The 65,666-nt window shown below is 32.0% G+C and overlaps 1 long non-coding RNA gene and 2 pseudogenes across 3 annotated transcripts; 1 reads left to right on the top strand and 2 right to left on the bottom strand.

Annotated features, from left to right (window-relative positions):
* Positions 1-12,644: 12,644 nt before the first annotated feature.
* Positions 12,645-16,185, top strand: LOC114398282. Of its 3 annotated transcripts, XR_003663568.1 has the most exons (10): positions 12,645-13,602; positions 13,683-14,013; positions 14,092-14,248; positions 14,346-14,469; positions 14,829-14,885; positions 15,082-15,141; positions 15,257-15,356; positions 15,568-15,692; positions 15,771-15,879; positions 15,982-16,185. It is a non-coding gene; the product is annotated as an uncharacterized LOC114398282 (long non-coding RNA). The 3 variants fall into 3 exon arrangements; XR_003663569.1 differs by having other exon boundaries at positions 15,082-15,356; positions 15,600-15,692; XR_003663567.1 differs by having other exon boundaries at positions 15,082-15,356.
* Positions 16,186-26,029: 9,844 nt separating this feature from the next.
* Positions 26,030-27,526, bottom strand: LOC114397931 (annotated as a pseudogene).
* Positions 27,527-48,743: 21,217 nt separating this feature from the next.
* On the bottom strand, positions 48,744-49,967 carry LOC114398355 (annotated as a pseudogene).
* Between the last annotated feature and the right edge of the window lie 15,699 nt (positions 49,968-65,666).

Genomic DNA, 65,666 nt, shown 5'->3' with positions numbered 1-65,666 from the left:
GTGATAAACAAAATACTCTTCACTATATGTGCCTTTCCTTCATAAATCGGATTTATAATAGTGGAATCAATTTCCGTAACTTTGTTATTATCAAAACCAAAAGATCATATCATACTTTTAATGAAAAAAAAAATTTCATACGAAAGTGAAATGAATAAAATTACTAATATTAAATATCTCAGTGTAACTAATATAAAAAATGTGTTTTCAATTTACGTTTTTCAGCAAATTGTAAACAATAAAATGCATTAACGGGAAATCATAATGATTAAATTACAACTTTAAACTGTCAAAACAAAGTAACATAAAAATTTCTCCATCAATCAAAATGGGGTCATCATCACTCTATTTTTATATGCAACTTCTTTTCAGATATTACACTATCAATTTTACCAAATTGACAATATAGTATTTAAAGCTGATTGATAAGAAAATCTTGACAGAGGCAAAAGAGATGGAGGAGAGAGAATTCGTTATTATCAAAACAAAAAAGATCATATCATACTTTTAATGGAAAATTTTTTTTCATACGAAAGTGAAATAAATAAAATTACTAATATTAAATAACTTAGTGTAACTAATATAAAAAATGTGTTTTCAATTTACGTTTTTCAGCAAATTGTAAACAATAAAATGCATTATCTAGAAATCATAATGATTAAATTACAACTTTAAACTGTCAAAACAAAGTAACATAAAAATTTCTCCATCAATCAAAATGGGGTCATCATCACTCTATTTTTATATCCGACAATTAGAAAGCGATACATGTGGCTTGGTGGTACTGGAAAAAAACATCAGCATGTGAGGAAGGTGTAAGCACTGAGCAAAATAAAAAAAAAAAATTACACGTGGATTGAAGTGAGAAAAGAAAGATTGGAGAGTTTATTATTTTTTATTGGACAAAATTAATTGGCAAAAATTAATTGGCAAGTACCTATTAATGGAAAGGTTTTTTCCAAATATTACACTATCAATTTTACCATATTATTCAAATCAGCTTTAATTTTCTATTTATTTTTGTCGTAATCATTGTCAATTTATTAACATTAACATTTAATTATTAAAGGTTCCATTTTTATCTATTTTTTTCCCATTTCTTTTTTTCTAATTTTGATTTGTTTTTGTTGTCTATGTTTTCTTTGTTTCTTTATTTTTTACAGTGCAAAAGCTTAAATGTTTTTAGTTTGCCTCTATTTTATGCACACTTGGAAACTCCACGAGTGCAGGTTTGATTTTTTGGTTCATGATTAAAATTTTTCATATTCATCAAAAAGTTTTGGCTTTTGTCTTTTTTTGGGTTTTATGATTTTTCCCGCTTCAATCCAAGTGTTATGCCTGTGTTTGCTTTTATTTCTTTTCCTCTTCCCATTATTTTGCCCCTCCCTCCACGTGTCCTGCCCGGGTTTTCCCATCTCTTCTTTTCCCATTGCCATTCCATCTTCATTCTCACTCCGTTCACCCTTTCCCATTCCCATTCTCTTCTGATCCCTTTCTCTCACTCCTCATTTTTTCTAAAGAGAGAAAAGGTTGTGACAGACAAAAAGAAAGATCAGAAAAAAAAGTGGTAACGTAATTTCATGAGAGAGATAAAGAGGAGACAAGGGAAAACGTTGTTGCAACACCTGACACTAGGAGGGATTTTTTTGGGAAATAAATGAATTATTAATTAATTACAAAAAGGAAATGCTGCTGGAGCTTCTACACCTTGCCTTGCATTTTCGATTTATATATGTATCATTGGTTAATTTTTAAAATATGGTTTTTTACAGCCCAGAATCTTGGGTCTGTCTTCTACGCTTTTTAAACATCTAAGGTTGTGATTTTTAAAACCAAATCTAGGATTTTTATGTCTGCATCCACCATTACATTACATTATTATTTATTTGAAAAATCTTTGCTTCATACCAAAAAATTAGTCTTCTCAGATTATTTATTTATTTTATTATATATATAATATATAATATATAGCATAATTACTTTGTTAACACCTATCATATTAAATACATGCTGATTATTTTTTGCTCATATATTTGTTTCACTGCATTTTTATAAATATCAATATTGGTTGTGGACATTCAGTAAACAAAAAATAAATAAAAATCAGTCACAATGATTCAGATGACTCTCCACCTCCAATCTTGCCATACTCCATTGAATGCTCCACAATTCTCAAACCTCTTCGTATTCTGTCCCTTACACATTTTCACCAACCACTGTGTCACTTCAACATTTATTCTTCAGCAGATATTCAATGTTCATTCCTTGAACAAAAAATACTATAACAACTCAGAGAATGCCTTCAGAGTTATCGACTGACTCAACCAAGACAAGCACCAGTTCTGATTCATCAACAACTACAAGCAAGGTGCATGTGAAACCAATTACTCGCTTACTCTCTCAAAATATTTTGAACATTGTTCATTCTCTGTTTTCCTAGCTTTTTTCCATTTCTGCTCCGTCCGCTCTTTCTCTCTTGCATTTTTTCCATTTCTTATTCTCTTCTATTCTCGTTCTCACTCCATTCACTCCATTCACATGGGTTTTTGTTTTGCTTCCTGCTGGCTTAGCTTTTTGTTTTGTATTTTACTTCCTTTTCAATCTCGCCCCCTTGCATGTAATTTTTTATTTTTTTTTGTTATTTAAATTTTTTATTTGGTTTTTATGTATATTGCTTTCGACTGTTCAGCCTAAAAAAATGCGTGACCTTTGTCATACCTACCTTTTCTTTGTCTCCTGCTATTTTGATCTAGCTATGGAACCAAGCCTTTATGTTTTGAATGCATGCACAAATATATTTTGACTCATTACTATTGTCAACTATTATAAAGATTGTTTTGTTTATTTTTTACCAGCAGACAACGAATACACAATTTCCTTTGTTATTTGATTGTTAATCTACATTCCAGTTAAAAGATACTTTATGTCAACATCCTGTTAAGTTTGGCATGAGTATCACCCTAAAAGTTTGATCCAAAAGATTAAAGGCACATTTACAGCAGTAGGAATGCTGCAAAATGAAACCTTTATGTCACAAACAATGTACATACAACTTTTATTCATTTTAATATGTTGTTGTCATTCTCCACATATTTTAGACGTTCCTATTTCAGTGCCATACTTGATTTTCATTTTTGCATTTCCTCTCACTGCAGATTGAATATCCAACTCACACTAATCCATTAATCCTACAGTTCACTGCAGTATTCCACAATGATATGGTAATGTTACATACTAATTGTTTTTATTCTTCATGTTGTTTCATATTTGCTTTCTTGCTATAATATTTGCAGGACATTATAGAAGTGCCCACTTTTTACCACCAACAATGGGCACCAGAATACCCTGAGTTTGTCAACTTTAGATATGATGGAACAATATACCAAATCAGGCTAAGGCAGCATCGGACAAAAGTCTACTTTGTGAAAGGGCTAAAAGAATTCAGAAAAGATTTATCAATTTATGAATCTGTGATCATTAAATTCTTGGCATGCAACAACAAATCCATGTTTGATCTTTATTTCGTTCCCTCACTGGAATGCCAGACTTGCGGAAGGCCAGAAGTTATGTCAAGACAACATATTTGGGCACTTGAAATCACACAATCAATTCTTGGTGCACCAGGACCACTGGTAACAATGAAAACCTCTTCAATGTTGCTTATTAATTCATGCTTATATATCATGCTATTTTTTCCCATGCAGAGACTCCCTAATTGTGCCATGACACATGTAAATGCCTGCGGTCAACACATGACCATTCTTAGGAGATTTGAACCTCCATTACAGTGGAATGTTGTGGTGGTTGATGGTGGAGTTAGGCGCAGATATGTTGTCCAACCATGGTATCAATTCCTTGCAGATAATGATTTCTCCCACGGTGATGAAGTCTCCTTCTATTACAGGATCATTGATAAAATATGGGAAATTGTCATCCGTCGGAGAAAGAATTGGGAGTATTAGAGTTAGCTTATGTACTTTGATTTTTCTATCTTTTTGTCTTTTATGAACATTTTGTCAATTACATGGTCTCTTTCTTATTTACTTATTTGACTTTGAACATAAGATATATCATAAATGTTTAATCTTTTTTTATTTTGCACATTAGCTTAAATTTTATTTCTCTTTTACACATCAGTATTGGTTCATAAAAACATTTTTATTTTGTTTTCTGCCAGAGTTAAACATCCTACACATGGAGTATATTTCTGATGCAGTTGAGATGTATTCCACATAAATTTTGGCTTTCAAATTTTGTTTTGTCATATGACATTGTTAAGGAATGTATCAGTGAGTTTTGAGTTTTCATGGTTTGAATTTGAATGAAATGAGTCTGTTTTATTTAATCTGCTATATTAGTAATTTATAACTGCTGTACTACTACAAATTTATTGTTTAGTAAACTAAATATTGTTGATGGAGGGATATTGTTGTCTACTCTGCTCATCTTACACATTCCCTGCTATGCTCATCTCATATTTATTTGTTGCTTATTCCAGTGCTTATGTTTTACAGACCATGTAATATCCATGTTCTGTTTTCAAATTTACTTGATCAAAAAAAAAAACTTATCCCACCATGCTGTGACCTTTCAATATTTTTGCTTCTAATTATTGAACATTTTAGTTTTTTAAAGTTATGGGGAAAAGTTTTTTGTTTTTTCCTAACCTTTGTGTTTTGCATTTTCGTTTCCCACAAAATTACCCTTCTTCACTAAATAAGAGAGTCAATAGTAACATAAACAATGGATTCTTTCATTCCCGTCCTGCATTTGAAAAACAACAACACAGAGTAAAAAAAAGAAATAAAATATACAAAAAATTAAAGATTAAACAAAAATTGTGGATTTTTAAAGATATAAAAACCAAATATTTATATTTTGCAATAAAGAGATCATAGTTGTGAATTTTTAAAAATAGAATAATCAAATGTTTTAATTATAAAATAAAGAGATCAAATTGTAGATTAAATAAAATTAAAAAACAAAATTGCATTTAAGTTTAGCAATTTTTAACTATTAAAATGCTATATGTTTAAATTAATTTAAGCTGCATATTTTTTTACATTCAAATTGCTAGAATAGTTTTTTAACTTTAAATTACAAAGAGCATTAACTTTGTGTTCCGTAATCATACATAACTAAAATTGTTCTAAAACATTATTTTTTTTTATACATGATTATAATTATTTTCTTTTGCTGAATTAGATTAAAATTTATTTAGGATAAGAAAAGGTTATTTTTAAATAATATTATTTATAGAGATTACAAAATTATTTAACATAACAACAAATTATTTTTATATACTGAAACATTTTTTAAAACAAAGACTAAAACATTATTTTTTTATAAGTGTAAATTATCTTTTATAATAAAAATATTACTTTCATATGCCCACTAAATATTTTTTAAAACAAACACTAAAAATTATTTTACAAAAAAACTTATTTTTTTAAGTGTCAATTATCTTTTACAATGAAAATATTACTTTCATATGTCTATTAATTATGAAGATTTAGTCACTATTAAAAAAAAAAGTTTTCTACATCGTCCAATTAACATCGGTTATAGCTAAAACCGATGTTAACGAAAGCGCGGTGACATTTTTATAATTAAATGAAGTTACTTAACATCGGTTTTAGAAAAACCGATGTTAACTAATTCATGTTAACATCGGTTATTTAAAAAACCGATGTTAACATGATGTTAAGATGAATATGGTAACATTGGTTTGGGCAAAACCGATGTTAAGTTAATAGAGTTAACATCGGTTTTGAGGAAGCCGATGTTAAGGAGTTGATTTTAACATCGGTTTGTTAAAAAACCGATGTAATGTATTTGATGTTAACATCGGTTTTTACAAAACCGATGTTAACTATATTCAGTTAACATCGGTTATCCATTAAAAACCGATGTTGTTATATTTATAAGTTAAAAAAATTGAGATTTCACAAGCCGCGCGCGCTCGAAAACCTTGCCCTCCCTCTTCTCTTTGTCATCCTCCTGCCTGAAATCGCTCCTCTTTCTCCTCCCGCTTGAAATCTGCCGGAAACCGCTCCCTTGACACCCACATTGTCGTCGGTCGAAGCCACAGAACCCCCTACACTGCCGGAAAACCCACATTGTCCTCGCTGGAACCCACAGAACCCCCTACAGTGCCGGAAAACCCATATTGTCGTCGTTGGAACCCCACAGAACCCACATTGTCTTGGGTCAAAGAAAACCCTACATACACTGTTGCTACTAGGGTGCTGAAACACTCGTCGCTGCTCAAAGGTCAAAGCTTTCTCCGTGAGGTACGTAGGTCAAATTCGTTTATGCTAAGTTTCCTTGTGAGTGGTTTGACCCGAATTGAGAGTGGCATCGGATAATAAACAAAAGGTTTTTGTTTGCGATTCTACAGGCTCCACTGACGTGCGTGTGTTGCTGGGTTCTCTTGATCAAGGTAACACTAACTTGTATACTTCATTTGACCTATTTTATTTTTTCTGGGTAGTAATAAGTAATGTTGCATGATTTTTAGTAACGTTTCTGTTTGCACTATAACAGAGAATGAACCATGATTTATGTAGATGGATCCACGGGGGTCTTGAAATTGCTTGCAATTGCTTTAACATTTTACTGTCCAACAGAGGGGGCTTGACTGTTGTTGTTTGAACATATTTTTTGTTTCTTGAGCAAGTAATGCTTAAGTATAGATAAAGCTCCCTCCAGTTCTTAGAAGACACCCCTACCTTGCAAGTATTTTGTTAAATAATGTTATTGAAGTAAATTTTTTATTAGATTTAATTAAATAAATGTTTAGTATTTTGTTCTTGCCTATTAGTCTGTTGATAAGTAACTGGAATAAAAGAAAAGCTAGGTGTTTGTTGATGCTGTTGTTATCTTTGTAGGTACATTCCTTTTGTGAAGCCTTTGTTCTATTAGTTTATGTTTTTGAACATTTGAATTTAATATAAAACTGGATTTATCCTAGGCATTTATTAGGGCATGTTTATTTGGCTGCTTAGGGTCACGTTCACCAAGAGTTATGCATTTTCAGCCATGATAAACTGTTAATCTTAGCAGTTTTTTATTGTCTACAAATAATATATATTAAAAAAGTACCAGAGGTACTTATAATAAATAATATATATTGAAAGAAGTACTAGAGGTACTTATAATACAAAGAAGATCCATATAAATGGTTCCACAATCAGACATTGATATTCTGAGGGGGAACCAAGCTATGGATACAAAATGCATATGAATTTACATGTATAAATCTCATAACTATGCAATCCCCTGCTGATACATAAAACTTTGTGGTAGATTACTTGACCAGTGATTGAAATGCACTGTGAAATCCTTCTCAAAACCCCTAAGCCAAGACCATAGAAGGAATATGGCTTCTTCAAACAGCTTATTAGCATCAAAATTCGCATTAGAGAAGACTATACTATTCCTAAGTTTCCAAATGGACCAGGTTAAAGCTAGCCACCAACAATGCCATCTATTATTTCTTACACCAGGAGGTTGAACACCCAAATGATGAAGGAAGTGCTGCTGTGGGCTTAATGGAAAAGCACCCTTAACTTGCAGCCATGACATGGTTTCCCACCATATGGGTTGAACTTTGCTGCAGTGAAAGAAAAGATGGGATGCATCCTCTTGTTGGGTTCTGCAGAGAGGACAAAGTGAATCTGTGAGTTGAATCTGTCTTCTCTGCAAGTTTTTTCTTGTCGGCAGCCTATCTCTTAATAATCTCCACGCAAACACCAGAAACCTAGCTGGAACCTTTATCCTCCAAAGCTTCTCAAAATATTCCTCCTGACTGCTATTTGTTGCTTCTTCTCCTATCAAATCATAGGCACTGCGAGTTGAATATTGTCCTTCACGATCTGCAGACCACTCCCAAGTATCTGAAACCTGTTGCTGGATTTTAATTTATGTAATATCTTTGAGAAAGTTAGCCGCTGAGGTGATCTCATTGTCAAACAAGGCTCTTCTCCAAGCAAAGTTCCACTCCCACCCCATGTCTTGATACATTCCCATGGATCTAATGAGTTGATGTTGCTGCAATGAGATTGAATAAAGTCTAGGGTACTTCTCTGCTAATGAATCCTCCTCCCAAAGGATATATTTCTCTATTTCCACTTAGCTAGCTTTCTCTCGCATTTGTGGATGATAGGATCCCACATAGTACATCTCCTTGGGTTTTCTCCAATGGGTATTCCCAGGTAATTGAAAGGAAGAACCAGCAACTGGCAATTCAAGTAGGTGGCTGCCTGCTACTTCCAAAGGTCAGTTTGACCAAAAGCTCCAAAAGTGCTCTTGGCAAAATTAATTTTAAGGCCAGATGCAAGTTCAAAGGACCTTAGGACAACCTTAATTGTTTTGACATTCTCCATGTCCGCTTCCCCCAAAAAGATAGTATCATCTGCAAACTGTAAAAGACTGATTTCCACTTTATTGGATCCCACTTGATATGCCTTGTACATATTCTCCTCCTTAGCTTTTCTCATCAGACCATTCAGCCCTCCTTAGCTTTTAGTGTAAGTAAAATATAATTATGAGATTTTCAATTAAGTTGCCTATTACCATGCTACTTTTTTTTTTGGAAGGCAAAAATATGTATATTATTAATAAACAGAACAGTACCGAGGTACTGAAAATAACAGATACAAGACACAAAAGTGCCACCTTCCAAAAAGCAAACAAAACCCACCACAAGGACCCCAATACATATAACCAGAAATTTAACCAAAGGCCATCATAAGATTGGTAACCAAATTTAACCAGAAATTTAACCACAAGGACTCCATGAATAAACCTTGAAAAGAATTTACCCTCCTTCTATGATTAATCAATCTGTGAAAATAAGCTGAATTTGTATCCCCTTCTCTTATCCACTTCACTCTAGATTTTTGCCTCATCATGGATTCATAAGTTATAGCTGCTGTCCACAGCTGTTCCTGCAAAGATTTTTTAAGCTCCATTTCAGCTTGAGATATGTTTGAACCATTTACTCCAGCCTCCAAAGCATTCAGATCCTTCTTTAAATTCTAGATTTTAGTAGCTGTAATACCACCATTTTGTGTGCTCCCCATAGAACCAAAAAATCATTTCTTGTAGTTCTCACACTGCAATGCGCAAAGAAGCACAGACAAAAGATGGGAAGCACTATGGATAGCACTGTCTATGACCATTTGGAAGCACAGAAACAACATGGTCTTCAATAACCAGCTCTTCATTCCCGAAAAAGTCATGGACGAGACATTATTCCATACTTGGTCTTGGCTTAGGTGTATGGAGAAGGATTTTAATACCAACTTTAATCACTGGTTGTCTAATTTGAGGTAGGAATTTTCCTAGGGGGGGCTGACATATCCTGTCATTGTATTCAGTCTTATTTGGGCAGTGTTTCTCACTGCCTATGCTATATGTTGTACACTTCAGTACATCTAGTACTGACCCTTAATTATAGTATAAACTATCTTTTGCTGAGGTACTTTTTTTTATTTTATTTTTTGCAGAAAACAAAGAGGGGAACAATCAACAATTTGAAGGTTGTACATTCAGGAACTAAAGAATTCAAAATAGCTAGTAATAAGAGGGATTTGTTTTTGGGATTTTCTGAGCACCAAGAGCGGCTACGCAAGAAGCTTGCACTTGAGGAGGGAAGGATATTTGCAGCTAATGAACAACTTTCTTAACTATTTGTCCTTCAGATTTTACTGTTTCTTTTTGCTAATATGTAAATATAGATAGTATAAGGCTATGGCGTAAAAACATGGTCTATATTTACTTCTAAGATTGTTAGGGGTAAAAAAGACCATGTCCATAAGCCATAGCCTTATACTATTTATATTTACATATTAGCAAAAAGAAACAGTAAAATCTGAAGGACAAATAGTTAAGAAAGTTGTTCATTAGCTGCAAATATCCTTCCCTTCTCAAGTGCAAGCTTCTTGCGTAGCCGCTCTTGGTGCTCAGAAAATCCCAAAAACAAATCCTTCTTATTACTAGCTATTTTGAATTCTTTAGTTCCTGAATGTACAACCTTCAAACTGTTGCTCGTTCTCCTCTTTGTTTTCTCCAAAAAAGAAAATCAATATCAAAGAAAACATGGAGAGAATTGTCATGGTTATTATTACTCGAACCAGAAGGAATAACATCTAAACAAGTCATTTTATTCTTAGAATGTGAAAACTCTGCATATTTATGGAGAACATGGGGTATGGAGGCATGTAAGCATGTGAATACCACAAGTCATTTTCTCCAATTCAAGGGCTTGATTAATTGCTCTAGGAAAAAAAGCATACATCTGGTATATTGTTTGGTTTGCAGCTGTTTGGAGCATTTGGCAGAACAGAAATTTTGGTTTACGTTAGGTTGACCATGTTCACTGGTTAACCTATTGTCACTTATACTCTTATTTATGCTTGAAGATAACACCTATCAGTAGATCCTCATATTAGTCCTTGAGATAGTAAGTATTAATAATTGTTTTAGTTTCTGACTTTTTTAAATACTCTTTTAGTTTGATACCTAATATTCATTAAGTACTCGAACTCGAAGGCTTAGGTCATTTGAATTCTCAAATTTTCCCCAAGTGATTTGTTTTGAGTTTTGACTTTGAGTTGTTGCATTGCGTGTTGGAGAGTCCCAGTCCCAGTCTCAGGATTATTTTGGAGAGTGCGGCTACTATGTGATGCATTGGATGTCCACCATCATTTTAGGAACTTTTAGGAATAATTGGGAAGCGGTAAGTTTATTTCAAACAAAATTGATTTATTTATAATTTGTATTACATTATTAACTTATTATGATTTATTTCATCATGCAGTATTTTAATGATGCAAGACCATTGGAGCCAGAGAGATTAAAAGCATTGCGGATTCAGTGGGCACAGTTTTATCTCCGAGTTAGAGATCAGGCCTAGGATTTAGGGACATTATCTTTAGCTTTAGTTTACTTTGGTTTAACATTTTTTACATTTTCTATGTAACATGAACATTGAATTCATTTGATGATTGTTCTTTATGATAAATCAATTATTTGATATTTATTATCATTAAAACTGCTTGAAAGCAGAATAAAATGGTTATTTGCTGTGAATTGGGCCTGAAATTGCATTTGACAGGTACAATTTTGGATTTATTGTAAAAACAGAAAGTATATATAAAAAAAATACTTGAAAACAACATCGGTTATTAACAAAAACCGATGTTAATATCATAAACAACATCGGTTATTTACAAAAACCGATGTCGATATGAACCTTAACATCGGTTGTAATAGAAAACCGATGTTAACATTTGTATATTAACATCGGTTATTTGTGTATAACCAATGTCAGCGTTTGTATTTTAACATCGGTTATGTGTAGATAACCGATGTCAACTCTTGTATATTAACATCGGGTATTTAGAGAACCGATGTTGTCATATATATGTTAACATCGGTTCTCCAAAACCGATGTTAACATTGACGATGTAGAATATTCTAAATAACCGATGTTGAAAGTGTATTTTCTAATAGTGAGTCCCTCTTCACAATAAAATACATCTAAAATAAAAATTTTCCTGCAAAACCACAATATTTTTTAATTTATTTCCTATGTTTCTTTTATATAATTTAAATCAATTTTAAAATTTTTTCAACACAATCAAATCTTGATACAAATTATCTTTATGTTATATACAAACAGCACCCTGACAAATAGTATTTATGTCACTTACAGAAATTATACAAACAGCACCCTGACAAATATTATTTATGTCACTTACAGTCGAATGATACAAACAACACCCTGACAAATAGTATTTATTTCGCTTACAGTAAAATACCGACTCGTGCATCGCACGGGCACTCCACTAGTTGTTAGTAATAAAAGAACAACCAAGCTTGCCATGTGTCGCTCTCTCACTTTTTTTGCTATTTTTTATTTCACCGCATGCGTTCCTCGCTCCCTTGCTTCCATTCTGCTTCAATCCTTCCACTATTTCATGCTAATCCTTCGATTTTTTTTTAAATGCATAGCCTAGGCTCCTACAACGCTAGACAGCAGACCTCCGAGGTCACATCGGCCAATCTCAATGCTCATCTACGCGCGTTCATCTTCCTCCTCTGCTTCTTTCCTTCATTTTGTGGTTTGTTTCAAATTCTAATTTTGAAATCTGATAGCTTTCTTCTCAGTAGGTTCTAGAGCTACTAGGTGACCTAAGGCTTCTACCACATGTTTAAAATTCCAATTTGAAAGTAACAGGTTTCATCTACGCGCGCTCATCTTCCTCCTTTGCTTCTACCACATTTATTCTTAAAGGTTGTTGAACGATGGTTGCTCAACAAGGTTACGACGCTTATTTTTTAGTTGTTGTGTGTTTACTATATTATTGCCATACCAACTGTAGTAACATTTGGTCTATTGTGCATTTTCGTTTTGTGCTGTAGGAAGCTTCTACCACTGTCACATTAACAACTCATTCTGTTTCGTAAGTGTGTATTGCTCTGTATATGATTTCATTTAGCCTAATGGATGTTTAATGTCTTTATGAACATCATGTTTTTGGATACTTGGAATTTTTGCAGTTAGTGTTGAAAGTTTAATGGCAACTTGTATGGATTTTATAGCAGTTCCTTTAAGTTCTGGTTTTTCAATTTTCATCCATATTTTGTTTGGAATAACTGTAATTTGTGTATTTGTGTAGCCTTGTTTTGAAGGTTGACCTCGATAGCTGAAATAGATGACAAAAAGGAAAATTGAAAGATTGTTGTTCGAGTGATTAACATATGGACCATACCAAGATCGCCTAAGTGTGTTGTTGAGCTAATTTTAGTTGACAAGAAGGTCAAGTTAACTGATTTTTCCTAGATATGTTGTATGTATTGGTTGTTGATTGTTGTTTATAGCAAATCTTTTAAAAAATGCCACTGCTCATGTTGATTGTCTAGGGTGATAAAATTCTAGCACAAATGAGGAATGTTGATGTTCAACTCAACAATGCTAATTTTGATGTTGGTCACACATATGTTATCTAGAACTTTGAAGTTGAAAAAAATAGTGGTCATTATAAAGCAACATGTCATGGATTTAAAATAAATTTTGTAAAAGCAACTAAAGTCACAACTCACGAAATACCAGAAATACCTAAAACAATGTTCAATTTTACAACGTTTGATGACATTGTAAGTGGCTTAATCATCAGTCATCACTGACTTTTTGATAGGTACATTTTTAAAATATGTGCTTATTGAACAACTTTAAATGTTTGTGTGGTTGGTCTGTCTAATGATGGGTTTTGTTTAACAATGGGTTTTGTTTGAAGATGTTATTGGTGAGGTTGTTGAGATTTGGCAGTGGAATCTGCACGGCAAGCCAAAGAAAGTTGTGTTTACTATGAAGAATGGATGATATTCATTATTGTTTACAAAAACAGAAATTGGAGTCAATTTCAAATGTTAGCTGCATGAATAATTCCTTTTTAATGTGACATAGTGGAAGTATGATGAGTTGTACTTTGTGGGAGTCACTGGCTCTGGAGTTTAAGGATTGTTTTGATAGGCATGTTTCTGGTCCTGTGGTGTTGTTGCTCAGTCTGGCTAAAATCATAGAAGCAAAAGGTTGTTGTTTCATTGTAAGTGAATTTTTGTAAATATACATTTGATTTTTAACTAATGTAAACTTCTTTCATTTTGTATAGGCACTTATCCAATAACAATATAGAATTCAATGTATGGTTCTCAAATTTTTGTGAATACTGACATGAAAGAAATTCTGGAGTTCAAGGATCAGTTTGTCACTGCATTCATGATACTTCAATCTATGTTGTCATTTAGTTGTGAATATTTTAAATTTATTCATCATGTGGACATATGTTTACCTATTTTAGAATTGATCCGACACAGGTAACAACAGTTCCGTGTACCCAAATAGGCAGTCAAATTTCAGGATCTTTTATGTATTCTATTGCGGATCGGTTTCTCTATAATGCCCAAGTGAAATGCTTTGATCAACTTAGCCAATTGAAAAAGGTTTGAGTTAATATTTGATGCATTTATTAGGCTTGAAATATTGTAGTTCATTTTTACAAATAATCATTTTTGTTGTAGGAGTGTATGTGCGTCACTATGGCTACTATAAGCAAGTTGTTGGTAGCAAATGGGTGGATTTATGATGGGTGTCCCAAATGTAACAAAAAGCTGATGGAGAGGGTTCGTCATTTGTATGTGTTAGGTGTGGTAATATGAGTGCAAGTACAGTTGCAAAGTAAGTTGCATGCTGTTTCATGGTGAAATAACAACCTGCTTCGAATTAATTTTGTTACGTATTTGCATAGTTGTTGATGCACTAATTTGTGTCATAGGTTTCGTGTGGATGTCAGAGTTGGTCAACCTAATGAGTCTACAATTTTTACACTGTGGGATTGAGAATGTTATGCGCTGATAAAAGAGACTGCAGATGAGATTAAGCAGAAAATGATTGATGAGGTAAAGAATACACATAGTTTGCTGTTGTATTCATTTTGCATGGATAGTATTGTTGTGGTATGCTTAAAATCAATGGCTCCATAAATCTAATTACCTAGGATGGAGTATTTGATGCAAGAGATATATTAGAAGAACTTGATCGTGTTCTGGGCAAAACACTAGCATTCAAATTTAAGGTTGTCCGTAGGAATACACGCCATTCGGTATCTCAGTTATTTGATGATGATGATGAATTAATGAAGTTTTTTATTTCAAAGCTTCCAACCTTACAACATTAGGTAACGTTTTTGTAGTTGTTGTTGTGTTTAATATTCACTCTGTTAGTTACTAATAACTGAATTCGTTCTTCTATTATTAAGGATGAAGCTTCGCCTTCCATATCGACAATGCACAGGATTAATTATGTTGGTGATAGTGTAAGTTATTTGTTGTTGCCATTCATTGAGATGTTTTTTAAAGTGTCATGCAGCTGTATGCTTGAACTTGGTTTTGCCTACTGTTGTGATGTTGTTGTTAAGTAGTTATAGATTTTGAATGTTTTTTATTTTTTCCAATAAAATAACTTTCTTTTAATGTTGAAGAACTGTGACCTGAGATGCAAATATTTGGCAGGGGGCGAGGGGAGTCTTTTAATGCATTAAAACAATTGTTTAAGGCCTAATTTCAAGAGAGGTACATTATCACAAGAAGAAAAAATCATTATTGCTATTGGAGCAGTAGAGGCCCTATCATATCTACATCATGAATGTGTTCCACCGATTGTTCACATGTATTTCTATATTTCTAGACAACAAATATAAAGTTCAATTAGGGAGTTTAAGTGAAGTCTATGCTCAAGAAGCTGATATTCATCAAAGTAAAATCACTCGGTTTCTGCGGTTGCCTCAGTAAGTACTATACCAATAATATATTCAATGAAGCAGGTAGAACTTTACTTGGTGTCTGTTCTCCACACTTAAATGTGTATTTCTAATATGTATTACACTTTATTTCTTATTATATTGAGCAATGCTAAGATGCAGTCTTCACATAAATATCAATTCAAATTGTCAAGTGGAGCTAATAATGTTCTACATTCATCAACCATTTTATGCTTAGGGTGTTTCGATTGGTCCCTTTTGTTTTGTTAGCTCCTCTGCAAAGCTGGGGAATGATTGTCAACTATATCCCGGAAGCCATCTTTTTGTAAGTACAGAGTTAGGGGACAATTGCATGTTGATGATGTGAGTTTTGAGTTCAGACTTAATATCACTATTTTCTCTTAAGGATTTGCTTTGTTGAATAGTATTTGTTTTGAACAGTGGTGCTTTTGTTGGTGATGATCATCCTGGATGTACTATTATTGGAAGCAATAACACAATAGGATATCACGCTGTGATTGGTGTCAAATGTCAAGACATGAAATACAAGGTATGCATCACATTAACTAGCTGAGGTTTTTATATTTTTAATATCATGTTTTTTGCATTGACATTGCTAACTCTGTTGTCAACGTACACAGTTGTTCCATAGACTGTGATTAATGAATTAGAAATTGTTGCAACCTACTCTATGATGGGAGTGCGGGCGAAAAGCCAAAGGTGTGTCTTCCAAAAAAGGAAAATGCGTGGGAGTCGCCACCAATGTTTATTCGAGGAAAACGTTAGAAAAATAAAAAAGAAAGGTCTGCGAATTTTGAAAATAAGGATTCGGGAGATTTTTACGCATGAGGAAGGTATTAGCACCCCACGCGCTCGTCACAAGGGGCAACAACCCTTGACCGAGTGTGCAAAACATGACTTCAAAATTGTGTAATTTTCTTTTTTTATATTTTTTTTACTTTTTGGGGTCGACAGGGGGGTGCCCTTGCTCCTACGTATCCTCAAGTGCGATGGGAAATTCAGATCAACATAGTTCTTTAAAGTGAGAAAGTTTGTGTGTCAAATTGTTTTTATGCTTTTGAAAGATTCTTTACAATAACAAAAAGGGTCGTTAAGGCGTTGGACCTTTGAACGATCTCAAGTGACTCCGACAGGAGAAATTCAGTTATGCGTTGATTTTATCTTGGTTATATTTGTTAACTTTCAATCCCTCTAAAAGACAACTTTACGACGCTAATGATCGGTTAAGTTTAAACTTTACAAAAGAAAAGAGATTACCGATTATAGAAGGAGGAGATGAATATGCACAAAACAACAAAGAGGATCCCTAAGGGTGCATAGATCACATTCAAATCTTAAAAGCAAAACTAACCGATGGTCATACGAAGAACACCGAACGAAGAACAATATAGAGGTTGATCACAGTCGCGATTCGATAATGCCTCGACTTCGTTTTCTCTTATTTCTTCTTTTTCTTCAATATTTCTCTCAATGCTGAATGTTGGAACCCCTTCCTCAGCTTCCTTTTACGCCTATTTACAGAAAAGAAGGCACTTGGGACCATGGCAGCTCTCCCAGACGAGCTGAGACTTACTCCTGAAGTAACTGGCTCGCCCAAGCGAGTTGCAACTAGCCCAGGCGAGCTGGTTCCTTCAGCCTGATGTCTTCTGAGGGCCCAGGCTAGCCAGAGGCTTGCCTGGGCGAGCTAGGGTCCAGAAAACTCAGTAAAAAGACCTTTTTGCCCCTCTTTTTTTTTTTGTATCTTTCGCATTCTTGATCAAAACATTGAACGATCTTTCGTCTTGTGCAGTAATTGGTGTCGAACAACGCGGTTCGACTGGCGAGAATCAAAACATCAATGCATGATAGTCCCCAGACGAAATTAGGGTCTGACAGAAATCATGTTGTCATTGTTTATTATATTATAGGTATAACTATTAACATTTCCTACCAGTGCAGTGGAGGCATTTTCTCTCTAAGGATAACGTTTGCGCGCTTCAACCCAGAATAATTATTTCTTCCCCTAATTTATTTTTTCTTTGTGCTAATTGTATGATATAGTGGGTTGTTGATTCATGTTCTGCCAATTAAAGTTATTTTGTTATTGTTATTTTGTTATTTAATTCAAGACTTTGCATTTTCTTCTTGTTTATTTATTTTATTTTATTTTAATTTTCTAACCGTGTGTGTTGAAGTTAATCAATCAATCAACTTGACTATATTTTAAATATGTATTGAAGAAATATTAACAGCTAAGTTTCTTTTCTTCCTTTAATTTACAAGGTGCGTGTTAAGGAACTAATCATAGTAAAAGCCTAAGCTATCTGGACAAAGTGCATGATTGATTTTGATTTATATATCTTAACATTGTCTTTTTCTGGCAGTAATCTTCATTAGTATGCACTTATTTTTCCTCTGTGAAATTACTATTTATTGATGTACTCCATTTCGGTGTGGGTGCAGTAAGTACCCTACCAATAATATATTTTATTATCTAATTTTTCATTTCTATTTTTAATGTGCAGGTCTTCTGAACAAGGCACATCTGGTAGGTAGAAACTCAATTTTAGTTCCTTGGCTAATCCATTCACCAGAGATCTTGATCCCAGTAATGGGATAACTGAAATTGGTAGGGTGAAGTGACAATATATGTGAATTTGTAATGGTTGATTGAGGATTTGGTGTCTTTAGGTTGGGCTAGCATACACATACTGCCTAGAGTCTGTAATGTATCTTTGTTTTTCATACTTTTAACTCTGTTTATTATTTTTCCATCTGAGGGATTACGGTGGTTTTCCTCTGTTGTGAGGTGTTAATCTCCATTTTTTTAGAATGAAAGATACAATTTTCTTATCAGAATATTAAGAATTAACATTTGATGTATGAGCTATATTAGACTAAAGAACATGTTTATAGCAGACACCAACATTTGATCATGGCTATGCTTTTTCATCAATACATACATTTGATCATGGCCATGGTTCTTGCAGCTGAATGGGATATTTAAGTCTAATTTAGCTATATTACCTGTTGGCTTGTGTTAATGTGCTTTTCTATGTTGACATCAAGCGTTCATGCAAATTATTTTGCGTTTGTACCAAAAAAATGAACTAAATGACTAATGGGATGAGATTTTTGCTTTGCCCTACTAGTTTGCATCCTTCATACACTCAACTGCAAATTCTACCTTTGTTAACACTTGCAAAAGGCTGAAAATTATGAAGGGTTCTGATGCCATTGGTTTAGGTATGTATTCTCGGCATTCACTCATTTTACAGTCAGTCATTTTAAGTTATTTAGTTTAATACTGTGTAGCCATTGCCTTAGGTGTGCTTCTGCATCCTTACTTTAAATGTTGCAAACTTTGGTGGGAATATATGCATATTTTATATATATGTATAGGGGTGGGAATAGACCAGACCAGACCAAGCTTTAAAAGGTCTGAGCCTAGCCTACGATGAATTTTTCAGGCCTGAGCCTGGCCTATAGCCTATCAAAGGCTTTTATTTTGGATCGACCTGACCTTTTTAAAAGCCTAGCGTGGCCTGATAGCCATTTTAAAAGCCTTCTCCACATTAAACTTTTAATATTCCTCTGATAGTTTTTTTTTACCAAAAAAAATAACACACCTTCTGTAATAGGCTAAACAAGGCCTTAATATATAATTTGGCTTAATTTTTTATCTAACGTTAATTTAGTTGGTAGTCCTACAAATATATTAAGGCAAAATTGTAAAATTGGTCCCCCACTTTATCTCCAATTTTGGATTTGGTCCCCCAGTTTTTTAATTCACGAATTTGATTCCCCTATTTTGTAAAATCGTGCAATGTTGGTCCCCCAGGCCACAATTGGACCTTTGTTACAAAGGAATGTTGACTGACACATGTCACAATCTTATTGGATGATGACTGCCACGTGTCATGTTTTGATTGGTCAATGAAAACAATAATGTATTTCGTCTTTCATGGAATTGACATCCAATTAGAACATGACACGTGGTAGTCATCATCCAATAAGAACATGACACGTGGCAGTCAACGTCACTTGCTAGTAGTCAACGTCCAATTGTGGCCCGGAGGATCAATATTGCACGATTTTACAAAATAGGGGACCAAATTCGTGAATTAAAAAAACTGGGGGACCAAATCCGAAACTAGAGATAAAGTGGGAGACCAATTTTGCAATTTTGCCATATATTAATAATATAAACTAAAACCAGATGATATAAAATAATCCAAAACAAAAGAGAACCTCATATTTGAGGTAGCATCATCCAAGTCTATCAAATCAACATATTAACTATTACAAAAGAGAACCTCATTCGTGAACCATGATATCAGTTGCAATAGAATCCTCAACATCAGGGTTTGCATATTAATGTCCCAAAACTACATTGCCTTTGTAATGAAAAATCTATCTAAATATAATAGTTATAATGACATGCAAAAAAGTATTGATAGAAATCATATATCACCAAGTAACAAAAAACCAACCTGAACATGCCTAAATCAAGAATCATAATGAAACTTGTTAAAGGAATAAGAAGATGAAAGAAAAAATGGCAAGGTTTTGAAGTTTTACCTCTATCAAAGCTTGAAGTGAAAAGGATACGATTTTTGTTTGCTCTGCAATTTTTGTTAGTTGTGTTTTCTATTCTATTTTACTTCAATAGAGAGAAACGTAATAGCAAAATAGGCCAATAAAAATACTGAGGAATATAAAGGGAATGAACTGAATCTCTTAAAACTAGTAAAACGAATGAAACGACATTCAGTACATGACTCACACCACTTAAATTGTAATTAAAGTCTTACTTGATTATAGGAATGAAAGTTATGGAGCAATAGTGTGTGTGTAATTAAAGTCTGCAAGTTTAAAAAAAATATATTAATTATACCGTGTGTTCTATTCAATGCAATGACACATATATATTGGTATCCAAAAAAATAATATAAGTATATATATATATATATAGGCCGACCTATCAGGCTTATAAGGCCTTTTAATAAGCTTAAGCCTGATCTATTTAATTTAATAGGCTTTTAAAAAAGTTCGAGCCTAACCTTTTTACTAAATAGGTTAATCCAGACCAGACTTTATGTAGGCCAGGTCGTAGGCCCCTGTAAGCCGACCTGGCCTATTCCCACCTCTATGTGTGTAGATTCTGCACTGGTCCTTTTCCTAAGCAAGGGTTGCCTGACATACATTGTTTAGTCATCAAAATGCCTGCTCTTCTAGTTAATGTCTGGGCATTCTTAGAATTGCTAATATATATTGCCTGCTTGTGCAAAAAGCAAATCATGTATCTTATTTTGTCACAAAATTGAAAGATTGGTGTTATACCACATGAAGGACGTTACTTACTAACCACTTTGCAATACTACAGTATCACTAAGTCAAAGTCAAACGACCAGGACATATTGTATTGAAATATTTTTTTGATTCAGTAATGTCCAATAGGTGGGTTAGCATTTCTCAATTTTAAATTTTGTGTGGACTTAAACTGTGGCAGGTTGAAAGGTGGAATGAACAGAGGGAGAATGGGACTTTTCCAAGACCTCTTTGAAATCATATTGTGGCACTTGGATATCCTTATGAGGCATGAGAAGTCTTGAACATTCTATTGGCTCATTTTCTTGTGTTGTTGAGTAATTGTGAATAAGGCAGTTTGTGGATTCATTACTTCACAAATGGTTGAAGCCATTTTGATTTTGAAGTTGATTTAATTGTTCTGACTGTGGTACTGTCTCTTTCTTCACTATTGAATTTAATATTAATTAGTAAACTCTATCTTTTGTTTTTGTTTTTTATTATATGAACATTTAAAAAAACTGTTTCAAGTCACAGTAATTATTATTTTATAAAACCAGTGAAATATTAAATATTTTTTTCATGGAGTATCCTTATTTGTAGTATTTGTTGTTGTATAATAAATGAGAAAAATATAATTAATCAAAAAATAAAATTTTTTATTAAGAAATTATACAATGCAGCACTACACATCTATGGCAAAACCAATGCCATATAAAATGGAACATAAAGAGTATTATAATACACTACATAGTAGTATTACTTCCTTCTTTCCTTTAGGATTTGAGTTGATTATATTTAGCACACATATATAATAATAATTTACATTATAAGGCTTCATTTTATTAGTTAACAATACACTATTAGTATATATTTATTAATCTCTTTAATTATGTTGAAGAATTTTATTTATAATACTTTAGAACCAGAATTTAAACTACTTTTAAATATATTTTTGTTAAAATTTTATATTCTATTTTTAATTAATTTTATTGCTTTTATCATTAATATTATCTTTTATAATAACCTTTTATATTTTATTAAATTATTAAACAAGTATATAATAAAAAAAATCAAACTAATTAAAATGTGAGTAACAAATCTGAATCTAAATTTATAAATATTGAATAAATAAAAATATAGAAATTACAAGTATTATTTACCTAAGTATAAATTTATTAATTTGTCTTCCAAAGAAAATGACAATCTAACTCCATCCCACACGAGAACAAGATAATTGAACATTCCATAGTGTCATGTCATAAATCATAATTTGTCATGACATTCAAATGTTTTCAGCCGTCACCATTCACCACAGAACATGCCAAGTGCCACCTCCAATTAGCCTTCAAATGGTTGATATTTTAATTATTTACAATTTGCTGTATTTATTTATGCATGTAAACGTAACGTTCTCCCCCTAATCATCATTTAGTTCATAGAGTTAGAGAAAGTTAGGCGATACAAAAATCCTTCCTATGAAAAGAAGAGACTACACGACACACAAAAAAATGCTCTTCCTTGCACACATTGAGAAATAACAAAGAATATTTTTTTTTTATTTTCGATAATAATAATAATTGGATTATTTTATTTATTATATATAAAAAAAACACACGGAGATCTAGAGTTAAAACAGAAGAGAAGATTATTATTAGAGTTATAGTATCGCCGTTTTAAGAAAAAATTGAATTCAATTCGAAAGACCTCGTCACAATAAAGAATTTCAATTAAACAACATCTTTTCATCTTTTTTATGTTTAAAGATATGCAAGTATTGGATGATAAAAAAGAAAAAAATATTAATAATAATTTTTTAAATTTTTTTTAGGAAAATAAAATTATTAGTATATGAATAAATTTCTTACATGATTTACTAAGTTCTACACAGTTACAATTATTCTATCTAAGTATCTATGATAATTATTAGTGTTATTAATATTCATGATCTATCTTCTATATTTATTAGTGTTATTAATATCGGGATGGAGACGATGTTAGCTAGCTAACAAGAATAAGTAATAACATTCAATCTCATGGTTCTTTATTGTCATGTTTGTCTTAACCAACATTTATACATTTTTTTAATAATTCTATATAAACATAAGATTAAATATTTTTATTTTTATTTTTTTGGTTTAATTTTGTTTTCTAAATTTTTCAAAAATACTTTGATTTGTTCTCATGTTTTTATTAAATCATTTATCATATGACATTGTCAAGCTTATGCTCCAAATTAGTCTTAACAATTGTTCTTCAATATATTTATCATGAATGCATTTCAAATCTCATAGTTTAGACTTTTGTAAATAATATACTAATAACATATCTAACAACAATAACCTCAATAAAATTAAATATGTATTTCATTGTTTATAAAATTTTAAATATGAATAACGATTGATATCATTATAGTTAAATAGATAGTGTTATTTTATAAAATATATTATATATTTCAATCATATTAGTTTTGGTTCTAATTAGATAAGTTCTTCACCGTTACAATTATACTAGGTAAGTATCTATGATAATTATTATTGTTATTAGTATTCATTTTCTTTCTTCCATATTTGTTGTTATCGTCGTCAAGCACATGGGACGGGGATGGAGATGATCTTAGGGGATAAGAATAACGAATAACATACAATTTCGTGGAATTCCATTGTCATGCTTATCTTAATCATCATTTATACATTTTTTAAAAAATAATTATATATAAACATAAGATTAAATACTTTTAAAATTTTTTAATTTTTTGGGTTTAATTTTGTTTTCTCAATTTTAAAAAAATACTTTAATTTTTTCTCATGTTTTTATCAAATCATTTATCATATGACATTGCCAAGCTGGTATGCTCCAAATTAGTCTTGCAATTGTTCTTCAATATATTTATCATGAATGCATTTCGATATGTTGACAGTTTTAGATTTTTATTTCATAGTTTAGTCTTTAGTAAATAATATACTAATAACATGTCTAACAACAATAATCTCAATAAAATTAAATATGTATTTCATTATTTATAAAATTTTAATATATGAATAACGATGAATATCATTGTAGCTAAATAGATAGTGTTATTTTATAAAATATATTATATATTTCAATTATATTAGTTTTGGTTCTAATTAAATAAGTTCTTTACCGGTATAGTTACACTATGTAAGTATCTATGATAACTATTATTGCTATTATTATTTATTTTATCTCTTCTATATTTGTTTATTATCGTCGTCGAGGATCCGAGACCGTGAGGAAGACGATGTTAGAGAATAGAATAACATACAATTCCATGTTGCTCCATTGTCATGCTTATCTTAACCATCAATTATATATTTTTTTAAAAATAATTATATATAAACATAATATTAAATACTTTTTTAATTTTTTGGATTTAATTTTGTTTCCTAAATTTTTTAAAAATACTTTGATTTGTTTTCATATTTTTATTAATTCATTTATCATATGATATTGTCAAGTTGATACTCCAAATTAGTCTAACAATTGTTTTTTAATATATTTATCATTAATGTATTTCAATATGTTGATAGTTTTAGCTTCTTACTTTATGCTTTAGTCTTTTATAAATAATATACTAACAACATATCTGACAACAATAACCTCAATAAAATTAAATATGTATTTCATTATTTATGAAATTTTAAAATATTAATAACCATGAATATCATCAAAGCTAAATAGACAGTATTATTTTATAAAATATATTATATATTTCAATCATATTAGTTTTGGTTCTTCTTTAATAAGTTTTACACGGTTACAATTATACTATACATCATATTATTTTATTTTATGAAAGAGAAAAGTTTCCTTACTTGATTTTGGCGGAAGATGCTGCAAAATGTGGTATGTCAATTTTTGTAAGTAGACAATTTCTATTGTGGTTGAAATTTTCCTACAAATAATGTTTCTAAAGTTAAATATTTTGTTAATTGTTAGTTTATTATTGTTTTATTTTGTTTGACTTTCAAAACAGTTTGTTGATCATAAATTTTTTAGTTTATATTCATTTTTTTCTCATTTTGTTAGTTTCCAATTCAATGATAATAAGATAATACTGTACAAAATTATAACTATATGCTTATAACTATAATGTAAATATAATTTTTTGGCTAACGTGTGCGTACGCACGCGTATTAAGTCGTTATTTATAATAAATTAGAACACTGAACCTGTGCAAAGTATGAGCGGCGAAATTTCAATTTAAAAAATAAATGCAGAATATAAAAGAAGAGGAAAAAATGCAGGATATAGTGTTGACGCCTGCCTATTGTTGAACAGTTTTTAGGTAAAAAAAGAGAAGAAAAAAAAAGTAAAATGTTTTAAAAAGAGTAGAATGATTTTAAACAACTACGATTGAACAGTTTTTATACGATAATAAACTATATGAAATTTTGTATAATTAATCTACTTCCTAAGAATTTTTATTTAACAAATTCGATTGTTGGAATTTAATGTTCATAAAAAAAAATTATTCGACAGAGTAAATCTCACGAAAATTAGTTTTCTAGAATAAGTAGATTTTCATCCACTAATAAATATTTGAAAACAAGTCCTGTTGAATTGTATATTCACAGTTGACTTTGAATGTCATGATGTGGCCATGTGAGTAATATTAATGAGGTGAAACTTCTTAACTGTTTCTTTCTCTTGAACTAACCTTGTTCACAAATGAAGCTATCACAAAAGGCCAAAAGGGATTAAGGCAACCTAAAAGGTTTAATTATCAGTTGGTGATTATTGCTGGGAATTGAAAGAGTTTCTGAAGGCAACATAACTTTGAATTTGACATCTCTTTGCACATAATTAACAAAACGGTTTGGCGATAGTTCAATAGTGGTTGCTGCTATATACTATAATGATAATTTCTTTTCCAAAAATTATGGAATTCATATTTGGTTTTGGAAGTTCAGAAGCTTCCTAGACATATGAGTGCAAGTTGTTATTACTTAATATTTGATAAGAAACGCACATTTAGATATTATATTTTCAAGCGGAGGTTGTTTCAAAATTAAGTCATGAACTTCATTTCTTGGAGTACCAAAGTACAAGAATATGAGTAATGCTATACTATGATACAAATCTTAGTATCAGATTAGAAAAAAAAAGTAAATTTATTTAATGTTTTGTAAATATAAAACGCATTCAATACTTTCCATACAATAGAATTAGAAGGATTAGGAAGAGAATGTTGTAAGAGAATTTGGAGTTATTCTAAGAACATTCACAAACCAGATGTGTGACAAGGTAAAGGCCAAGCTCAATGCTATGTACTTGAATAACACAACATGAGTTCCATTGTTAACCTTCATTAGTGACACATTTAACTTCAATTTAGTTAAAATTAATTTCAACCCACTAGAGGGAAATGCAAGCATAATGGGTTCTTGAAGATATTAGAGAACAAAGCATCACAACAAACACCAACAGCTTATTATCCATCAATTCTCATCCATTCATTTCTGAAAACAGAAACAAAAAATTACACGATGATAAATCTCAAAAAGAAAAAGCAAATCGGAATTGGTTTGATCCCCAAGTCCAAGTGTATGAAGAGCAGGAGTTGAGAGAGGTTAGACCACTAAATGAATCTCCATGGCTTAAGGGATTAGTCTTTAGCTTTCGGACGAGGATACTTTAGGCAACCAACAAAAAGGAAAAGAAAAAGAAATATAAATGTGGTTTAAGTACAAAGAAAGAAAGTGGGGGTAAGCTTTTCACACTTAGAAGCCTAGGGGCTTGTAGTCGATGAAGTTGATGCACTACACTTGGCGAACGTTGTCGAATCCGATGATACGGATGAAGGCGTTGGGGTATGTAGTCTTGGCCTCTTAAAGCTCCTTCAACACCTGAGAAGCATTAGTGCAACCAAACATAGGCAGCTTCCACATGGTCTAGTAGCGTCCATCATAGTATCTTGGTGATCTGTTGTGCTCACGGTACACGAAACCGTGCTGCAAACGGACAGATCAACCATCAAAACTCAAAACCAAGTGCTTGTTTTGGAATAACAATGTTTGATAAATATTGATATCTCTCTAATAGAATTCTAGAACTACTGAAAAATCAAATAGTAACATAAACTCGTTGAGGATGGAAGAATCATATTTGGGATGTGAAAGCTATAACTATTAGCTTTTGAAAATCACATCTGTAATGTGAAACCAAACACAATATAGATAAAGTTAATTTTTTTTTTAAGTACTTTTAGCACACTGGCATGAAAAACAATTATTTCTTCAAAATAAGTTGAAACAAAAAACAAAACTAAGGAAAACTATAATTGAACCAAAAGTGACTGTAATAAATTGACCTCCAACTCGAATTCCAAGCAAGGAATCCATCCGTTCCTAAGAAGGTACTCTACTTCCTTTGCCAATTGTGCATCATCAAGGTTAGGCAGGTAGGAAAGAGTCTCAAACTTCTTGCCAATTGGTTGCCACACCTAGTAATTTGTATGAAAATTGAGTAAAAGGGTTAATAAACTTGCAATTATGCATAATTTCTTATGACTAATATGTTAGTTTAAGGAACCTATAGTTAACATGTTCATTTAACTAACATGTAGCATGAATTAATTATAATCATTTTGGTGCCTCGTGTGTATATAAGTGTGGAGATGTCTTACATGCATGCATTTCACTCTTCCATTGTTGATAGCAATGGAGGTAATGTCATTGTTGGTTTTCCTGGTGGGGGAAGCCAGCCATGGATTTAAGGCTTGTGAATGGAATAACCATGCCAACACCAACATGGTTAACGGTGGTAACTACTGGGGAGATCATTAAGGAAGCCATTTCCTTCTTAGCTCTGAATTACTTACTTGTGCTTCAGCAGCTAGATTGCCAAGCTTCTGCTCAAACTTGCTATATATAAGGCTATGATTTCTACAGTACCCATCCAATGGTGATGGCATTATAGCATATTGGCCACACGAGTTTCAATTCTTTGTAGTTTCAATGATGTTTAAAGACTAAACAACTATAACATATAATAAACACACATTAATCACATTAAATAATCAAAAGTCTAATTAATGAAATATGTTAATGTAAACTAGTATATTTTTTTTTATAAAAAAAGAGCAATCTAGTACTCACTACTAGAAAGAATGCTTTCAACATCGCTACTTTAACATCGATTTTATCAAAAACCGATTTTAACAAAATGGCAGTGATATTTTTGTAAATAAATTGATTTTGTTAACATCGGTTTTTGAAAAAACTGATGTCATTTGATTTTTGTTAACATCGGTTTCCAAAAATTGATGTTAACATCGTCACGTTAACATCAGTTTTTTAATAATTGATGTTGGCACTACTAGAAAAAGTTCAAAAGCCCCCTTTCATTCACTCGATCTCGCTTACTCACTCACTCTCTGACTTGTTCTCGTTCAAAAGCCTTCTCCTCCCCCTCGACCCTCACCTCCTCTCCCTCACCCTCAATCAAAACTCCATACTTGTCCCTCCCTTTCCCAACCCAAATGCTCTCTTTGTCATCTCCAACCTCTTTGTTGGCCCTTCCTTGTCGCCCAGCCCTACCCTCCACGCCGAGCTTGATCAGACTAGGATCAAGCTGGACCTAGCCCTCCTGCTCACCGTGTACGATCGCTTCAACTCGTTGTTCAAGCTGCTGCACTTGCTCTTCCTTTTGGCCCAAACACGACCCATCTTCAGGCCCAACCACAAGCTCTTTGATGTTGTAATCAACGCGCTCGTGAAGGCAAGGGAGTTCGATGCCGCATGGAAACTTGTTCTCCATCACACCGAGAGAGATAGGGAAGTAGAAGAAGAAAAAGAAAGGTTGGTTTTCGTTGGAACCTTTGCTATCATGATTCGGCGCTATGCTCGTGCAAGTAACATAAAATGGTTTGGGATTTAGGGTTTCAATTTGTTCAACAGAAAGGTTGGTTTCAATTTAGGGTTTCCTAACCTGATCCGATTCTCATTTATTCGTTATTGCTTTCACCATTCTTCACATGTTCATTTCTTGAATTAGTAGCTTATGTGCTTGTTTATAGTTTTATTCTGAGTACCTTCACAACACATGTTAACTTAGGAGTAGAGTTGAAAATTCTTGCCTATTGATTGCAATTTGTCTTATACTAGCTTTGCAAACTCGACTAATTGGCAGTGAAATTCTTGAAGGATGTTAAGTTTGTTTGCGGACGAAGATAGTCAAGATATGGAGAGTAGCACTCCCAATGGCATTGTAACATCTTGCTTTTTTGTAAAATAAATAAAAAAAAGTTATATTTAAAAATTAATAGATTTTTTAGAAATTAAATAAATGAGAGAAAAGAGTTTTTTGTTAATTAAAATAAGGGTTTCATAGTATTAGAAAATAAATAGAGTAAAATGATATTTTAGAAAATAAAGAGATGTTTTAATTGATTATTTATTTAATAAAATAGTACAATAGAGTTCCTTTTTTATAAAATAATAAAATAAATAAAAATAAAATAAATAATAGGCTGAGAGTATCCTAGCTGTAAACAGAGACTTATTAGGTCAGTTTTTACATTTCTATTCTCCTTTCCGTCTCAAATTCGTTTTTCTTTCTTCCTCTCCCAAAACCTTATCTTTTCCTGCATACATCCAAACTTGATCCATTAAAACTACAATCATGGACTTAGTAACCGTTGGATCGTCGTGAAGCTAGGACACCACCTTCGGAGCCCATCTCTGCACATTCCCAGCTTTGGGATTTGGGAAATAATCTTTGTAGAGAGCAAAATTCCCCTCACACAGAGAGACAGTGAAATTGAGGCTCCAATCCCTTTTGCTTCTCTCTAAAGCTTGGAAATCCTAGTAAAACAACCAGAGGAAAAACGTGAGGAATCTTAGGGAACTGCTAGAGATGTTTTTATCATTGTCAGACTTCACATGTGAGCCCACGTAAAGGTAATGGATGGGTTTATCACAATTGAATTTAGAATGAACATGTGTAAGAATCTTTAGAGGATCAAATTGGGGTTTATTTTGGGATGTTTATGATTATAATTCTGCCTTTATGATTATAATCACAAGATTGTTATGTTTGACTAGCCAATTGATGTGCTAATGCAAATTGGTTGATAAAATTGAGTGCTCTTGATGTTTTTTTTTTGTGTTCTTTGAACCTATGATTTTGATTCCTTTGATTTTGATATAATTATATGAAATTGTTTGAGGGGTTTTACTCTCCATGTTGTGAGAAGCATTTTTGTATAATTCGTTTATGTTTTGGAAAAAGATTTATTAGATTAGCGTGATAAATTATTATATTGGGATCATGAAATTGTGATTGAGATTGTGTGTAAGTGATAAATTGAATATGCGATGAATTGTGAGATTCATGTGTATTGAGATATTATATGTATTTAGTTGTGAGGTATGAATTGTACAATAACACAACTATAAGACCCTTTAAAGATGATGAGTTAATGTGTGACAAGTATTGTGATGGGATCAACTATGGGAACCCAACGAGTTGAATCACTTTAAGGCACGACGAGTTAAAATGATCTTAAAAATAATTGATTAGTTGTGTGTATTGCACAGTTTATAGGTAAAGTATGTGTTTGTGCCACACATATATTAATATTGTGTGATGTCAATATGATTCATGAGGTGTGATAACATGTTGCTTTGGGATTATAACATTGTGATTGAGATTGGGTGTATGTGATAAATTGAGTACATGTTGAATTGTAAGATACATGTGTATAGAGATGTTGTATGCATTGAGTTGTGAGCTATGAATCGTACAATCACACGATTGTAAGACCTTTTGAAGGTGACGAGTTAATGCGCGACGAGTATTATGATGGGATCCACTGTGGGAACCTGACGAGTTTAATCACTTTGAGACACAACGAGTTAAAATTATTTTGAGAACAATTGAGGAGTCATGTGTTTTGTACAGTTCATAGATAGAGTATGCGCTCTAAAATATTTTCTAGGTTGGACCTAAATCAGGAGGGAGAGGTCCTGACATACTCTTTGGAGTCTAGGCCTTGGGGGTAAGTACACCCAGTTTGAGTGCTCCTTTAAGCCTTTGTCAATCTCACATGGTTGAAACATTCTTGCAAAGCAACATGACCTTGACTGGTCTCCCTATGATTTTACGTAGTGAAGGTGACCTGACTTACCAGTGTATGGTCTGTCTTGTCATGTACACTTAGGCTCTCAACGAGGTTTTTCACTGACATGGTACCACATTGCATATATGATTGAGTCTTAGTGTATCTATTGCATAATGTCTTTGTAATGACTATTGTGACTTGTTACGTGATGGTGGGTAATGAGTTATGTGAGTGTGAGATGTTGTGTTGTACTTGAGATGTGTTGTTCTGAACACATGATTAATGTGAAGGTGTGGAATGTGATTTTGTGATTAAATCCTTGGTACAAGTGATGTTACGCAATAAGTGATAAAATGATGCAAATTATGCTAAGTTGAGCTTGTTATACTTATATTATATATGTGTGCTTATGAATGTGACAACTCACTCCTTGTGTGATGTTTATGTTTAGGTCCTATGATGATCTTGAACCTTGTGTTCGTGGGAGCAGATGGTTAGATGGATGACTTTAAAGGATCTCGTGCTAGAGGACGCTAAGACACAATGCTTTGATAGGATGTGACATTGGGACATGAGTTTCCATATTATTTGGATAGTGTTCTAAACATGTTACTTTGTGTTATTTTGCTGCTTGTTTTCTTTTGTAAAAATTGGATGGCCTTGTTTTAGGCCAAATATGTTTTCATACCCTTATTTGATAAGTTTTAAATTTGGTGATTAACGCGAATGCGATCCTTTTACCCACGTGAGCTCCTTTATGTTTGTTGAATAAACTCATTTTAATTAATTTCGCATTTTCATGTATGATATTATATAAATACATATGTTGGGGTAGAGGGTGTCACAGACATTTTTTCCACTGTTTCAGGTTTTAATGGACTCATCAACTTCCATCTACCCAGCATGGTAACATTAAGAAATCACAACAATTTCTAGAAAAAATTGTTATAGATTATCTCTGTATAGAAAAGGTCTTCCATTGCTTAACTAATTTGATTATTTTAGTAGCTTATCTGCACTTTTCAATTATTTTTATAGATTTTTGATAGAGTTGTTTTCAGAAGTTTATCAATAAGTTTTTAATTGAAGTTCCAGTGCAGGCAAATTCAGGGTTTAGAAGCTTATTGATTTTGATAATATCACTAGAGAAAATACAACATTAAAAGTAATTTAAACATAAAATAATCAATCTTTATACTATGTGTTTTTCTTGTCAGATCTCATTCCAGGTGATTTTATCCATGTTATTGGGGATGCACATGTTTACCGTAATCACGTGAAGCCTTTGCAGGAGCATCTCTGTAAACAACATATGTTTAATTTTCAAAGAATGATGTTATTGTTGTTGTTGTTGTTCTCTTTTCATTTTTCTATTTCCTTGCCAAGAAGTCACTTAATAATAAACTAATAAATTAAAACCCGAAAAGTGCAAAGCTTGTCAATAGCATTTGAATCGTGACGTGCTTTTGGGGTTGGGGAACAATGTGCAATGCAAAAACCAAAATCATAGAATTTTTTTATTTTGATTGTTTGGACTTTTGGAGTGAGGGACAGTTCTAGAAATCATATTTTGATATTTGAGAATCTTCCTTGATTAAATGAAAAAAGGTTTTAAAAGAAGAGCCATGCCGACTCAATATTTGCTCTGAGAAGTAAATATTAATGTTTCTCTTGTTAGTTGTTGCCACTCACAAGCACTTGCTCCTGTTGTGAAACGTTGTTTTCTTCAAGTTCTTGCAAATTGTACCAAGATTTATATCATATTGGAGTTCATCACGGGTGGTGAATTGTTTATAAAATTGTGCATAGCTCAAGATGGAACCTTTTTTGTGGATTTTAGTGTGGCTTTTATTAATCACCATTCGAGATATTGGAAATGTTTGGTGGTGAATAATATGATTGTGCAGATATACCATGGTCGTCTTAGTGAAGTTGACTCTAGAAGATATTTCGCATTATGTGAGATCCGAAAGTTGTCTATTGTCCTTATGGTGATTTATTCTAATTTTCTTTTTTCCTTGTGTAGCCTGAAAATATTTTTCTTGATTCACTAGGAAATATAAAGATTTCAAATTTTGGTTTGAGTGCATTTCCTAAGCAGGTGAGCTTGTTGCTAAATAGCTTTTATATATGACTTCGACTCATGTTAGATATATTGATAACTTTCATATAAGGTGTTGTTATGAGACCATTCAATGCTAACTCAATGATGTACTTGAGATTATATCTTGACTTTGTTTAATGATTTTCCTGACAGAGTCACATTTACTACCTTGTACTTTAATTGTCCTTAAAATAATGAAATTAAGGTGCTAAGAGGTATGGTTAGTGTTACAAAGGCTATCAGATGATTCCTTAGTCTATTGGTGATTAAATGTATAAAAAGCCAATGTTAGAGACCTTGAAAGGTTAAAATTTGCTGCATAATTTGCTCTGCGACATGTTGCATCTTTTTAGTGAAAAAACATTTCTTAAAGTGTTTTTAAGGATGCAAATAAGTGCTAGGTGGTTAGTACATGAAATCCCTAATGTTTGGCGAGCGAATAAAGTTAAAATGACTTGTTTCAGTGCATGAAAGCATGACTTATGCAGAAAAAATAAGGTGGTTGTCCTCAACAATTTGAAAAGTCTATATTGATGGTTTTAAGTGTTTAAATGGAACTTACCTAGTAGTAGTAAAATCTAGTCCCACCTCCACCCCCAAAGTTACGTGTCCATAGTGGACTTAAAAGAAACGCTTAGAAAAGAAAAATAAATAAGTAATAAAGTCGTTCAATGTCATAATTGTTCACTTTTGGACTTTGATCTTGCACACTCACCAATCAGGGAAGATTGATTTTGAACCAAGGAAAATCTTTGGTTAGGGAGACTTTCTGGACAAAGCTAGTGAAGAGGGTCCCTTGATGGTGTGATTATTCCATCTACACTCAGGTACTAGACTATTACATTGTTGTGAAAGTGAATTCAAAGTCTGCGCAATGACACAATCCAATTAACTAGCTTCTACTAACTTCTAAGCCACCCTTAGTCCAAACATTGTGTAAATTTAAGGGTTTTTGACGTCAAGGATACAAATTAAAGTAAATTTGGTCATTAAATGAAAAACATATATTATGTTAAAAATATAAAAGCTGGTATTTCTCTTTTTAATTTACGAAAAAAATTTGTTTCTATATCCTTAGTATCAACCTTAAAATCTAATAACATATGTGTAGTTACTGTTATTGATCTTGATTAATAGTTTGTCTCTTTATATTATTTCAGGTTATTGATTTTGAACTCCTCATAATCAAGCTTAGAGCATAGGCATAGTTGACATTTTTATGCAAGACTCTATTGCATCCTTGAAATATTAATTTATTATTCACGTATTATTTATTATTTAGTCATAGCCTTGTGACTTGAAACTTATGGGGAAGTATTCAACGTATTTTATGTTTGCAGGATACGAGTTCCATATCCATTTCAATGGGAAGCACCTACATTTGATGCGGGTTAAGCCTTTGCCATGATGATGACATCCTTTGTTGCTCTTGTAGAGGTAATTTCTTTCTTTAGACCTTTTTCTATCTATTTTTAATTTGGAATAAGAGTTTTTTTTATTTAATAATTAATTGGTATCATCCTTCCTATGTAATACATATTTATACATTTATATTTATTCTATTAGCTTTTATATACACATTTATATGTTCTCTTACGTGTATTTTATAACAGCTTTGCAGCTAGACATTTGGGATATCATATCAGTCTTATTTTTTTCTTGGAGGCAATTGACCTTTAGAGAAATCATCTTGCTTTCTTAAAATAAATTTTACAAATCTAGATTAATATTATGAGATTGTAAGTAGTGTAACATTGTAATGAAAATAATATTTTTTATTATTTTAATTTAAAATTAATATATTTTTTATAAATTGATTTTGGCTTGTTCATTGTAAAAACAAGCAAAATATTAAAAAATTGTAAAAAACGATATCAGTTGGTCTAAAACCGATGTAGAAAGATTCTTTACTGTAGAAGCAAACTTCATTGCTTCATGATGATGAATCAAGATTGATTCAAGGTGTTTTGATGATAACAAAGATGACGACAAAAAGCCCAAGAGAATGATTTCAAGATTGAGTCAAGAACAATTCAAGAATCAAGAGAAAGTTTCATCAAGAAGATTCAAGATTCAAGAATAATCAAGATCAAGATTCAAGACTCAGATTCAAGAATCAAGAGAAGACTTAATCAAGATAAGTATTAAAAAGTTTTTCAAAACATTGAGTAGCACAAGAAGTTTTCACAAAATCATTACCAAAGAGTTTTACTCTCTGGTAATCGATTACCAGATTGTAGTAATCGATTACCAGTGTTTTAAAATGTTAAGATTTTCAAAATTCAAAATGAAGAGTCACATCTGTTGATGTGTAATCGATTACACCTTTATGGTAATCGCTTACCAGTGACTGTTTTCGAAAAATTCATTTCCAAAAGTCACATTTCTTCAAGTGACTTGTTTCTGAAGATTCTTTCAAAAGTCATAACTTTTTAAGTGATTAGTTTTAAAGGAATTGCCAAAAGTTACAAGTTTTGACTTGAGTCATCAAGAAACTATAAATATGTGACCTTGGCATGAAACATTCAATCATATCTATCATCTCTTTCAATCATTCTATCTTTAACATCTTCTTTCATTTCTTTCAGAACTTTCTGATTTCATCTTCTCTTCATCTTTCTAAAAGTTTTTGTTCAAAACCTTCTCTTCCAAGAAAAGTTCTTTGTTCAAAAACTTGTGCTATTCATCTTTTTCATTCCCTTCTCCCTTTGCCAAAAAGAATTCGCTAAGGACTAACTGCCTGAATTCTTTTTGTGTCTCTCTTCTCCCTTTTCCAAAAGAACGAAGGATTAACTGCCTGAATTCTTTTGTGTCTCCCTTCTCCCTTTGCCAAAAAGAATTCGCCAAGGACTAACTGCCTGAATTCTTTTTGTGTCTCTCTTCTCCCTTTTCCAAAAGAACGAAGGACTAACCGCCTGAATTCTTTTGTGTCTCCCTTCTCCCTTGTCAAAGAATTCAAAATGACACAGTCTGAGAATTCTTTTGATTCTGTCCTTTCCCTAAAACAAAAGATTTCAAAGGACTAACCGCCTGAGAACTTTTTCTTAACACATTGGAGGGTACATCCTTTGTGGTACAAGTAGAGGGTACATCTACTTGGGTTGTTGTGACTGAGAACAAGAGATGGTACATCTCTTAGTGGAGGGTACATCCACTAGGTTGTTCAAAAAGAACAAGGGAGGGTACATCCCTTGTGGATCTTTTCTTGTAAAAGGATTTTACAATGTTGAAAAAAAATTTCAAGGACCGCAGGTCGCTTGGGGACTAGATGTAGGGATGGGTTGTTGCCGAACCAGTATAAAACTCTTGTGTGTTTGTCTTCTTCTTCCCTACTCTTTTAATTTCCGCTATGCACTTTAATAATCGCTTTTTACTTTTGGTTAAGTTTTTATTTCTATTCTTTATTTTCTTAACAACATAGTAAAAGCCTAAGAAGGATAGATTTTTAATTAGTAAAGGTTCAGTAATAATTAATTCAACCCCTCCTTCTTAATTATTCCGAGGCCACTTGATCCAACATTTACAACACCAGTTTTAGCAAAACCGTGTTGTAAAGTTACTTTTTACATCGGTTTTGGCTAAAACCAATGTCGTAAGCATATTCAAGATCAGTTTTTGGCAAAATCGATAATGTAAAGACGTTTTCTACATCAGTTTTTTCAGAACTGATCTAGAAAATGCTTCGAAATACATAATTCAACATCAGTCCCTTACAACATCGGTTTTAACCAAAATCGATGTTGTTTTTGCAGCTTTTGCTTCTTTTTTGTATATTTTTTACTATATGACATCAGTTTTTGTGAAATCTAATGTCTTGTAGTGCATGTTAAAAACCGATGTAGAAAGTAAAAAATAACCGATGTTAAAAGTCTATTTTGTAGTAGTGATTACTACATATAACAATCAATACATGAAGCTAGTCCACATCCTATCAAGGCTATAACATGTTAAATTCATGATATAAAGAACAAATAAAGGTGCAAACCATAAAATTATGCAGCAGAATATAAGCTTTTTTTTTTAAATACAATAAATCACTAAATATGGTAGCTTGCAAGAGAGGAAATGTGCACACTAATTACAAAGACAAAGAAGCATATCAAGTAATAATGCAACAAAAAAATCACAATTTGATGTAAATTAAATTTTACAAACATGAATTACAAACACAATGCAATAAAAATATACAAATTCCAATTATATTATTGCAACAAGTAATAAATCAATTGCCATTATAAGCACATAATGCTTACAAATCAAGCCAATAGTAAAAAAATTTAAAAAACCAAGAAGCAAAAAGATAAGACTAACCTTAACTTTCCAATGTACGTGCTGCTAGCTTGAGAGAAATCATCAACATGCAAGCAAGGATGGATCCAACTTGTTGAGAATGGGGCAACCCCCATTATCTTTTTACTTTGTGTTTAATAAATATATAGTACTATCCCCCCCCCCCCCCCCCCAAATAATATGATTTTATAATTATAATTTCAATCTTAATATAAATTAAAAATGTGTAAACAATAAATATTTGGATTCTCTTTTTTATTTTTATTCCCACTTTTTTATATTTAATATTTTTATTTATTTTCCTTAAAATTTTGTTTTATTTATTTAGTCATTTATTATCTAGTAAATGTGCAAAAGGTATAAATTAAAGGATAATACCTACTTTCATCTTTTTGAAAGAGAAAATCATTCTAAAACTTTCACAAACATTTACTTATTTATCTTCAAACAAATTATTTTTTTAATCCTAATTTCCCTTGTTGTCTAAGACTCATATTCGAAGGATATTTATCTATCTAAAGGCTTATTGCACTCAAATTGGAAAACTAATTGTGCAAAATGTGTATATTGTTGTAGTTAGTATGCTATATTATGGTTTTTTTTTCTCCATCAACTAATAGATCTTGAATATCATAAAAATTTGGATATGAAAAATGAGAAAATTATCAAATATTTTTGGAAAACAAAAACTCATAAAGAACAATTACGATGAATATTTATACTTTTAAAAATAACATGTAATATTTTCAATGCAAAAAAAGTTTGTATTGTATTGCCCCCACAACTCAATTTTTGGATCCGTCACTGCATGTAAGTGATATTGAAATTTCTATACATGATAGGAGCACAAAAAGGATACACTATTATAGGAAACACTTTTTTACATTGGTTAAAAATCACTTTTTATATCAGTTGTACGACCGATGTCTATGTAGGAGATAAAAAAGTTTGACCTTTTACATTAGATTTTAACCGATCTTCAAAGGTAACTATCTTTTACATTAGATTAACTTTTAAGATGGATTCCTATACAACCAATCTAAAAACTAATATGAAATTAATGTCTAGATTATTTTAAAAACACCCTTTTCAAATTGATTTTGTATTATAACTTCAATTACTTTATTAACTAATCTAAAAACACCCTTTAATTACATCAGTTATAAACATATCCCTAAAATGACAAAAAAAAAATTTACAATGAAAGTAATACTTGCTAGTTTAACCAAAAAAATCAATCTAACCAAGTGTTTGAGAACTTGAAATGACCAAATAATGAGTAAAAAAGTTATTATCACATCTATAGATCTATTGGTAATTATGCCAGAATGCAATGTGACAAAATTACACCATTCCAGCACCTCCATCCTAGATAGCTTTTCCATTTCCATTTGGACAATCATCAAACAACTCATGATAATATTTACCATTGTCAAAATTATGTTCCTTAGCTAGCTTCTTCTACTTAAGTAAATGTCCAAATGGTATTTATGGGTGCACTTAAATTAAGTTGAGTTACTATATTTGGTACCAATATTAGGAGGAAATATACAAAATACAATCCCCAAATTGATCCCTTTTAAACATATAATATAGGAAATCACCCATACCATGATTTGCTTGCAAGCGACACCAACTCTCTTGAATCCATTGTCAGTAATACTTATATATCCATCTTTCTTAGAAAATATTCATGATTCATCATTTTTTAGAGTCAAGGCTGTTTTAGCAAAAAAAAAAAATTGTTGACAAGATAAATGATTACATGTTGTCATTGATGTTTGGGGAGGAAAGTAAATATCTAAGTTTGGATACTCCTTTATCAGAAAATGAAGAGATTAATAGGCCACATGATGTGCACACTCCAAAGTTCTTCAACACTATTAGTGCTTCTGGTCTTTCCAATGACATTGATCAATCATCAGGATTATGTAATGGTACTAGACTATTAATTGTTACACCAATGGGGAATATGTTCTAGAAGGAAATGTTAAATTTGGAAGCAACATTGGCCTTAAAGTGTTTATTCCAAGACTTTCATTAACTCCTTCTAATGCAAGGATCCTTTTCAAGTTCCAACGGAGGCAATTTCATTTGACTACTTCTTTTGCAATGATTATCAACAAGAGTCAAGGACAATCTTTAAAACATGTTGGATTATTTTTGCCTCAATTTTTTTTCATGGACAATTATATGTTACTATATCAAGAGTTACATCAAAAAAAGGTTTAAATATTTTGGTAAAAGATGGTGATGATCAAGATATTGGATCATATTACTTCTAATGTGGTTAGCACACAAGTATATCATAATATACAAGGAAAGGTAATTCAATAATACTTAAATTTATCCTGTCTAATTTACTTTATATTGAGAATAATTATAGGTTTTGATTCTGTTTATGAATTTTATTTTGAAATTATTATATAATGCTTATGATAAAATGCAAAAATGCTTATGATAAATTTCTTTATCTTACATAGGGTTACTTAAAAGAATGGATAGAGTGAAGATGCTAACAAATTTTGATAAATGATGTCAGTCATTAACAAAAATGCTTTGTCTTTTATTTTATGTTCAATGAAAATATTAAAAAAAATGAGTACAAATTTTTGGAACACTTATTTTTTTATTTTTAATTTAAAGAATATTATGCAAGTTCAAAATTTGACAAACAGATGTGCAAAATATTTAATGGATTCATGTTTTGGATATATTAAACAAAAGATCAAATAAGCTATTTGATTCTTTATCTTATTTTTTTGGTTCAAGGGGACAAGAGAAGGAGGAAATTAACAAGAGAAAAATAAGAACTTATATTTTGTGACATTTTTTAACCATTAATATCTTTATTTCGTTAATGACGTTATGTTTGCATTGACGAAAATACTCTTCGATTCTTTTTCAGAGCACAAAAGATCATAATAAACTTTTTAAAAGATAAGATCAAAATAAACCAAAAAATTAAGATAAAAAATTAAATAGATCATTTGTCCTAGGCTAAAAGAATTAATTTATTATATGTTGTTAATTGTATATAGAATCTTACCGATTATTTCTCATATTTAATTTTCCCTTGCAGGTATTTTGGATAATGCTTGACTTATTTTTGGAACAATAATTTCTTTTTTAAATTCTGTTGTTTATTATATCTAATTCAGTTAAAAAAAAGCATGTATTACTTTTATTTTGGCCAAATCAATGCTCAATTTTCTTTTTCATTGTTAAGGTATATTTGTGTTATATTAAATCTTCTTATTCTAAAGTTTTTTTTTTTTTTGAAGAAGACTGATTCTAGAGTTATCTAACGAATTAAACAAAATATTTTATAAAATAAAACATATATACCTTAATTATTGGATAAAATATATTTTCCTGCCTTCTAAAATATTTGAAATCTGAAATTGGCCACTCCAAAATATTTTTCCTTCTCATTTCAGTGCTTCTAAAATTTTAGTGTAATACTATTCACTCAATATGTTAACTCATTTAGTATTTTAACATTCATCACCACCATTCTTTTTAATTGTTGTACAAATGTCTCTGGACAAATTTTGTGTTTGTTGCCATGTAAGCGCATTCACTAACGGAACAACAATAATTTGTTAAAATTATAGATAGACTGAAATGGAGCCAAAAATATTAGAGATATCAATTTCAGATTTCACATATTAGAAGAACTAAAAATATAGTTTACCCTTCTAAAAAAATATAATTTACCCTAAATTATTTATTTAATAGCTCCACACTCGAAGACCCAGAATATATATATATATATATATATATATATATATATATATATATATATATATATATATATATATATATATATATATATATATATATAACTCTTCTTTTTACTGGATAATAATAACAAGTCTTTTATGCTTCCTAATAATTTTCTTTTTTTATAAAATATAAATTTAAAAGACAAAATTATGCAATTATGTAATAGGAAAATGCTATTAAGTGCGCTTTGAACACGGGTTAACATGACGTACTCTTTGTGATATCATAATGATTATCGTATTAGAATTTGTATTTACTTATATTTTATAAATATAATATCCATTAAAATAAAGTATGAACTTTAAAAGTATAATATCCATTAAAATAAATAAAAGTTGATTAATAATGTTGAATATATTTAAATAGTTAAATGATCATTTTGAACCTTTTAAAGATAAATGATTAAATTGAATTAAAAAATAAGATAAAGAACTAAAATAAAATATTTAAAAAATAAAAAATTAAACTGAACAAAATAAATAATAACTACCTAATAATCATTTAGCCATTAATAATAAAGTATGAACTGTTTCGTAAATAGTAAGGAATTTTGCATACTTAATCTACTACCTTATAATTTTTTAATTAACAATTAGATTGAAGAAATTTAACGTCCATAAAAAATTATTAAGAAAAGCAAATTTGATGAAACTTAGCTTCTAAACTAACTAGATTCTCATCCACAAATAAATATTTGAAAAGAAAGTGTCCTATTGATTTGTATATTCACTATTGACTTTGAATATGTCATGATGTGATCATGGGAGTAAAAGGAGGTGAAACTTCTTATCTGTTTCTTTATCCTGAACTAACCTTGTTCACAAACGTGGCCATCAAAAGGGTGTCCATCTAAATATCAATGGGAGTAAAGTTGGTGATTATTGCAGGGAAAGAAGAGTTTCTGAAGCCAACATAACTTTGAATTTGATATCTCTTTGTTTGCACATAATTAACAAAATGGTTTGGCGGCAGTTCAATATTGGTTGTTGCTATACACTAAACAAATGTCTGTATTTCCAAGAATCATGGGATTCATACTTGGTTTTGAAAGTTCAGTAGCTTCCTAGCAACATGGGTGTTAGTTATTGCTTAACATTGACAAGAAACGCACCTTTTGTTGTATTTTGAATGGGGTTGTTTTCAAATTAAGTCATGAACATCATTTCTTGGAGGACCAAAGTACAAGAACATGATTAATGTTATATATATATACTCTTACAAATCTTCTTGTAACTTTATAGAAAAAGGTATTAAATATGTAACCCTCCATTCTTTATAAAATAAATTTAAAAAGATTTTAATTAAAAATAAATAGAGTTTTAAAAAAAATAATGAAATTTTTGTAATTAAATAAATAAGGAAATTTTTTTTATTGATTAAAATAATGATTTTAAGGTGAATAAAATAAATATATATTCTTAGAAAATAAAAAAAAATTTATTTATTTATTTGATAGAGGGTAAAATAGAGTTCATCTCTGTAGAATAGTAAAATAAAGAAATAGAGATAAAGACATATTAAGTCAATTTTTACATTTAGGGTACGTCTTCTCTTCCTCTCAAATTTGTTTTCCATCCTCTATCTCCCTAAACTCTCTTTTTCATGTATACACTCAAACCTATCCCATTAAAACTACAATTCTATACTTGTTAACCGTCGGATCATCATGAAATTTAAGCACCAGGTTTGTCACTAATGTTATCAGATCTCCACCGTTTGGATTTTCGAAATAATATCTATAGTGAGAGAAATATGCCTCACACAGAGCTCTTTTTTTTCACATACACCTAAATCTGTGCTAGTAAAACTATAATCCTGGACTCGTTAACCATTAGATGGTTGTGAAATTTGAACACCAGGTCTGTAACTTATTATCACACATCTGCACCATTGGGAATTTTGAAACAATGTCTATGGTGAGAGAAATGTCCCTCACACAAAGACAATGAAATGGAGGCTCCAATCCTTTCTCCTCATCTCTAATGCTTGGAAACCGTAGTAGAGCAACCAGCGGAAAAGCTTGAGGAATCTTAGGGAACCGCTAGAGACACCACTATCATTGTCGGACTACACATGTGAGCCCGCTTAGAGGTAAATGATGAGTTTAATGCAATTGGGGCTAGAAGGAACATGTGTAGGAATCCTTAGAGGATTAAATTGGGGTTTATTTTGGGATGTTTATTGAATTGTAATTCTTCATTTATGATTATAATTATGATATTGTTGTGTTTGATGAGCCAATTGATGTCTTAATGCAAATTGGTTGATAAAATTGAGTGCTCTTGGTGTTTTCGTGTTTTTGACCTATGATTTTGATTATTTTATTTTGATATGATTATGTGAAATTGTTTGAGGGGTTTTACTCCCCATGTTGTGAGAAGCATTTTTTGTATAATTTTTTTGTGTTTTGGACAAGATTTTCTAGATTAGCATGATAAATTGTTATATTGGGATCATGAAATTGTTATTGAAATTGTGTGTAAGTGATAAATTGAATGTGATGAATTGTGAGATAACATGTTGCTTTAAGATTATAACATTGTTATTGAGATTGAGTATAAGTGCAAAGTTGAACATGTGTTAACTTGTGAGATGCACGTAAACATGTGATGATGAATTGTGACATTATGAGATGTTAAATTATGGACATGGGATATGATTGTGAATAAGTGTGTGGTTAATACTTGATGTGACAATATTTGTGTTGTGAGTTTTGAATTATACAATAACCCGACTGATGTTTACATTGAGAAAAATGTTTATGCACGAAGTGTTAAAAGGAAAGTGTAGGATTCCAAGTTAGGAACTTGAAGTGTGACACCCTCTATCGTGACATATATACAAATAAATAAAATATCTAAAAATACTGATAAACAAATTCAGGTGGGTAAAAGGTTCACATTCACTTTACTATTATCAAATAAAAATTATTAAAAACATATCTGGCTCAAAACAAGGCCGTCAAAGTTTACAAAAGAAATTTTGTTAAATCTATGAGGTAAAATAAAATAAAATAATATCATGCAATTAAAATAAAAACTCATCCTCAATGTCACATCCTATCAGAGCATTGTGTCCCAGCATCCTCTAGCACGAGGTTCTTTAAAGTCATCCACCTAGTCATCTACTCCCACGAACACAAGGTTCGAGATCATCACAGGATCCAAACACAAATAACACACAGGGAGTGACTTATCACATTTCTATAAAAAAATACAAATAAACAAAGACGTAATCAAAATAAATTATGGAAGTAATTATAACATAGCTCAACTTAATACAATCCACGTCACTTCACCACTTTATCATTTAAAATTGATTTTTCAATCACCAATCACATTACACATGAATCACACACTTGAGTCAAGACGTAATAACACTCATCAATTTCATAATAAACAATTAGCAATCGTTATGCAACAATTGTACTAAGACTCAAGCCTATATGCAATGTGGTATCATGTTAGCGAAAAATCACCCTGGGGCGCTTAGGAGTACATAACAAGACACACCACACAATGGGTATATCAGGTCACTCTCATTAAGTAAAATCATAAGGTGACCAGGTAGTAGGGGTAGGTAAACGGGTTTAGGTCCATGGACTGACCCACGAGGCCCGCGGTCCGAGCGGGTTATCGACCAATTTTTTTAAACGATCCATGGTTATGTCATATTTTTGGGCCCGCCCCGCTTAACCCGTGGACTATGCGGGCTTGGCCCGCGGGATCCACAGGTTGCCTGCAGCCCACAATAGGTTTAATTTGTGTGATCCTGACCCAATTATATTAGGTTTGATTTTCTCTTTTTCACTTTAAACTTTTTTTAAAATAATAGATAAAGAAATATATTAGATAAGATAAAGATATAAAGATAAAAATAAAAGATTTTAATTAAAAGATGATAAAGATAAAAAAGGATAAGATAAGAAAAATAAAAGATAACAAAAATAAAAGATTAAGATAAAAAAGATAAGTGATAACTTGCTAAAAATTTTCTTTTTTGATATTTTCTCGATCTTTTTCTCTTTTAATCTATCATTTTTATATCTGAAAGTCATAAATAATAAAAATATCAATTCTTATCATTTAAGCCAAAAATAATTGTTAAATAAATATTTTTAAAGATATTTCAATATGTTTTTATTATATAAATAGCTCATATCATATTTAGTAGTTGTAGCAGACTAAGAACATTTTTTCTCCTCACATGTGCCTAACAAATATCGAACTAGGCTTCTTGTTGACAATATATACTAAAAACTGGTTACTAGTATTTGATATGCAGGGTATATAATATGTAATAATTATTGTCTTTTAATCACTTAACTTGATTTTATTCTAATATTTATTATTATTTCGAGTTTTAGGAAAAGAAGATGAAGATATGGAGATGGAGAAGGCTTAAGCTACTTCAAATATAAAATAATTTGTTGTTGGAAATGTTTAAATTTCATATTTTAGATTTATTGCTTGGATTTTCTTTTGTTAAGACATTATTTATTTTATTGATGTAATTGACTAATTATTGAGATTTTATTTACATTTGTATTGAACTTAATTTGATTGTATTATATTTTTATTAAAATTAAAATTCTTTTAAAACTAGGCTTGTTTGACCCGCGGGGTCCGCGGGGCGGGGGCAGACCAATTTATTTGGTCTGTGTAAGAAGCGGAGCGGATTGGACCGGTCCGCTACCAATGCGGGCTTATGCAGACGGGCCTTACGCGGGGTGGGCCGACCCGCTTACCCACCCCTACCAGTCAGGCTCACTCTGTTTTGCGAGAATGTTACAACCATATGGGATCAATATAGACTTAAAGGAGCACTCAAATCGAGTGTCTTTACCCCTAAGGCCTAGACTCCGAAGAATCCGTTAGGGCCTCACCTTCCTAATTCAGGTCCAACCCCTAAAACAATTTTTGCACACAGACACTGCTCATGAATTATACAATACCTATGACCTCACACTCGTGTTTCAAACACGTTTAATACATTACGTTACAATTTAACACTTTAGGTTCCTAACTAGGAATCCTACACTGTCCCCTTTAACACTATGCATAAACACTTTTCTCAAGGTAAACACCAGTCGGGTTATTGTATAATTCACAACTCACAACATAAGTATTGTCACATCAAGTGTTAACCACACATTTATTCACAACCAAATCGAATGTCTACAATTTAACATCTCATAATGTCACAATCCACCATCACATGCTTATGTGTATCTCACAAATTAATGCATGTTTAACTTTGCACTTATACTCAATCTCAATAACAATATTATAATCTCAAATCAACATGTTATCCCACAATTCATCACATATTCAATTTATCACTTATACACAATTTCATGATCCTAATATAACTATTTATCATGCTCATCTTATCCAAACACAAACAAATTATACAAAAATGTTTCTCACAACAATATTGTATTTATAATCATAAAGAAAAAATTATAATTCAATAAACATCCCAAAATAAACCTAATTTAATCCTCTAAGGATCCCTACACATGTTCATTCTAACTTCAATAGCGATAAATTCATCCCTTACCTCTAAGCGGGCTCACGTGTGTAGTTCGATAGTGATAGTGGCGTCTCTAGTAGTTCCCTAAGATTCCTCAATTTTTTCCTCTGTGTGCTCTGTTAGGGTTTCCAAGCGTTAGATAGAAGAAGAGATTGTAGCCTCCATTTTACTATCAACGTGAAAGACTAATTTCTCTTTGTAAAAACATTATTTTGCAAATCGCAACGGTGAGACTGTGTGAAAATGGGTTCCAAAGGTGGTGCCCATATTTCACAATGATCCAATGGTTGACGAGTCCAGGATCGTAGTTTTACTGGGATAGGTTTTGGGTCTCTACGGGAAAAGAGAAAGCTACGATGCCAAGAACATTTCTCTCACCTTAGACATTGTTTCATAAATTCCAACGGTTAATGAATTCGAGATCATCATTTTACTGAAACAAGTTTGAGTGTATGCGGGAAAAAGAAGTTTTTGGGAGAGGAAGAAGGGAAAACGAAATTGAGAGGAAAAGGAAACGTAATGTGTCTCTATTTATAGCTAGGGTACTCCGAGCCTATTATTTATTCTATTTTTATTATTTTATAAACAAAAACTCTATTTTATTTCCTATCAAATGAATAAATAAAATATTTTTTATTTTCCTTCAAACCATTATTTTTATTAATAAAGTTATTTCTCCTTATTTATTTAATTATTAAAACCTCATCATTTTTCTAAAACTCTATTTATTTATAAATAAAAATCCTTTTTAATTTATTTATGAAAAATGAGATGTTACATGAAGTTTTAAATTGTAGTGCAATGTGTTAAACGTGTTTGAAAACAAGTGTGATGTCGTGGGTATTGTATAATTCATAAGCAGTGCCTGCATGCAAAAGTTGTTTTAGGGGTTGGACTCTTATAAAAAAGGTGAGGCCCTAACGGATTCTTTAGAGTCTAGGCCTTGAGAGTAAATACACTTGGTTTGAATGCTCCTTTAAGCCTATGTTGATCCCATATGATTGGAGCATTTTCACAAAACAGAGTGACCCTGATTGGTCACCTTATGATTTTACTTAGTGAGAGTGACCTGACATACCCATTGGGTGACGTGTCTTGTTATTTACTCCTAAGCGCTCCAATGTGATTTTTTACTGACATGGTACCATATTTTATATAGGCTTGAGTCTTAGTATAATTGTTGCATAACGCTTGTGAATTGTTTATTATGAAATTGGTGAGTGTTGGTACATCTTAAGTGTGATTCATGTGTAATGTGAATGGTGATTGAAAAATGAATTTTAAATGATAAAGTGATGAAGTGATGTTGATTGTATTAAGTTGAGTTATGTTATAAATATTTCTATAATATATTTTGCTTATGTCTTTGTTTATCTGTATTTTATTTAAAAATGAGATAACTCACTCCCTGTGTGTTGTTTGTGTTTGGATCCTGTGATGATCTCGAACCTTGTGTTTGTGAGAGCAGATGACTAGGTGGATGACTTTAAAAAACCTCGTGTTAGAGGATGTTGGAACGCAATGCTCTGATAGGATGTGACATTGGGACATGGGTTTCTGTTTTAATTGCATGATGTTCGAAACATGTATTTTACTTTATTTTATTTCGCTGCTTAACTTGAGTTCTTTTGTAAAATTGGGCGACCTTGTTTTGAGTCGAAGATGTTTTTAATAAGTTTTATTTGGTAACAATGAAGGGAATGTGACCTTTTTACCCACATGAATTCGTTTTAGCGATTTGAATAAAATTGATTTAATTAAATTCTAGATTTTTATATGTTTTTCTTAATTATATGTATGTCAGGATAAAAGGCATCACACAATACAAAAATAAATGTATTTAATATTTTATAAATATATAATGCATTCAATACTTTTATACAAATGTAAATAAGTGGAAGAATGTTGTACGGTGATTTGGAATTAATCTAAAAACATTACACATCATATGTGTGACAAAGTATAGGCGAAGCTCAACTATGTTGAGTACTTGAATAACACATCATGAGCTTCATTACTAACCTTCATTTAGTGGCACAACTAACTTCAATTTAGTTAAGATTAATTTCAACCCACTAGAGGGAAATGCAAGCATAATGGGTTCTTGAAGTTATTTGGGGACAAAGCAACACAACAAACACCAACAACTTATTATTCATTAATTCTCATCCATTCATTTCTGAAAAATATAAACAAAAAATGCAAGATGATGAATCTCAAAAAGAAAAAGCAAATGGGAATTGGTTCAACCCCCAAGTTCGTGTGTATGAAGAGCATGAGTTGAGAGAGATTAGCCCATTAAATGAATTTCCATAATTCGAGGGATTAGTCTCTAGCTTTCATCCAAGGATACTTTTGGCAACCAACAAAAAAGAAAAACAAAAAAGAAAGGGGGATGTGGTTTAAATATAAAGAAAGAAAATGGGCATAAGTTTTTTAAACTTAGAAGTCTGGGGGCTTGTAGGCGATGAAGCTTATGCACTGCACTTGGCGAATGTTGTCGAATCCGATGATACGAATGAAGGAGTTGGGGTATGTAGTCTTAGCCTCTTGAAGCTCCTTTAACACCTGAGAAGCATCAGTGCAACCAAACATAGGATGCTTCCATATGGTCTAGTAGGGTCCATCATAGTATCCTGGTGACCTATTGTGCTCACAGTACACGAAACCATGCTATAAACAAACACACAACAAATAGATCAACCATCAAAACTCAAAACCAAGTGCTTCCACATGATACAAATAAATTTGATAAATATTGATAACTCTCAAATAGAATATTAGAATCGAAATATCCAATAATATCATATTTGTAAACTCGTTGAGGATGGAGAATCATGTCGCTTGTGATGTAAAAGCTATAATTATTAGCTTCTGAAAATCACATTTGTAATGTGAAACCAAACACGATATAGATAAACTTACAAAAAAATTGGAAGTACTTTTAGCACACTACCATGGAAAGCAATTATTTCTTCAAATATAAGTTGAAACAAACACAAAACTAAAGAAAACTATAATTGAACCAAAAGGGGTTGTAATAAATTGACCTCCAACTCAAATTCCAAGCAAGGAATTCATCTATTCCTAAGAAGGTATTATACTTCCTTAGCCAATTGGGCATCATCAAGGTCTGGCAGGTAGGAAAAAGTCCCAAACTTCTTCTTGCCAACTGGAGGCCACACCTAGTAATTAATTTACATGAAAATTGAGTTAACAAACTTGCACATGAGCATATTTTCCTATAACTATCATGTTAATTTAAGTAACATTTTGTAGCATACATAAATATGTAACATCAATTATAATCATTTTGGTGCCTTTTGTGTTTGTATGTTTGGAATTGTCTTACCTGCATGCATTATACTCTTCCACCATTGGTAGCAATGGAGGTAATGTCACTGTTGGTCTTCCTGGTAGGGATGCCAGCCATGGATTTGAGGCCAGTGAAAGGAGCAACCATGCTGACACCGACACGGTTAATGATGGTAACTACTGGGGAGGAGATCGGTGAGGAAGCCATTTCCTTATTTTCTCTAAATTACTTTTGCTTCAACTGCTAGATTCTACTCAAACTTACTATATTTAAGGGTGTCATTTTTGTAGTACTCATCCAATGGTGTGAAATGAAGAGGATCGGTTGTTGTGAAGTTACAACCATTGATTGTATAAGTGATGACATTTCAACATATTGGCCACACGAGTAAGGGAAAAAATTGAATGGTAACCTTATCGTTAGGTACCATGTAGAGGTGACACCTGGAGGAGGCTTCATTATGTTATCTCTTTCTTGGAAGAACATAAATGTGTGACTGTGGTGGAGTTGATGTTATTTTTGTGTAGTTTGCATTTTGGCCTAACATATTTTATGACCATCATTTCCCATGTATGGGTTAAGTGGCACCCTTTGTCTTTGTCCCTTTGTTACAGTAATGTTTTATATTTTAAAGGTGAATTTGTATTGGAAAAAAGATATAGAGAACCATATCAACTGACACTCAACATGTTCATTAGCTTAAGTAATACATATTAAATTGCAGTCTATAATCATAATTGTGACCAGAATGTTAAGGTTTTTCATATCACCGCAATCGTAATTATGATCGCATCAGTCGTATTTTTGCACAATGTAAAGCTTTTCTGACTCATCACAACTGTAATCACAACTACGATTTAAAACCATATTATTTGTTTGACTTGTTTAAAAGTAACAGTAGCAAAGTAGATAAGCAAAATGTGCCTATGGTATAGAAGGGGTGGTGGATGATGGGGCTTATCATGGTTGGTTGATTAATGGCCAAGCATACATTTTGAATATATAATGGTCATAAGTAAATTGTTGCTCTCGACCAAACAATGTAACCTTATCTTAAAAGTGCATTGCATGAGATGACAACTATAAGAAAAAATCAATAGTCAAGTATTGCATAAAAAGTTCAAAGAGTAACTCTCATAATTTAATCTGGCAAAATATGAAAAGCTAAGCCATTGCCTGTAAAAGAAATAGACGACAAATTTTCAATATAGAAAGTTCATGACTGAGGAACTAATAGTGTTTAAAATGAAAGTGGTATAGAAATTTGTATACAAGATGTTAGTATCAACAAATTTTCCTAAGAAATCTAACTTAGTTATTCTTTAAGGGAGGGATGTTTCTCTTTCTTCTGAGCCCCAACTTTGTTTGGTTGTATGGATTTTTCTCATTCATATCGCCCCCACCAAATGAAAACAAATATCTACATGATTTTACTACTATTCCAACTCAGTTAATGGTTAAAACAAAAAAGATCATGGAAAGGAAGGCAATAGAAAAAAATATAAAAAGGAATCATTTGTCTTCTAAGATAAATGGTATGAAGAAAATATCAATAGAATAGCATTGTTGGACAAGCTAATTTCTATCTCTTTTAATCATTCTTTCCCATTTCAAAACATGTATCCAAACACTCTCTTCCTCTTAAGCACAACTTCTCAGTCCACTGAATTCCTTATTCAACCAAAACCATTGAAATTTAGTAACGAAATCAACAATTGAGTTGTCCACTTTATTAATGAAGCAAATTGCAAATAGCTTTTCACACTACATTTTCACTACAAATTTTAAATAACTCTTCTTTAGCTTCTAAAACAATGTACTTTGTTTTTTCAACTTAATTAGTAGCATGTGACATAATAACGTTTCAAAAGATGAGTCCAGAGTACAAAGCCTATGTCAACAAGATGAGTGCCTTCACAGGTTCCTCTGAAAATGCTGAACAATTAGGTTTCACCATTTTTGTTGCTTTTATTTTAGCAATAATCTTATCCAGTTTGCCTACTGAAGTAAATTTAAGAATCTTATCTGACAAGACATATTTAGTTATACAGATTCAGATACAAGTATTACTCAAAATATAGGGTTAAATATCATTTTGGTCCCTAAGAGTGTGTAACACTTTAAAATTAAAAAAATAATCCTTGGAAGTGCAAACCATCTCGCTCCTCAATCCAACAATTAAGTGTAAGGTGAAGTCACACATTGGATTAAAATGTGGTGTAGATTCACTTATGTGTTTATTTGATGATCCATTAGTGTAAATTTTCTCGATGTTTATTCCCCTTTGACTGCACAACATACAATAACATTTGTGTTATGTGACACGCTAAGTGCCTATTTGGCATACCCATGACACATGCGGCTGGCAACTAAGATGCCAAATCATTAGGGACTATAATTAGAGTATTGCAACAGAGACTGAAATGAAAGCAAGAACCTCATCTTCCTATTTGTCCCCTCTTGAGTCTCGAGCAACAACCTCATCTACCATTTGTCACACCGAAATATCGAAGGCTCTTGTTTGAAAATCCACCGAAGCCAACTTCAACTCCAACATACTCATTCCCATGCTTAACCCGAAAACAGCGACAACTCAGAGATCATTCCTCTCTCAATAGGCTTTTGTACTCTTCTTTAATTCAAACTTGCACTTAGTATCATAGCAAGGTTGCTAATTGTTCTTTTAAATCTTTCACTGTAACATTTGCATTCTCATTTATCAGTGAGAATTATTGCTGCATGTATTAATGCTTTTTCTACATTGATTGATAATGTTATTATGCCTATGTTAGTTATTAACCTCTATTAAACACATAAGGTCGGAGGATATTGTTATTCTTTTTCTTCATTGCTTGCAAATATTTAGTTAGTGGGTTTGTCTCTCAACCAATAATTTAAAGTGAAAATGCCAACTTAAAAGGCCATTAGGTGCCTTTTCACATACTTTGCCATAAACATCCAAACTCCAAACAACTTTGTAGCAAAGAAATTATTAGAAGGTATGAGATCATTACAATCCCTCACTACTAAAAAAATGAGTTTTAACATCGTCCCATGAACATCGGTTATTTGAAAACCGATGTCGTTAAACACTTACAACATCGGTTTTCAAATAACCAATGTTAAAAAGTGCTTAACAACATCGATTTTCAAAGAACCGAGGTTAATATCAACTCTTTTTCTTTAATTATATATATATATATATATATTTAAAAATAATATATTGAGTTATTAATTATGTTTTAATTTAAAAAATGTAATAATTAATAAACAATAACAAATTCAAAAGGTAAACATTTAAAAATTAAACTAAATTTTTAAAAGAAATTCTGTAATTTTAATTTTATTATTTCATGATTATCATTTAAATATAACACATATTTATATAAATTATTGCATATTAGTTCATTTGAAAATAAAATAAAAACTTTATATGTAAACTTTTTTAAAGAAGAGTTTCAAATTCAGCATTTTTTACAATGCGAGATTGAAATTTAAAGAAGAGTTTCAAATTCTGCATTTTTTACATTTTATTTTTTATGAATAAAATATATTTTCTTTAACATTGTTATAATATTATTTTTTTATATATACTTTATATGTTTCTATAAATATTTTAAAGAATTGGAGGAGATAACGTAGATGTTGGAGAATGAAGAGAGAGAAAATGTAGATCAAGTACTCATTTATTATTTAAGGGAACTTTTTCTACCACAATGAAATGCCATTGTCAATGTTAATTAATTTAATAAGGGATTTTCTTCTCTTTTCTTTTTTTTTAGGTAACTTTGACTGAAAATTAGAGATTCGTTTCTTAAAATGTAAAAAGTTATTTAAAAGGCATATGTCTTACGATAATTTTTTTCTCTTCTAAATAAAGTATTTATCACTGTAATATTTCTCTTATTTAATTAGGAATATTTTAATTTAAAAATAATTAATACAATAAATATAATAAATTGAATCTTAATAAAAATAATAAATTTAATTTTCGAGACTTATAAATAAAAAAAAAATAATATTAAAAATTAGAAAAATAAAATAAAATATTTTTTTTAAAATTTTAATTATTTTTAAGTCAATTCATAAAATTTCTTTTATATTAGTTCCTGTAAAAGTTTACTTAACTTATAGCTAAGTTAATTTTAGTTTACTCATGGGATGTAGCGACTAGTAATTTTTACTCTTTTAAGTATACGAGTGGTTTGATTTCTTTATAAATAAAATGATATGTGTGAAAAGAGAAATTATCTCTTAACTAATTTATAGAATTAATGTAGTAACTTCTCATCATGGGAATATCTTGTTTTTAGAAGAAGAAGAAAAAGTTTATATAAATATGAGATTGAAATTTAAAGAAGATGAAGTTTCAAATTCTGCATTTTTTACATTTTATTTTTTATGAATAAAATATATTTTCTTTAACATTATTATAATATTATTTTTATATATATACTTTATATGTTTCTATAAATATTTTTATAATGCACAAGATAGTGTTAATTTTTTTTATATTTTATATCTACTTGTAAAATGTATTAACAAACACTAAATGGACTATTAACAGTAAATGGACTATTATCGTTACAAAGGATAGAACATTTACTATGCGTTCTCTGGTCATTCATTTACTACGTGTTTGCAAGTGCAGAACCCCTTTTGTCTCTCATTTGAAACCCTAACGCAACTCTCCTCACCAGTGCAACACTGCCTCCCTGGTTAGCCTCATCATGTAACGTGTAGTTGACTGTTATTAATCTTTTTTTTTTTTTTGTAAATTGAAAAACTTGAATACACGACTACTTAATAATTCCTCCTTGTTTTTGAGCCTTAAGATGGTGTTTATTATGATTTTAAATAGTGGTCCACAACCACAATTGTGGTCGCAACGTCAAGATATTTTGACTTTCCATAATCATATTGTGACCGCATAAGTCACACTTTCCCATAATATAAAAATTTTGTGACACACCACAATTGCAACTGAACTTCAACTACAACCGCAATTGCAATTTAAAATCATGGTGGTTATGTGTATTCAGAAGAGAACAAAATGCACAGTTGTTTAAACTATTTGTAATTTCTCCTTCCTCACATATCACATGACAACATCTTGTTTTAAACTGGAAAATGTTGTTTATGTATGTTCAGAAGAGAACAAAATGCATACATAGTTGTTTTAACTATTTTTTTACAATATCTGATATCGAAAACATGATTTTTATGGAAATTTTCTAGAATTTGGGCTTTTTAACCTAATTCAACTCCATAAAATCTCTTGTAAGATGAAGACCGTCTAATTGCCTTCCACATCCACCTTACCCAGTTGACTTGTTTCCTTCGGTTTTGACAACTCTATTATTTCCTTTTCCTCATCAGCGAGGTCAAGGTTATTTCCATGATCCATTCGACGTTGTTTTGGTAAGTACCAAATAGGCATAAATATTATATTAGGCGTAACACCAGATTTTCGTCAAATAAATAAAAAGAGTTTTATTTAAAAATTAATAGAGTTTTTAAAAATTAAATAAATGAGAGAAAAAAGTTTTTGTTAATTAAAATAAGGGTTTCATAGTATTAGAAAATAAATAGAGTAAAATGATGTTTTAGAAAATAAATGGATATTTTAATTGGTTATCTATTCAATGAAAGAGTGAAATAAAGTTTTTTTTATAAAATAAATAAAAATAGAGTAAATAATAGGTTGAGAGTACCCTAGTTATAAATAAAAACATGTTAGGTCATTTCTTACATTTACGTCTCTATGCCTTCTCTTCTCAAGTTCGTTTTCCCTTCTTCCTCTCTCAAAATCCTCTCTTTTTCCTACATACATTCAAACATGTCCTCGTACAACTACAATTTCAGACTCATTAACCATTGAATCATTGTAAAATATGGAGACCACCTTTGAAACACATTTTTACACATTCTCACCATTGGGTTTTGTGAAATAATGTTTGTAGAGAGAGAAATTCCCCTCACATGGAGACAGTGAAATTGAGGTTCCAATCCCTTCTCCTTCTCTCTAATGCTTGGAAACCCTAGCAGAGCAACCAGAAGAAAAGCTTTAAAAATCTTATGGAACCAATAGAGATGCCACTATCATTGTCGAACTACACATGTGAGCCCGTTTAGAGGTAAGAGATGAGTTTATCGCAATTGGGGTTAGAATGAACATGTGTAGGGATCCTTAGAGGATCAAATTATAGTTTATTTTGAGATGTTTATTGTATTGTAATTCTTCCTTTACGATTATAATTATGAGATTGTTTTGTTTGACAGACCAATTGATGCCCTGATGCGAATTGGTTGATGAAATTGAGTGCTCTTAGTGTTCGTGTGTTTTTGACCTATGATTTTGATTATTTTATTTTGATATGATTATGTGAAATTGTTTAAGGGGTTTTACTCACTATGTTGTGAGAAACATTTTTTTGTATAATTTGTTTGTGTTTCGGACAAGATTTACTAGATTAGCATGATAAATTGTTATATTGGGATCATGAAATTGCGTGTAAGTGATAAATTGAATATGTGATGAATTGTGAGATACATGTCTATTGAGATATTGTATGTATTGAGTTGTGATATGAGTTGTGCAATCACACAATTGTAAGACCCTTTAAGGGTAACGAGTTTTTTCGCAACGAGTATTGTGATGGGATCCGTGTGAGAACCCAACGAGTTGAATCACTTTGAGACAAGACGAGTTAAAATGATTATGAAAACAATTGAGTAGTTATGTATATTGCATAGTTTATAGGTAAAGTTTGTGTTTGTGTCATGTATATAATAATACTGTGTGATGTGTATATGATTTGTGAGGTGTGATAACATGTTGCTTTGAGATTATAACATTGTGATTGAGATTGGGTGTATGTGATAAGTTGAGTATGTATTAAATTGAGAGATCACACATGTATTGAGATGTTGTGTGCATTGAGTTGTGAGCTATGAATCTTAAAATCACACGACTGTAAGACCTTTTAAGGGCAACAAGTTAATGTGCGACGAGTATTATGATGGAGTCCACTGTGGGAACCTGAAGAGTTGAATCACTTTGAGGCACAAGGAGTTAAAATTATTTTGAGAACAACTGAGGAGTCGTGTGTTTTGTATAGTTCATAGATAGAGTCTGTGTGTTAAAATATTTTTTGGGTTTGACTTGAATTAGTAGGGAGAGGACCTGACAGACTCTTCGGAGTCTAAGCCTTGGAGGTAAATGCACTCAGTTTGAGTGCTCTTTTAAGCATGTGTCGATCCCACATGATTGGAGCATTCTCGCAAAACAGCGTGACCCTGACTGGTCTCCCTATTATTTTACCTAGTGAGAGTGATCTGACTTACCAGTGTGTGGTCTGTCTTGTCATGTACTCTTAGATGTCTAACGAGGTTTTTCACTGACATGATACCACATTGCATATAGGATTGAGTCTTAGTGTATCTGTTGTATAACGCATGTGTAATGATCCTTGTGACTTACTACATGATGGTGGGTAATGAATTGTGTGAGTGTGAGATGTTGTGTTATACTTGAGATTTGTTGTTTTGAACACGCGATTAATGTGAAGGTGTGAAATGTGATTAAATCCTTGGGAAAAGTGATGATACACAATGAGTGGTAAAATGATGTGAATTGTTCTAAGTTGAGCTTGTTATATATATATATATATATATATATATATATATATATATATATATATATATATTCGTTTATCTCTACCTGTTTAGAAATGTGACAATTCACTTCTCGCTCCATGTGTGTTGTTTGTATTTGGATCTTGTGATGATCTCGAAACTTGTGTTCGTTGGAGCATATGACAAGGTGGATTGCTTTAAGGAACCTCGTGTTGGAGGACGTCAAGACATAATGCTCTAATAAGATGTGACATTAAGGCATGAGTTTCTGTTTTAATTGCATAATGTTCCAAACATGTCATCATATTACTTTATTTTATTATGCTACTTAACTTATGTTCTTTTGTAAACTTGAACGACATTGTTTTGAGTCGAAAATATTTTCATACTCTTAATTGATAAGTTTTTAATTTGGTGATTAACCGAAATGTGAACCTTTTATTCACGTGAGTTCTTTTATGTTTATTGAATAAAATTATTTTATGTAATTCCACATTTTCATGTATTTTATTATATAAATATGTATATAAGAATAAAAGGTGTCACATTGGGACAGCAAATCACCCTAAGTAGAGCGACAACCACAAGGGAAAAACAAGCATACAAGCCTTGGGATCAATAAAAAAACCCTAACGGTGCAGCAAGGAGAAAACCCTCAATAAGACACTTTAGTAGCTTATAGTTAAGCTAGTTTAACTAATTATATGACAAAAATGAAATATCGGAAAGGAACAACATGCAACTATTGTAAATTTTTCTAAGCAAAAATTAATATGAAGTTAACAGTCTGAATCCAGCTAAGACCATAAATACCTCCAAATTTTTAAAGCACCGAGAGAAACTTCTAAATACAAGTTCCAAAACTAGCAACTTGCGACTCTGAACGAATACTAAATGTTTTCGTATGATACTCTAATAGTTTACAAATTACTTTAATCAACTTATAAGTTTATTTAGTACAGTTTATTATATTAACTTGGAGTTTATTTTCATAAACTGTATCAATTAACTTACGAAAATAAGCTCTAGTTTATAAGTTTGTAGCTTTCTTTTTTTCTCACTCGTTTTTTAATCACTTTTTAACTCAAATAATTACATATATTTTTTTGTGTTAATTTATATTTATCAACTAACTTATTTGACTGATTTTACCAAACGCTTTTCCCCTTTGGAGTTTGGGAGAAACTAAAACATGACTATTTGGGTGTTCCATCATTGATCGATTAACCTTTTAGGTTTTAACTTTGCATACACATTCATTTCAATTTGTTGCTGACGATCTTTTTTCTTCTTCTTAATTTTATATAAACACCTCTATTACATCTAAATAAGGGCCTCATCATGTCCTTTTTCTTTTTTTTAAAAGGTCTCAAAAGAACCTGAGTGAAGCATGGATGAATAGAATTGGTTGGACTTGAAACTGATTATGAGGTGAATTAGAAGGTCTTTAAATTTTTAAATTACAATAACAAAAAGGATAGTTTATTTTATATCCCTTAAAAAATTATGTGTATCCATAACTCTTCGTGATTTAAACTTGCACTACGGCATGTGTTCTTAATTATTAACAATTAAAGAACAAAAGCATATACAAGAGATCATGAACACGGATCCAGTTCACAGGCTATGGCATATGTTTTTGTAAGAATAGATCATAACACATAATTTCTCTAGAGTTCTTTAATGCACAGAAAGCTACTAAGCATGCATGACGCTCTTGATTATTATAATTCATATTTATTTCCTGGCCCAATATTTTCTTGTGTTTTTAAAAAAAAATTCATTTTCTATTTTTTTAATTAAATTGGCTTTCTTCCCTCAGTCTTTCGTTCCCTTATTTTTTTTATGGCTAAAAAAATACTATTCTGTGTGGGGTTTTTTTTAAAAAAAAACTAATGATTATTTTGAAAAGATAAGAGAAATTAATTATAGATTTATTCTTAGTTTTCTAAAATAATCCTAATGACTTTTAATTACAACTAGCGCATAATATTAAAATAATCCAACAGTTTTCGTTAAAATGAAATTTTTGTAATCCACTTACGAACCAAAAACAAGAAACCATTGCAAATTTGGAACTTGGGTTTTGAAACTCCTAAGTTTACAACAGGAAAAAAAAGAAGAAGAAGTCATTATTCTCTTTCAGTGACGTAATTTTGGTGTCCTCAAAAGTTCATTTTTTTTAATAATGATTTTCAAAAGCTTTAAGTTTAAACTGATTTGATTCAATGGAGCCCTATGATAAGTTCATATCCATGCGGCTATGCCTTACGCCTTTACCACGAAAACTAAGCAAGAAATAAAATACAAATAGAATTCTAGGTAAAATATGTTTTTATCCTTTAAAATATTTCAAAACGTTAGTTTTAGTTCCGATAAAAATTATATATATATATATATATATATATATATATATATATATATTAGTTCTTATATTTATTCAGATGTATGTGTTTTTAGTTCATGACGAAAGAATTAAAATCAAGTCACTCTTAATAAATATAAAGACTAAAAACATATTAAATTTTAATAAGAACTAAAACTATCGTTCTCAACTATTTTGAGAAATAAAAAATATATTATACCCTAGACTTATTCAACAACAAAAAATAGAATTAATATCTTTATGATAGCTTCTTTTCTTGATGTAAACCATGCGTGACCTCTTATACGTGTATGACACAGACGGCTCAAGCTTAATTTAGGGGCTGTCTTGATGACAGATTCACGTGAAGGTTTGAAGACTTGGTTGAGAAGTTCAATGGTTGGAAAAAGCTTTGAAGACTCGGTTGAGAAGTTCAATGGTTGGGAAAAGCTTTGATGGCTATATATGCAATTGTCTATAAGATCTATGATGGGTGGATATTATGGTTGCATGGTGCAAATAAGGTTCATCACTGAAGAGTTTGGATTTGCTTTGTAACTTGTGTGTGTGCTTGCCATGGCCTTTCATGTGACGGATGAATATGAATAAGTCAGTGTGGTGTTGTGAATGAGTGAGTGTGTGAGTGTGTGAGGGGGGAGGTGCAGTCTATGTGTGAGGAAATGAAATATTTGAGTGCCGTGAGTGTGGAAGAAACTATATATTAAGTAGTTTCGGATCACTACATCTCTATAGCCTGAATCAATTTGTATGATACCTTTTCAGATTTTTCGGAAATATAAGGTAAATTACATGATTATAGGAGAAGGAAAAAGAAAAAAAATCATAAAATCTGATCTTTTCTATTAACAAAGAATATTTGTCGATAAAAAAAATATTCAAGTTTTTTAATTAATAAAAAAAAACTAATAGCCTTGTATATTATGTTTTTTTTAAGTGGCATTGTATATTATGTTAATAGAGTCTATGATGGTTTTGGATATCTAATAATTTTTTGAGAGAAAAAATTATCAAACAATCTAAGAGTGTCTACAATTTAGCATTATTATTTTTTTCTTAAATTAAAAAACTTAAATACGTATCATGTTAGGTAAAGATTGATATAAATATACAGTAGTAGTAGAGAACTAATTAATTTCTCCGTATTAACTTGTCCTTAATTAGACTGGGTTTGTGAGTGAGTCTTTAGATGGTGCATGTAGGATGTGTAGTACTACAATTGTTTTGTCGGGAAAATAAATGGGAAAAAGGAAGTGATCAAGAAAAAGGAAAGGGTGTTGTTAGGTGCACCCAGCGTTATTGTTGATGCACTCAGCATCCTTTAAAAATTCCAAAAATGTCCTTTTTTTCCTTGTGCGGATCAAGTTGATCCGTGGAAGACTCGTGAACCAAGTGCAAATCAAGTTGATCCGCGAGTTTTCCACGGATCAAGTTGATCCGTCAGTCTTCCACGGATTAACTTGATCCGTATGTTGATTTTACTTCTACGGATCAAGTTTGGCTTACGGATCAAGTGTTAGTATAGAGCAATAAAAGAAGAGAAAGAAATAAAGGGAAGAAAGAAAAAGACACACAGTTTAACGTGGTTCAGCACACAATGTATGTGCCTACGTCCACGGCTACACTAGGAGAACTTTTATTACTTGCACATAAAAGCTTACAAGGTGTCTCTATATATAACACTAGTGAGACACAAGTTTTTACAAACCAAGCGATGTGGGACTAAGCCTACACAAGTTTTACAGACCAAGCGATGTGGGACAAAGGAACTAAGATCACAAACTCTAACAATTCTCTCACTTGGGGTCTAAGTTCCAAACTCTAGCAGCTCCTTGTAAGCAACGAGTTCATCGACTCTTTACCTAGTGCAGCGCCTTCATCTTCAATTATCCTTGAAGGCCAACTGAGGCAATGCAAAGCCTCAATTTGTCAGTTGTAACAGCTTTAGTCAACATATCTGCTGGATTCTCTGATCCTAAGATCTTCAATAAAGATAAGTTTCCATCATTTATCAACTCCCTGATAAAATGGTATCTTAATTGAATATGCTTGTATCTAGAATGGAAGACTGGATTCTTAGCAAGACTTATAGCACTTTGACTGTAACTAAACATTGGAGCATTATCTTGTTCTTTCCCCAATTCATTGAGAAAATTCTTTAGCCAAATCATCTCCTTAGCTGCTTCTGAGATAGCTATGTACTCGGCTTCCGTGGTTGAGAGAGCAACTCTATCTTGAAGTTTAGACTTCTAACTCACAGCAGTACCTCCCAAGGTAAAAATGTAGCCTGTGGTGCTCTTCTTGGTATCAAAATCTCCTCCCAAGTCTGCATCTGAAAATCCCTGTAAAGTGAGATTGCCTTTTCTGAAGCACAAACACATCTCTGAAGTACCCTTCATATATCTGAGTATCCACTTTACACCTTCCCAATGCTCTTTTGCTGGATTTGATAGGAACCTACTGACAACTCCCACTGCATGTGCTATGTCAGGTCTGGTACACACCATAGCATACATCAAACTCCCAACTGCTGATGCATATGGTACTCTTGACATGTAACATTTTTCTTCATTTGTTTGCAAAGATTGCTTCTTTGAAAACTTCAAATGAGATCCCAAAGGGGTATTCCTGGTCTTAGAATCTCCAAGGTAAAACTTGTCAAGCAACTTGGGTATATATTTCTCCTGAGACAGCTTCAAAATTCCTTCTGATCTGTTTCTAAGAATTCTCATACCAAGGATTTGTTTAGCTGGACCAAGATCCTTCATTTCAAAGTTTTCTGCCAACTGTTGCTTCAACCTGTTAATTTCTGCCATACTAGATCCTGCAATCAACATGTCATCAACATACACAACAAGGATAACATAACTATTAGTATATTTTTTAACATAGCAGCAATGGTCCATGTCACATCTTTTGAATCCTGAGTTGCTCATAAACTCATTAAACTTCTTGTACCACTGCCTCCGTGCTTGTTTCAAGCCATACAAACTTTTGTGAAGCTTGCATACAAGATTCTCCTTGCTTGGCACTTCAAAACCTTTTGGTTGGGTCATATAGATGTCTTCCTCTAAATCCCCATGCAAGAATGCAGTTTTAACATCTAACTGCTCCAAGTGAAGATTCTCTGCAGCTACTATGCTCAGAATAACTCTGATGGTAGTCATCTTTACAACTGGAGAGAAGATCTCTGTGAAATCAATTCCTTGTTTCTGCTGAAACCCTTTCACCACAAGTCTCGCCTTGTATCTTCTTCTACCGTCAGATTCTTCCTTTAGCCTATAGACCCACCTATTCTGTAACGCCTTCTTTCCTTCTGGCAATTTAGTTAAAGACCACGTCTTATTCTTCTGAAGGGATGTCATCTCATCTTTCATCGCTAGCTCCCACTCAATAGTGTCATTCCCCTGTGTAGCCTCATTGAAACATTCTGGCTCATCAGCATCAGTTAACAACAAATAATGCAATGAAGGGGAATACCTATCTAGTGGTACTGAAATGCTGCTAGATTTTCTTGGAGGAGTTGATGGTTCTGGTTCTGACTCATCCTCTACGCCTGTACTCTGGTTTCTGTTGGCTACATCACTTTCTGAAATTTCTTCAAGTGTTGATTTCTCAGAAATTTCTGACAGTTTACCTGCACATGTAGATTCTGCAGAAAATTTGTCCTTATAAAATAAGTTCTCATTAAAAGTAACATTTCTGCTTCTGATAACTTTCTTGGTTTGGTCATCCCAAAACCTGTAGCCATACATGTCAGATCCATAACCAATAAAATAACACTTCCTCGCCTTCGGATCCAATTTATCTCTACTATTAGAGTTTGTCAGTATATATGAAACACAACCAAAAATTCTTAAATGTGAAAGTTTTACCTCCTTTCCAGACCATACTTCTTCAGGCAACTGATAATTCAAAGGAACTGATGGTCCTCTATTGATGAGATATGCTGCTGTGTTTATTGCTTCTGCCCATAATGCTTTAGGCAAGCCAGATTGGATCCACATACACCTTGCTCTCTCATTCAAGGTTCTATTCATCCTTTATGCAACACCGTTTTGCTCAGGTGTTCCTGGTATTGTCTTGATCATTCTGATCCCATGTTCTGAACAGAAGTCTTTAAACTCCTGACTATCATACTCCCCACCATTGTCAGATTTCAGACTTTTAACCTTTAGACCTGTTTGATTTTCAACTTCTGCTTTCCACCTTTTAAACACAGAAAACACATCAGATTTATTTTTAAGAAAATAAACCCATACCTTTCTGGTAGAGTCGTCGATAAAGGTGACATAATAGCGTGAGTTTCCAACAGATTTCACTGGGGCTGGCCCCCAAACATCTGTGTGCACCAATTCTAGCTTTTCAGCTTTCAGAGTCTTCCCTGCCCTTGAGAAACTGACCTTTTTCTGCTTTCCAAGGATACAATGTTCACAAGCACCAACATCTACATGCTTGAGGCTTGATAGCTTACCCTTTGCCGCCATAAGCTTCATTCCTTTTTCACTCATATGTCCAAGTCTTTGATGCCACATGGTTGAATTATTGACAGCCTCAGTAACTGCTACCATATCCTCATTTGCAATCATGTAAAGAGATCCTCGCTTCTTTCCACGAGCCACAATGAGATTGCCTTTTGTTACCTTCCAAGCTCCATCTCCAAAAGTGGTGTGATGTCCCTCATCATCCAACTGCCCTATAGATATTAAATTTCTCTTTAAGGCAGGAATATGTCTGACATTGTGCAATGTCCATAGGGATCCACTGGAGGTCTTGATGTTGATATCACCTCTTCCGACAATGTCAAGAGATTTTCCATCTGCAAGGTAAACTTTTCCAAATCTTCCAGAAACATAGTTAGACAATAAATCTTTAGAGGGAGTAGTGTGGAACGACGCACCTGAGTCCATGATCCATGAATCAACAGGACTATCCAAACTGCAAATTAATGCATCATCAAGTTCATCAGTTGCTGCATTTACGGATTCATCATCATCGCGCTTCTTGTTTTTGTGCGACTTGTTCTTCTTTGGTGCCTTGCACTGATTGCTAAAGTGACCTCTCTTGTCACAATTCCAACAAGTAACGTCACTTTGAAATTTTCTCTGACCTTTCCCTCTTGACTTTGATCTGCCTCGACCATTCTGACCCTTCTAGGTAGTCCTTCCTTTGCCTTCAGTATTCAATGCTGAATTGGAAACATGACTGGAAGATTCTCCTGAATCTCTCTTGCGAACATCTTCGCTCAAGATTAAGTCACGAATGTCACTAAGCTTTAATGTGTTCTCCCTTGTAGAACTACTAACTGCAGTAACAGTTGCAGCCCAACTATCCGGTAGTGATGACAATAGAATCAATGCCTTCACCTCATCCTCAAATTTAATCTGCACAGATTCCAATTGGGCAAGAATAGTATTAAACTCATTAATATGATCAGTTACAGAGATACCTTCTCCCATCTTGAGGTTGAACAACCGGCGCATCAAGTATACTTTGTTGGCTGCTGACGGCTTCTCGTACATATTTGATAATGCCTTCATTAAGCCTGCAGTAGTCTTCTCGTTCACGATGTTGAACGCGACATTCTTGGCTAATGTCAATCTGATCACGCCAAGAGCATGTCGATCTAGCAAGTTCCATTCTTCTTGCTTCATGTCTTCTGGCTTAACCCCTGATAAGGGCTGATACAGCTTCTTCTGATATAGATAATCCTCTATCTGCATCTTCCAAAAGCTGAAATCTCTGCCATCGAACTTCTCGATCTTCACTTTTCCCTCTTCTAATGCCATTGCTCCCACTGCCTCCTCTAAACTGAGAAGACTCCCACTAATTCCTTTAAACTAAGGAAATCCCGTGGAGTAACCAAAAGCTCTTGATACCAGTTG

Source organism: Glycine soja, chromosome 19 (assembly GCF_004193775.1).
Source record: "Glycine soja cultivar W05 chromosome 19, ASM419377v2, whole genome shotgun sequence".
Classification (NCBI taxonomy): domain Eukaryota; kingdom Viridiplantae; phylum Streptophyta; class Magnoliopsida; order Fabales; family Fabaceae; genus Glycine; species Glycine soja.
This window is presented reverse-complemented; position numbering and strand designations above follow the sequence as displayed.